Source organism: Prionailurus viverrinus, chromosome A3 (genome assembly GCF_022837055.1).
Source record: "Prionailurus viverrinus isolate Anna chromosome A3, UM_Priviv_1.0, whole genome shotgun sequence".
NCBI classification, from domain to species: Eukaryota; Metazoa; Chordata; class Mammalia; order Carnivora; family Felidae; genus Prionailurus; species Prionailurus viverrinus.
The window spans coordinates 6,532,566-6,602,153 of NC_062563.1; the positions used below are offsets into that span (position 1 = coordinate 6,532,566).

Consider the following 69,588-nt stretch of genomic DNA (forward strand, 5'->3'; position numbering starts at 1 on the left):
TTCACGAACAGTTAAAAAGACCCAGTGGAGCTTCAATCAGGAATGCCATGTGGTCATTCTAGCACATGTGCTAGAGCAGAGGAATGCGGAACATGTTCAGCCTCTGCTGTAATTTCGTACGTGGAAAGCAACAGAAAAGCCAGAAAAAGAAGTGAGGACTTTTGGTCTGTGATTTCCTTATGGAACTGGTTATTCCTGTTCCTACTCAGCAGGTTTCTTCTCATCCTATGAAGGAGCACCCGCAGTCACGTGCAAATACTGGAGAATCAGGACACAAAACAAAAATAAATCTAAACTCACTACAGACCAAAAAATACAGCTTTGGAAACCTGAATGAAAACGGATTTAACACATTAAGAATGCTTAAAATGGTTTCACAGGCCAAAGAGGTGAAATGATCCTTAAGGAGGATGACTAACACAGAATTTTTAGGCAATAAACTTCAGAAGATTTGAAAGTTCCTGTAAAATGAAACAATCAATCTATTTAGTATTTTGATCAACTGACCCTAGATTATATTTCTAGGTATTCCTACCCAGAGCATGAGGTATTTGCACTTGGGGATAAATATAAACCAAAGTCTATCTGGCAGAGGGGAGGTTAGGGTCCCCTCACCTAGCCTGAGCTGAATCCAGAGAAATACTGTCACTTTCTAAATTAGAAAGTTTCAAGAAAAACCTTGATCAAGATTTAATTGCAAAAATCTTCCAAGAACATAGTTGCCACGTGCATCCACGACGAGTAGTGAACGATTCATGCTGAAGAGAACTGAAAAATAAGATTTAAAATTACGTAAGAACAAAGTCAACCAATAGTAATCATCTGTGAAATTAGCTACGGTCGGAGAGCAGCAGCGGGCTCGCTGAATTTTGATTAGATTGGCTTTATCTTCAATTACGCTTTCCATCCGCTGGTAATAACCTTATCAGAAACATTTGCTGAAGAGAAGCATTGCGGGCAATGGAAGGAGAACGCGGGAGGTACGACGAAAGATACGTTTCCTAGAAATCTTCGGGAAAAACTGGCCATTAATTTTATTGACGTGAAAAAGGTAGAACACTGAAGTTGCAGATCTGAGCTTTATTATCAGAATGGTATCATTTCGGGATAGGACTGATGGATTCTCTAAACTGGTTTTAAAACGGCACGACGCTCTGGATTCTCAGAGCTGCAGGCCCACCTACCTGCCAAAATGTGTCCTGAAAAGAAAGACACAAAGAGGGTGTGTGTAGAAGAGGCACAGAAGTCGACAGAACCACCGGATGAAAATCCCTCACGACAGATCCACTTGAGATCTAGAAAGCACTTTAAAACTCCACCTTTCCTCAAATGATCAAGAGATTCAAGAGAAGTGGCAAGTCCTGTATTTACAAAACCGATGAAAATCACACTGTGATAATCAGTGAATGCAGAGCAACCGCACGGATCTGCGTTTCCCACTTTTCCCACCATGATTCTGCATCAAGGTAAAAAAAGATTCTTTTGTACAAATCCAAGGACGGAGAGGTGGCGGCACAACCGCCAGGTGGCGCGGTGACTTACTACCGAAGCTGGTGACGGGACCCGGTGGGGGCAGGGGCACAGTCCTCGAGAAAAGAACCCTAGGCAAGGAAGGCGGGCTAGTCCGTGGTGGATCGCCGGTACCAGAACCGGGCTCGGAAGTCGTCGCTGCACGTCATGAAGCCGGGGTTGGTGGGCGAGTGCACTATGCAGCGCACGATGTTGTTGTGGCCCAGGGAGAGCAGGTTCCGACGCTCGGCGGTACGGGAGTCCCAGCAGCACAGACTGATGGTCCGCTCGTCCGGCAGCAGCACGTAGTCCTCGGTGTGGTTGAACACGGCCTGCGTCCGGTGCACCTGCCGCCCGCTCAGGCCGGCCCCTGCACGGACACGAGAGGTTAAGGGTCAGAGTGGCAGGGCTAGCTCCCCAGGGCTACACTTTAGACCCTCACACTGCCGTCCTTCTGTTCGTTACCCTGTCGATGTAAAAACGGCATCTTAAAACAGAAGTAATACACATTCATCGTATAATTTTGGAGCCTCCACAGAAGCAAATCGCCACCGACCTACCACCTGAGGCAGCCGACTCCGTCAACGTCCCGACGTACTTCCAGGCACAGGGACGTCTTAAGAAAAAAAAATACAGGGGCACCCGGCGGGGGGGGGGGGGGGGGGGCTCAGTTGGTCGAGCGGCCAACTCCGCTCGTGGTTCGGGAGTTCGAGCACCACACGGGGCTCGCTGCTCTCAGCACAGAGCCCGCTTTGGATCCTGTGTCCCCTCCCCCTCAGTCCCTCGCCCGCTTGTGTTCGCTCTCTCTCAAAAATAAATAAAACATTAAAAAAGTAGAAAATTGGTGCCGTGTCATATAGGTCATTTCTGTCATAGTTTAAACCAACTTTTCATTAGGTACATTTTTCTGTGTTTTTTACTGGCCGCAAAAATACACCACCATCTGGAAGCACCCTTACTATTTAGTAATTCTTTTCCTGCTAGAGGCATCTGGTTGCAAGTTATGCTGACAAATTCTTTATGCCGAACATACTATTTCCTCAGGATTAAATTCCTAGAACAGAATTGCTGGGATGTTTGAACGTCCGCTCTCCAAAAAGCAGCTCTAGGCTTTTTTATGACCGTGAAAGTACAGACTTTATGTTTAAAATATCATAGAAAGTCTAAAAAGAACAACCGCCTGATATTTCTACACCCAGAGTCAGTATTTCGATGAATCCTTTCTAAATATCTCTGTAAATACCTCTGTATTCTGTAAATCGGAGCTCACATCATATGCTATTTTTATACAGCAGGGTAGCAGAGCTCTATAAAGATGAAATACGGCTTAATGGATAAAAACAGAGGCGCTGGCGTCAGATCTGGGCTCAACACTTATTAGTGACGTGAACACGGACACATTACGTAGCACCTTTAAGCCTTACCTTTCTCTTCCGTTCTCTGGGGGACAATGACAGCACCAACCCACACGACGTTGCGAGGACTGGCATGAGGGCACGTCCAGTGGCATACATATGCTCACAAATGTTCCTGTATTTGTTTTTAAGGGCCGCACGCTGTGAAAAGGACGCGTGACAAGAGTGCCCTCGGTGCTCTCTGGGGGACACTTCTGCTGTCTCTAACGCTCCCCTCTGCCAGCAATCTTTTTAGGCTGAATTTCTAAGAGTCCAAAATATATACGTATGCTGAAAAGTAGGATTCATGACACCAACCCCCCTTTAGAAGGTTTCCAATCAGCACTCCTTAACAACGAAGTATGTAACTTCACCAAATGTTGTTCAATACGAGAGAATATCAATCTTTTAAATTCCTACCCTCTGGGGAGTACAAAAAGAAACTCTGACGTGCATTTGTTAGGTCTGTAGAACTGATGGTCCTCTCTCTCTCCTTGAGCTCACTGCCCAGCGTCTGGCAGGTGTCCGTTACACGTGCTACACGGTGTCCCTAGCTCAGCATTTTATTTAGTCTTCTGAATTAATTTCTCACACTGAAATTTCTAATGCTCGATAGCTTTTCTTTTTCCTTCAGTATTTCATTTTTTTAAATTTTTTTTTTCAATGTTTATTTATTTTTGGGACAGAGAGAGACAGAGCATGAACAGGGGAGGGGCAGAGAGAGAGGGAGACACAGAATCGGAAACAGGCTCCAGGCTCTGAGCCATCAGCCCAGAGCCTGACGCGGGGCTCGAACTCCCGGACCGCGAGATCGTGACCTGGCTGAAGTCGGACGCTTAACCGACTGCGCCACCCAGGCGCCCCTTCCTTCAGTATTTCAAAAACCCACTGAATTCTAACTAAACATTAAAACTGGAAACACAGACCTCAACATGGGCTCTTAGCCTGTGAGTTAGAAAACGAGGGAATTTGCGTATCGATTCAGTATAATCTCACTTTAAAATCAAATCCCAGTTCTCTGCTGAAGCAAACCAGGCAGCCCCACAGAAGCATAAAACATTCTGCCGTTTACAGGACAAAGGAAACGTAAGAAATGCTGTGAGAATCTGGCGTGTGCCCTCCACACACATCACACCCGACGGCGGCTGTTACTGCTGAAGATGGAGACGGCCCGCCCACTTTTACTTTGACCACTTTTGCATCTTCTTTTTGCAACAAGCACGCAGCCCTTTAACAGTAATAATTAGAGGAAGGTTTTCAAAATAGCTCCCTACAGAAGTGTTTCAACAAAGGACCAAGAATGAGGACGAAACTGACGCTTCCTAAGACCTGCTAGCTGTACGGTCTGTGTCAGAGCCAGAGAGGGACGGCAGGAAGCAAAGTGTCCGCAGGAGACGGACGTGAGGTGGATGATGCTGCACCCTGGTGGCTCCGACGTCCCCGCCTCTTCAATCTTCTCTAAAAGGAGAAGCGACTGCCGTAACAGCTGAGCCCTTACGACGGCGTGGTTTTCTTTCTTTAAAAATTTTTTTGATGTTTATTTTTGAGAGACAGAGACAGAGAGAGAGGGAGACACAGAATATGAAGCAGGCTCCAGGCTCTGAGCTGTCAGCACAGAGCCCGACGCGGGGCTCGAATCTCAAATCCATGAACTGTGAGATCATGACCCGAGGTGAAGTCAGATGCTTAACCGACTGAGCCACCCAGGCGGTCCTGGTGGTGTTTTCCTGTAGAGTTTTAAAGTTCTGGTTATGGTGATTTTAGTGTGGGACACAAACATCTCACAACAGAGGAAACTAGTTGAACTTTCCTGGAGGTTCGCTACCAAACAACAGCCTTTGCTGCTCCGAGGAACAGAAGAATGAGACGATATTTTGACAACATTCATTACCAAGTAACTGTCAGGGTAGCTGTGCTCTCTTATGAACAGGCCTAGATGGCCCCTCTCCGCCTTCCTTCCCTAATGTGTACACTCATTGAGATCCACTGACTCCGCCTCTTCTCTGGACTGCTTTTATGTTTCTGAGGGAAAAGGGCAGACCACTGGTCTACAAACGGACCACCAGAGTCTCAATGTTACTGGCATAGACTCACATCTAGTTGAAGCTGTGACGTACTGAGAAGAACACAGTTCAGAAACTAAGGTTCTATTTCCAGCTCTTACCAACTGTAGCCTTGGCTAAACTACTTAACCTCTAAGCTTTGCTTTCTTACCTAAAAGAGGTGTAACATCTGCCTTGCTCAACGCATACATTTATCGTGTGGCTCTCTTCTGGAAGCCAGAAAATGCTACACAAAAGGTAATAGCAACTTTTCACATACCTGTGTATCTGACCAGTGTTCGTCCTGTTGATATCTCCCAAAGTTTAGCTACGGAGTCTTTTCCACTGGAGAGAATGTATTTGGAATTTTTGGAGAAAATGGCAGAACAAACCTCAGCACCGTCATGCGCCTTCTCAAAGGTTGTGATGCACCGATTTGAAACACCATCCCACAGCTTGATGCAGCCGTCCTTGCTACCGGTGACATACATGTTGGCGCTGGGATTGTAATTAACGGAGCATATAGCATCGGTGTGTTGATCTTGAGGATTGCAAGAGACAAAACACTGAAACGTGTTGATATCATAAAGCCGAAGAGTAGGATGCTGAGTCCCGACGAGTATAAAGTCTCCGGAAGGATGAAAAGAGATAGAGCGTAGCATTTCAGCTTCCTGTTAGGACAGACACATTAAGTGGTGGTGAATAATTAAATGCAGAGAAAATGTGGAAAATATTTGGTTGATGGAGAGACTACATAAAACAACGATCAGATGTTACAAGGCAGAAGAAGGAACAACGAACTTTGTAAAATACGTGAAGGTATCATTTGAACAGAGATTTTAAAAACCAACTACTGGTGGGATTATATTCCCAAAACCGTGAAAGTGAGCTTCGTCATTTGCAAACGAGCACCGGGAGAACTCAGAATGGAACATCATCAAGCTAGGATAGTTTCACACGTTAACGAATGAGGATAAACACAACTTGTACGTGTGGACAGCTTCTTTAATCTGTCCTACGGCTCCAAATACGGAGTAAAAAACTCAGTTCAATTACTAAAAGGTGGAAGCCACTACTAAAACATTGGTATTTCTTTACTGCGTACTCAAAATATCACTTTTGCGGTATCACTTTTCCAGTAAACGTCTGAGAGTTTCAACTGAACAATTTTTTGATTCCCGTTAAGTTACACTTGGGTGAAGTGACTGTTTCACCTTTAAACAGGGATCTGCGACTTTGAAGGAGTGACACAGGTTCTGAGCCCCTGTTGCACAAACTGTGGCCAGAGAAAGTGGGTGCTCGACAGCGTGGGAACCACGGGCCAATGCACTCTGATTCCCGTGCCACCTGCAGCACGCGGCCTCGCAGCTGCTTCGTTTTGTAAGATGATCCCCGAGGCTACTTTAAGAACAGGAACAGTCATACAATAAGTGCTTTGCTTTTAGGAAGAAACTGGGTAGCTCCTTTCTAAACATTCCTAACCTGAATGTACTTGAAGGCTCTTTTTGCAGATGGTTTGGAATAATCAAATAACTTCAGAGTATAATCCCTGGAACCAGAGGCAAGGATCTGTTCTGTTGGGTGGAAAGCGAGACATGTGACTTCATCCACGTGGTCATAAAGCGTTCGGATCACTGGGTGGTTTTCCATGTTCTGTTGTGCAGTCTCATTCATCATGACCTAGACCAACGAGAAAAGAGATGCTCACAGGGCAAAATCTGACTCAAAGCCCCCGATTATGCTAAGTTAAAGCTGGTCTAAACTAGTCTCTCACTCTCCCGACGAGCAGCGAGCGAAAGGCAGACGGTACGTACGTTGCTGGGATTTTTACCTCTATTGGCATGGCGCTCTTGGCCAACATTCTTTCCGTGTCAAGTATCTTTATGGAAGCATCGGCAGATCCGGTGGCTATTAACTGCCCGTCTCTGCTGTAGGTGGCTACGCGGCAGGGGCCTTTGTGGGATGTGACATAGCATGTTTCGTACTCTGAAGCCTCTGGGGACATAGTTTGGACGTCGGCATCAAATTCCAGGTCAATCCCCGTGCCAGGGGCCACTGTATCTGAACGACCAATTGCATACTGAACTGCAGTATCGTCGTTTTCCATTCCTGAAATGAACCAAAATTAAGTGCATGCAAAAATGTCATTTTAAAAAGCCAAGGCAAAATTCTGGATCCAAACTGGGAAAGATGTTGGCCAACATCAACTTACTCTGTCTTGGAGTGGCCTGACACTTAACCCTTCACAAAATTATGTATAGGTCAACCCGGGTGTATGTTCAGTGACAACACCGTAGGCAATATAACATTGACTGCGGAAGGTCAGGCTCAATAGGTCACGTCACCTCCCCGTTTTTTTGCTTCCAAAATTTTCTACTGTAACGATGACTACAGAAACTCAAAAAAAGCAGTTCTATAGCTAAGCTGCCCATTTTTTCTCGTTCTGAATTTTAATATTTTTAGTGCTGAGATCTGTTAGTAGCAGCTCTGGGGCTCATTAAGACAGATACACTGTTAGCACTAACACTAGTGAAATGTAGTTGAAAGACTGTTGATATTTAAATAAACAAGTTTTTCTTTTTTTTTTTTTTAATTTTTTTTTCAACGTTTTTTATTTATTTTTGGGACAGAGAGAGACAGAGCGTGAACGGGGGAGGGGCAGAGAGAGAGGGAGACACAGAATCGGAAACAGGCTCCAGGCTCCGAGCCATCAGCCCAGAGCCCGACGCGGGGCTCGAACTCACGGACTGCAAGATCGTGACCTGGCTGAAGTCGGACGCTTAACCGACTGCGCCACCCAGGCGCCCCTAAATAAACAAGTTTTTCAAGAAAATGCATTTTAAATTGAAAAATAACTTCATGTACCGTATAAACAGTATGTTTATTAGTATAAGAAAAATTAGGAATAGAGATGAACACAAAAATGACCTTGTATTAGATTACTCAGAGATAATTACTGTTAAAATGGTGGGATGAATTCTTCTGGACCTTTCTCCATGCAGTTGTTACAAATCTTGCAACAAAAATAGAACCAAACCATATGACATGTTGTAATTTACTTGTTCATTTACTCAAACAGAATAAAAATCTGGCCAGTGTAATTTTTATCTACATCGTGTGGTTGGACCCAATTTGAGGATATAAGAACATTCACAACGAATTTCTTATTGTTGGATATTTCAGTTGTTTTTGTTTTATTTCCTCGGAACAAATTCTCAAAACTGGCATTGCTAGGGGCACCTGGGTGGCTCAGGTGGTTAAGTGTCTGACTTTGGCTCAGGTCATGATCTCACAGCTCGTGAGTTTGAGCCCTACATCGGGCTCTGTGCTGACAGCTCAGGGCCTGGAGCCTGCTTTGGATTCTTCCACTCTTTGGAGCCTCTCTCTCTGCCCCTTCCCCGCTTGTGCTCTGTCTCTCTCAAAAACAAACATGAAAAAAACATTGTTTTTTTAAATTAAAACAAAACAAAACAAAACACCATGGGGCGCCTGGGTGGCTCAGTCGGTTGTGTCTGACTTTGGCCTAGGTCATGATCTCAATGTTCACAAGTTCGAGCCCCGCCTTCAAGCTCTGTGCTGACAGCTCAGAGCTTGGAACCTATTTCAGATTCTGTGTGTCCCTTGCTCTCTGCGCCCCGCCCCCCCCCCCCCCCAACTCTGTCTCTTTCTCTCAAAACACTGTCTCTTTCTCTCAAAAATAAACATTAAAAAAAATTAAAAAAAAAAAACATAAAAACTGGCATTGCTAAGTCAAAGGGTGTAAACATATTGGGATTTCTATATTTTATAGAGTGCTTTCTATAGCTCAGGCAAGCACCAGGATGTACTGTTGAACGAGACAGAGATCCTGATGTTTATTGCACGTGCTGTCCTTTCTTGGGGAAGGTGCACACGTGTGGGAAACAACCTGAAACAATGAAGTACATTTCGGAGAGTGATTCTGTCATGAAGGAAATGGGGTTGTTGTTGTAGAATAACTGGGGAGGTCTGGGGAAGATAGTGGGTTATTTTCAAAAAAGTGAAAAGACTCTGAGATGACATGTGAGTTGAAATCTGCAGTCAATCAAACAATGACAGAATGTTCCAGATAATCCTCATAGAGATCCTGGGGCTACAGCCGGTTTGAAATCTTCATAATCTGGGGTTTGCTTACCCTTTCAGTACCTACCACTGTACCTGACACATACTAGGCACTAAGACTGAACAAAGATCATCGGGAAAAATTCTGATCGTGAAGACCTCTGAAACCTTGTTAAGGAATCCACGTGTCCCCAAGCTACCTAGTTTGATGAGGTGTAGGAGCTGCTCCGAGGGCGCACAGACAGACTGCGGCTTGATTTCGTTGATGAGGCCATTAGCAATGCTAATATAGCCATCGTAGAGCAGCTGGCTAATGATCAGCTTGTACAGCTGCTGGCGGTCCTTCAAGCCCACTTTGGTTCTGTACATCTCGGAGAAGACGAAGACAATCTCCCTGGCAGCTGCAAGGGGAGAAAACAGGGATGGTGAAGGGCAGAGGCACCGGTAAATCACGGAAGCCACGCAGCACTCTGGGCAGACCGGCGGGGCTTCCGTCCCGGCCCTGCTAGTTGCATCATCTTCGGTCGGTGACCTCGTTCCTGAGGTCAGGTTCCTCAGCTGTTAAGCACGTTAGCAAAGGTAAAAACAGATGGCACGTGCAGAGCATTGAGCATAGTAGCACACAGAAATTACTCAAATCGCACCAGCAACTATTTACAGAACTTCTTTTCATCAACTATTCTCTGTCATACTACCCACCTGCCACTTTTATTCTATTCTGCTATCCCAGAATCTTCTGTTTCTTCTGTTAAGAAAATACCGACTGGTTTTTGCAGTAGGGAACATGGCTACTATTGTTGAATGTCTAGACATTGCTGTTTCCACCAGGTAAGCTGTATGTTTACTAATGTCAGCTATTTTTTTTTTTTTAAGTTTATTTATTTGAGAGAGAGAGCAGAAGCAGGGGAGGGGCAGGGAGAGAGAATCCCAAGCAGGATCCACGATGCAGTGCTCAATCCTGCAACTGGGAGATCATGACTTGAGCTGAGATCAAGAGTCGGACACTTAACAGACTGAGCTATCCAGGCACTCCGAATTATGTTCATTCTTTTTTTGTTTTTTAAAGTTTTCTTTTTTGGGGGCGCCTGGATGGCTCAGTTGATTAAGCGGCCGACTTCGGCTCAGGTCATGATCTCGCGGTCCGTGGGTTCAAGCCCCGCATCGGGCTCTGTGCTGACGGCTCAGAGCCTGGAGCCTGTTTCCGATTCTGTGTCTCCCTCTCTCTCTGACCCTCCCCTGTTCATGCTCTCTCTCTGTCTCAAAAATAAGTAAATGTTAAAAAAAAAAATTAAAGTTTTCTTTTTTTAACGTTTATTTATTTTTGAGAGAGACAGAGAGTGAGCTGGGGAGGGGCAGAGAGAGAGAGGGAGACACAGAATCCAAAGCAGGCTCCAGGCTCTGAGCTATCAGCACAGAGCCTGACGCAGGGCTTCAACCCATGAACTATGAGATCACGACCTGAGTGAAGCCAGCCGCTCAACCGACTGAGCCACCCTGACGCCCTGAGTTATGTTCATTCTTAAAACATGTTTTAAGGGGCGCCTGGGTGGCTCAGTCGGTTAGGCGTCTGACTTCAGCCCACGTCATGATCCATGACGTTTGAGCCCCACGTCGGGCTCTGTGCTGACAGCTCAGAGCGTGGAGCCCATTTCAGATTCTGTGTCTCCCTCTCTCTCTGCCCCTCCCCTGTTCATGCTCTGTCTCTCTCTGTCTCAAAAATAAATAAACATTAAAAAAAAAAATTAAAAAAAAAACATGTTTTAAGGTAACCAACTTTGTTAAATTATATAACTTAATTATATAGTAAATAAAAACATGAGGGCAAACAAGCCACCACGCTATGAAAACTAAATCAAGTTGAATGCTTGGAAAGATTCAAAAACAAATTGCTTAATAAAATATTGGCAAATAGGGTATGGCCAAAACGAGTATAAAAAACGGAAAGGGGTGCCTGGGTAGCTCAGTCAGTTAAGCAACCGACTCTCGATTTCAGCTCAGGGCATGGTTTCAGGGTTTGTGAGTTTCAGTCCTGCATCAGGCTCTGCGCTGACACTGTAGAGCCTGCTTGGGATTCTCTCTCCTCCCTCTCTCTGCCTCTCCCTGCTCACTCTCTCTCAAAATAAATAAACTTTAAAAAAAAAAAAAAAAGGAAAAAAAGGGCACCTGGATTGGTTTCCAAGTTTTTAAGCTCTCTCTTATAAAGTAAAATGAAAACTGTAGATGATGGTTTCTGGTTTATGCAAAAAAACCCCACAAAAAACAAAAAAAAAAAAACAACCTCCAACTGGTGGACAGCAGGTAACTTTGACTTTCAAAAATCAATATTCGTATGTGTATGTATGTCTGGACAGCTATCAGAAGGGCACGGGAGCCTGGGAACAGCAATAAAGAACAGAAGTCAAAGGCAGACAAGAAATTGGAAGTCAGAGTATAAGGCAGAGAGAGAGAGAGAGAGAGACAGGGTGGGGGGATGAATACAAGAAAGGAGAGGAGTAAGCAGTAACACCAGCACTGCCTGGTATTCCTGTACTTTACAGGGACTGATTCTGGAAGGAGGGGTGTGTTATAGGAAAGAAGTGGGAAACCATGTTTTCTAACTCCCTCCGGAGAATAACTGAAGCTACTGATAATGAGAATAGTTAACATTTACTGAGTGTTATGTTTTATCTCACTTAATCCTCGACACCATCGTAAGAGAAGCCCTGTGATCGTGTTAAAGATGAGGAGGGAAAGTAACTTGTTCAAGGTCCCACGACTAGTGCTTGCAGAAACCTGGACTAGAATGCAGATGGTTGGACTCTAGAGACTGTGTTGTTCCTAACGACTACCTTTAGTGCTCCTGAAAAGCTTAATGACAAAACTAGCTAAAACTAGACATTCAGTGTAGTGTATGACACCCCTCACATAAGCAACTAATATGCATTACCTCACTGAATACTCATCTAATCCTATTTTAGAGATAGGTAACATGAGGGCCAGAGAGGTTAACTTACATGGGATCAAAGAGCTTGTAAATAGCAAAGCCTGGATCTTTACTCAGGGTATTTGACCCCAGAGCTTTAGTCCTCACCGTGCTGCACTGATGGGTGTTACTAACAACAGCTAACGTTTGTAAGCACTTGCCAGACACTGTGCTAAGCACTTTACAAGCATTAGGTCATTGAATGAAATCATTCAAAGTATTCAAGCACATGTAGAAGCAAATGCATATAAATCTGTGCTTGTGCAGACAGCACTAGGGCACGATAGAGATGATGATGAAATCGGCACAAAGAAGTTAGGAAACTGAAAATAAAATGTGGCCGAGTAACTCGTCAAGTGGCCGCCAGGACTGCCCAGACCAGAGCCCAGAACTTAACCACTATTCTATCCCGTCTCTGCACTCACGCCAGGAGCATCACGGCGTGTACAAAGATTCAAAAAGAAAAGGCCGAGCCCCGCTTCTCAACTCTCACAGAACGTTCGCTCCCTGCGCTAGTAGGTGCCTAATTACCATCCCCAGTTTGCAGGCGAGGCCCGAGGTCAGGAAGAACAGGACCTAGAAACTGTTTACACCCGGGAACTGGAAGGGGGGACCAGGGCGAGAACACAGACGCCCCCTCACTAGGCTCCGCCACCGTCCCGCCACAGAAGCGCACCAAGGATGGAGTGGGGGTGGGAGCGAGGCCTTGGAGGAAGAGGAAGGGGTGTGCAGGCCGAGCCTGGCAACTCAGGGGGCATGCCACCCCGCTCACTACCGGGCCTTCCCGCCGCGCTCGTCTTTCCGGGGGTCCCGTGAAGACCCCAGCGGACCGCACCAGCCGCTCTCCATGCATCCCAGCCCCCCAGTACCCGCTAGTCCGGCTCTCTCGGTCTCCCGCTCTCTCCCAGAAAAATGGAGGCACGCAATCTGTCCGATCGATCGCTCCGAGCGCACGTTCACTGCGCACGCGCACAGGGCGAGGCGCCGAGCGCTGCGCTATCGATCGGCCCCACTCTCCTGCCCTTCTCGCCATCTTACTTACTGGCGCGTTCGAGGGGTTCGTTAACCTCCTCCGACTTTATCTCTTGCGCGACAACGCTGACTGACGCCAAGGAAATGCTGTCTCGCTGACAAATGTCGGGTCCCGGAGGGCACCGCAGGCGCTAGAAGGGCCAAAGTCTGGCGGGCCGTTGGCTCCACCACTTCCGGGGCCTTACGGGGCAAGTGCGCCTGCGTGCTGTCACCGCCTTGGACGTGCCTCAAGCCGTGAGGGACTGTGAACCAATCAAAAGGCAGTGCCTCTCTAGCCCGGGCCAATGAGCTTTCGGATTAGAGGGTTTAACTCCTATTTAAAATAAAGACTTTGAATCGTAACGGCTGAGCTCTCGGCAGGAGTCGGCGGCCTTTGGGTCGGAGACGGGAGCCAACGGGTTCGTAGACCCTGGGACTGCTCTGTGAGGCGGACGGGCGAGGGCGGCGGGCCCGGGTGGCCTTTGAGCGGGCGGCGGAGGAAGAGTCGAGGTCAGGCGTCCCTGGGTCTCCACCTTCGTCCTCCCTTGTCCTCCTCTTCCTGTCCCCCTGCATCCTCCCAGCTCCTCTCCTCTGTGCCCGGTGGTGCTTTCGCAGCGCCCTCCCATCTGCGCCTGGGTAGTGGGGCGCCCTGTGAAATGCCGCTTGGGGGTTTGTTACCCTCCTGGAGTGCGTGGGGTTGTTGAGTGGCATTGGGGTGGGGTGCCTTTGAGGGGGTTCTCCTATCGGCCAGCACTTGGGTAAGAAAAAATAGGGAGGGCTTTTGCCGTCGGGAAGTTCACGTTCTAGAGGGGGGTGGGGGCCAGACGACGAACTGGCGCGATAGCTTTCAATAGAAAAGAGTAGTTGGTTGACCTGGGGCTACTTTGGAGGAATAAATGAAAACTTCCTCGAAGATGTCTTCCTTGGTGCGTGCTTCTGAAACCACAGACCTTGGACCACCTTTGTCGGGATTTCTGAGAGCCTTTGTTGAAAATATAGACCCAGCTCATGAATCAGAAGTGCTTGGCATAGGATTCAGGTGTCTGTAGTTTGTCAGGTTTCCCAGCTGATTCTTGATGTTTCACGGAGAACCGGTGATCTAGACCTGCGCACATAGTCATCTGGGGATGGGAAAATGCTGGATGTGATTTGTTAGGTCTGTGGTTGGGCCTGACGGTCTCCACGTCTCACCAGTGTCGTCCAGATGGAGATACTGTCGCGGACTTTTAACGGTTCCTCCTCCTCCTTAACCTTCCTTGTTCTTTGAACTAAAAACACTTTTCAGCAGCACGTTCACTTCCACTCCTCCAAGTAAGTCCGTGCAGAGACTAGCAGGCTTGAAGAAGACAAAGTCTTCTAAATGCACAGTGATGTGAAGTCTTAACAGTTTTCCTGTTTAGAATAGTAGGATATGTGGTTTGAACTGCAGGGTCTTGTTGAAGGTCATTGGGTTATGTGGCTCCGGGACCTGGCTGTAGACTGGAATCGCTGGGCAAGCAGTCTTCTTGGGGGCTCTCTCCAGCATTGCTGGGTCAGAATCCTCATATTCCATTCTGTTGATGATTATTCCTCTCCCTGGGAAGGCAGAGTATGTTCCGTTGGAGCAAATCTCTGGCTTCTGTCGAAGACTGTTGAATGAATGCCCTTAGGCCTGTGTGATCTCATTAATCCGCTGCTTGTAATTGTTAGGGAAGGTGAAGAGAGCGTTAGAGTGTGTGTACAGCACGAGCTTGTAACTCCTTTTTCCTTTCTGTCGTTTCTACTACCCGCTGTTTGATATAAGGACTCCTGGCTGTGGTTCCGTCTTCAGGGTGGAATTATTTGCCTATTTGTGGAATGGATGTGGAAGCGTGGGGGTGGGGGGGTGCTTTCCCGCTGGGTTCTGGAACTCAGAGAGTATCTGGGTAAGAAAAGTACAGAAAGGGGGCGCCTGGGTGGCGCAGTCGGTTAAGCGTCCGACTTCAGCCAGGTCACGATCTCGCGGTCCGTGAGTTCACGATCTCGCGAGATCTCGAGTGATCTCGCGTGAGTTCGAGCCCCGCGTCAGGCTCTGGGCTGATGGCTCAGAGCCTGGAGCCTGTTTCCGGTTCTGTGTCTCCCTCTCTCTCTGCCCCTCCCCCGTTCATGTTCTGTCTCTCTCTGTCCCAAAAATAAATAAACGTTGAAAAAAAAAATTAAAAAAAAGTACAGAAAGGTTTCGTTTTCTTGGAGTTTATGTTCTACTTACTTGATGGGGTGTTGTACCTGCCTCACAGCATGGGCCTAGTGTTATAAACCGTTTTCATTACTGATTTGGCTTCCTTAGTGGGGTAACTCATTCCCCACACACTGGTGGGTGTACCTACTGTGTGCCAGGCATGTTCCGGGGAGGCTGCAGTGAACACAGTGGGACTAAGGCCTTGCTCTCACGGCGCTTACTTTCCTTGGAGATACTGGCAGGGGGTGGGATATCGCCTGGGGAGGCAGAAATAAACACGCACAGTGAGGTTCTGTAAGATGTTAAGGGCTAAGCAGAAAAATAGAGATGGTCAGAAAGGAGACATCTGAGCACAGACCTGACTGGAACGAAGGAGCAAGCCACACTTCCATTTGAGCGAAGAGCCAAATGGTGAAGAGAGAACAGGAAGTACAAAGGCCCTGTGGCCGGGCACTGCTTTGAGGAAAGAAAGAAGTTCCGTATGGCCAGCATGCAATAGATAAGAAGAGGAAATAAGGCCAAGAAGGTGGTCAGGGTCCACACTCTAGGAGACTGTAGGCAAGGAGGATTTTGAGGGACCGTGAGGGGCTTCTGAACCAAGGGCCAGCATGGCCGACTTGTTAATGGGACCACAGGGTGCAGTGTTGCGAATGGGCCATCACGGGGCAAAGGTGAAAGCAGGGTGACCATTGGGAGCCCGTTGCAAATAATTGAGGGGAGAGAGCCTTGGTTTGACCAGGTGGTGGTATTAAAGGTTGTGGGCAGTGGTTCTGAAGGTAGAGCCTCCAAGGTGTGCTGATGGATTAGATATGGGCTTTGAGGGAGAACCGTGTAAAAGATGAGGGGACCCGAGCGATGGGCACAACCGGTTTGCCAGCAACTGAGGTGGGGTCATCTATGAGAATAGGGTTGGCGAATGGGGACAGGGCGGGAGCAGGAATTCAGTTTGGAACTTTTTATTTATTTATTTTTTAATTTTTTTTTTCAACGTTTATTTATTTTGGGGACAGAGAGAGACAGAGCATGAACGGGGGAGGGGCAGAGAGAGAGGGAGACACAGAATCGGAAACAGGCTCCAGGCTCTGAGCCATCAGCCCAGAGCCTGACGCGGGGCTCGAACTCCCGGACCGCGAGATCGTGACCTGGTTGAAGTCGGACGCTTGACCGACTGTGCCACCCAGGCGCCCCAGTTTGGAACTTTTTAAACTTGAGATGCCTCTCCGATTACAGATTACAGGTCGAGATGTTTTGCAGGTGGCAAGGGTCAGGGGAGAGGTCTGGAGATGGAGGTTTGGAGGTCTCAGCCCGTGAATGGTGGTGGGAGCCAGGAGACTGGATGAGTGCACCGAGGGAATGAGCACAGCTGCAAAAGGAAGGGTGTTTCTGGGCCTGAGCTCAGGCTTCTCCGGAGAGCAGAGGGGAGGAGTAGCCTGGAGGAGAGAAGAGGGTGTGTCTGGATGTGTTGGGATGGAGATGCTTGGCAGACCTTCATGGGGGGGATACTGAGCAGGTAGGTAGGTAGGAGTCTGGCAGTCAGAGGAGAGTTTAGGGCAGAAGATGTAAATTCAGATCATCTTAAAGATGTTTAGAGCTCTGATGCTGGATGAGGGGCCCTAGGACGGGTATGGATGGAGAAGTGGGGTCCCAAGGACTCATTCTGGGTCCAGTCTGCCCAGACTCTCAGGTTGGCAAAAGTGAGGCTGATCGAGCAAAGGATGTTGCGGCAGGACAGCTGGTGGGGTGGTGGGTGGGGGGAGACAAGCCTACAAGCTAGTGGAGGCTGGGAGTGGAGTAAAAGTGACCTTGTCAGCCGCTGCTGGGGTCGCAAGTGAGCTGAGGGCGCGGAATGGACTTTTGAATTTGCTAACAGTAGAGGTCAGTCATGAGCTGGCCACCTGAGCAGGCCAGTCTGTGGGATGAAATCCTGATGGGGGAGGGCCAGAGAGTGAGAGCCACGTGGGTGCGGTGAGTGTGGGTGACTGTTCTGGAGCTTTGCTCTTGACGGGAGAGGGCAAGATGCTGTCTTAGCTGGAGTCAGTTATGGGGAAGGGGGGACCTGTTTTTAAAAGGCAGTGGCGGGGGAGGGGCGTCTGGGTGGCTCAGTCGGTTGAGCATCCGACTTTGGCTCAGGTCAGGATCTCGCGGTTCGTGGGTTCAAGCCCCGCGTCAGGCTCTGGGCTGACAGCTCAGAGCCTGGAGCCTGCTTCCAATTCTGTGTCTCCCTCTCTCTCTGCCCCTCCCCTGCTCATGCTCTGTCTCTCTCTCTCTCTCTCTCTCTCTCTCTCTCTCTCTGCCAAAAATAAACGTTGAAAAATAATAATAAAAGGCAGCAGGTATTGAAGCAGGCTCCTGCATTGATGGAGCAGGAGGACTCTGGGAGTGAAGTTGGGTGGAGGCCCCACATCTGTCCCTCTTGTCACTTGAGAAAATAAGACACCCTTGTCAGCTTCATTGGGACAAAGAAAAAAAATGTAAAATTTTTGTGTTGTGGAGGCTTTTTCATCAGGAGCTATATCCCTGACCTCGCATAACAACACTTTGAAGCATGAGGATTTGTGTACATTAAAAGTGGTTCTTTTTCTTTTCAGGCATCATGGACAAATCTAAAGAAAACTGCATTGCAGGGCCTGTTAAGGTAAATCGAACAATCGTAATCTCTGTCACATTTAGAAAACCCAAATGGAGGTTGGTGTTAGATCTGGAGTTCTTTTCACCGTCACTTTGGATTGTAACTTTAGAGGTGTCTGCTACATTCCTGGAGGAGTTAGTCCCCTTTCTCGGCATTTCATAACATGTCGTTGATGGGCACCTGTTATTTTGTTCTGCTTTGTCTTCTAGCTAGCTCTTTAAGTATCTGTTCCTCCATTGTGTGCAGGACAATAATGTATACAATAGGTGCCCGATACTTGCCTGTATTTGCTTGCTTGCCAGAAATTAAATTGCTTTGCCACAGCTTGTTCTGGTCACGCTGCAGGACATGGTAAGCTCCTAGGAATGTCGGGCTGTGTTTTAGTGAATATTTCCTGGGAATCCACTTTGAGCCAAGTTCTGTGTCAGATGCAGGGATTACAATGATGCAAAGCGCATGGTCTTTGACTAAAGAACTTAGCCCTTTTGGGGAGTTATGGGAGCCAGTACTGCGCCTTCACAAAATATGTATGCGTAAGATGACCGAGTAATTCCGTGGAGGGTGGGTGCTCCATTCAGGTTGGGATGGGCTGGAATCCAGGAAGGGCTTCCCCAGGGAGGACCCTCTGCCTATAGTATTTGTGGAGCGGCTGGGTGAACGAATTTTTATACAAAGATCTTTTAATATAAGCAAGCCGCAGAGTTTTTTCCTTCTAGGAAATCAGCGTAAAAATACACACACACACACACACACATCAAGCAAGATTTGTGTGTGTGTGTGTGTGGGGGGGGTTGGGGTGGGGTGTCTTATTTTTAGAAATTTTAATTTTCTTTTTTTACTAAGTTTTAAATTTAATGTTTTTAAAAATGTATTATAGAGAGAGTACCAGTGACAGGGAGAGAGAATCCTAAGCAGGCTCCACGCTCAGCACAGAGTCCAACTCGGGGCTCAATCCCATGACCCTGAGGTCATGACCTGAGCTAAAGCCAAGAGTCGGATGCTCAACCAACTGAGCCACCCGGGCGCCCCAAGTCTTTTATTTTAATACCAGTGTAATTAGCACACCATGGTTTATTAGTTTGAGGGATACGTTACAGGGATTCAGCTCTTCTGTACATTACCCCGTGCTCATAAGGATAAGGGTCCCCTTTGTCCCCATCCTGTTTCACCCCCCCCCCCCCCCCACCTCACCTCTGGTAACCACCAGTTTGTTTTCTGTAGTTAAGAGTTTGTCTCTTTTCTTTCTTTCTTTCTTTTTTCTTCTCTTTTCTCTTTTCCCCTTTGCTGGTTTGTTTCTTAAATTCCACATATGAGTGAAATCATATGGTATTTTGTCTTTCTCTTACTAATTTTGCTTAGCATTGTACTCTCTAGCTCCATCCATGTCACTGCAGATGGCAAGATTTCATTTTTTATGGCTGAGTAATGATCCCTTACATATCTATACCGCATCTTCTTTACCCATTCCCCTATCAGTGGACACTTAGGCTGCTTCCATAATTTGGCTCTTGGTTTGTTTTTGTTTTTAGTTTTTTAATGTTTATTTTTGAGAGAGAGGGAGAGAGAGTGTGAGCAGGCAAGGGGAAGAGAGAGAGAGAGACAGAGAGAGAGAGAATCTGAAATAGACTCCAGGCTCTGAGCTGTCAGTACAGAGCCCAATGCAGGACTTCAACTTGGGAACGGCGAGATCATGACTGAAGTCGGATGCTTAACCAACTGAGCCACCCAGGCGCCCCTTTAATTTGGCTCTTGTAAATAATGCTGCTATAAATATAGGGGTGCATATATCCGTTTGAATTAGTGTTTTTGTATTTTTTGGGTAAATACCCAGTAGTGTGATTACTGGGTCGGAGGGTGGTTCTATTTTTAACATTTTGAGGAACTCCCATCCTGTTTTCCACAGTGTCTGTACCTGTTTGCATTCCCACCAGCATCGCACAGGGGGTTCTTTTTCTCTACATGCTCACCAACACTTGCTGTGGTCTTTTTGATTTTAGCCATTCTGACAGATTTGAGAAGTTTTCATTTTCAAATAAATGGATACTTCTCCTTTATTTACTGACTGAAAGTCTAAAATGATCAATTAGAAAAAGGCTAACTTGAGTCATTGTATTTGATTCTCAAGTCCTATGATAAAGATCATTTTAGGAAACTGCTGTTTAAAATGTCACTGCCTGAATGCCTACTGTGTTGTGGGCATTGCTAAGCTGGACGTTGTGACCTGAGCTGAAACCAGGAGTTGAACACTTAACTGACTGAGTCACCCGGGCACCCCCAGATGATCTTCTAAAACATCTTCACTGAGGGGCGCCTGGGTGGCTCAGTTGATCAAGTGTCCAACGTCGGCTCGGATCATCATCTCGCAATTTGATTTCTAGTCCCACATTGGGCTCTCTGCTGTCCCCATGGAGCCTACTTCAGTTATTTAGATACTCTGTCCGCCTTCTCTGTCTCTGCCCCTCCCCCACTTGCTCTCTATTTCTTTCTCTCTCTTTCTCAAAAAAAAAAAAAAAAATCTTTACCAGAAGATAACCACTGTTGAGTATTTTGACATATTTCTTCATCTTTTTTCCTAAACATATGTATGATATTACTAAAGAAATTTCAATGGAATTGGGATTTTGGTATAAAGTTTTGCGTTGTAGCTTTTTGCTGGGTAATAATTATCAAGCCATTGAGAATTCTTAGGAAGTGTTTAATGTCTCCCTCTTTAGATGGAAATTTAGTTAATGAACATTTGTTTATGGGAGCATGATTTTGGGGAGTGGGGTGTTGGGTGGGTAGGAGGATCATTCTGGTATTCCTTTCAGCCATCTACTAACCACGTCCTTTGGAAGCGCTGATGAACATTGCTTTCCCCTTCCATGTACTATCAGTGACCTTTGTTATTTTGTTATACTAGAAAAGAGACTTTGTGGAATTCTCAAAATACCCCGCTTTTGTTCATGAAGACCATGACGTTTATTTTTTCCCTCTCAATCTAGACCACAATTCCCCTTGGCGATGGTCCAAAACGTGTTCCAGTGACTCAGCAATTTCCTTCTCAGAATCTGTTATCTGCAAATAGTGGCCAGGCTCAGCGGGTCTTGTGTCCTTCAAATTCCTCCCAGCGAATTCCTTCACAAACACAAAAGCTCGTCTCCAGCCATAAACCGGTCCAGAATCTGAAGCAAAAGCAACTGCAGGCAACCAGTGTCCCTCGTTCTGTCTCTAGGCCGCTGAATAATACCCAAAAGAGTGAGCAGCCCTTGCCATCGGCCACTGGTAAATCAACTTTTTGAGACTATTAGATTGTTATTCCTTCCAGTTGCTTAAAAAAAGGGGGGTGGGGCTGGAGGATAGACTTGGCGTTTATTGTTTGGAGCCCTAGCTCTGATGTCATTTTTATTGAGGATACGGAGAAAAATCTGATGTCAGGTTGAGGTAGTAGGGTCTCCTGTGGGCCAGCCCTGCGCTCAGGATGGAGAACCTGATTCCCACCTCGTGGTATGATTGAGGAACTGAAAACTTCCAAAGTCTGGAGTGTGGAGGGCAGTTGGGGAAGTAGACGTTCGAACTTGGATGGACTGAGGCCGGTTGGGTGAGGTCACGGTGGAAGCTCTTGGCTTGTTGAGGAGTGGGGCTTCATCCCCTGGGCGTGGGGAAATTGCCGAAAGGTTTTCCAGTGGAGGAGGGACTGGCCTTCTAGAAATCTTACTAGATTGGCCATGTGGAATGAACCGGAGAGAAGCAGAACTGCACTCAGGGGCAGCAGACAGGAGGCGGGCTGCCGGGGGTTAGGTCAGAGATGGCAGGGACCTGAAGTGGGCAGGGGCAGGTGGATGTTAGTAGTCCTTATTTACCAGCCTGGCATGCCCACGCTCAGGAGAAGTGCTTCCTTCACCCACGTCGTCTCCTTCAATTCTCGCAACCACTCTGTGAAGGTGGTCGGTGACCAACTCTGTTTTACAGACGAGGGAGTGGAGCCTCTGAAGCATAAACTTGCCCACAGACACAGCAGGATGGAGGGGTGCAGGCAGATCCAAGGGCTGACCTCGGACGCAGACTGGGTGGAGCTGGGCAGTAAGCTGGATGTAGGGATGGTGGTTATATTGCCGCCATGAACTGAGATCGTGAAGCGCGAAGGGAGAAAACCGGTCTGGGCTCCCGTCACGTGTCTGAGCAGAGCACACCCTGCTGTTTTGGAGTTTGAAGTGGAAATGTCCAGCCTCTGGCTGATGAAACGATGACTTTAGCACCCTGTTGTGCAATTGGTTTATGGTACATTTTGCTGAATCAGGGGCTTCTATTTTTATATTTCCCCTTGGCAACTAATGAAGGAAGGTGGCCGATTTATGTTTTGTTGCACGCCGTTAATTTGTATGTAGCTGATGGAGAGTCGGCTGGCCCACTTGGGGGGGGGGGGCGAAGGTGATGAGTGGGTGCTTATCATGGGTCGAGAGATTGGCAGTTCTGCCTTAGAAGGTCTTCATTTGGAGACTGAGGCTTCTGGGAGAATCTGCATAGTCTTGAGCTTTAAATTATTGGAGGGCCTAGCTGTATGTATATGTCTCTCTCTATATATAGGTGTATATCTGCTCATCTTTAGAAATCTAGAAAAGGCTTCACCAGGTGGGAGTCAGGTTAGGGTGTGGTAATCTTTTTTCTATAAAGAAAACTAAGAAGATCTTCCATTCTGGACACACCATTATATTTTGGTGACCATTCTTTGATTCATTTCTGTTCATAGGTTTTTAATTTATTCTGTAGAGTTATTCTAAAGTAATTATAATTATTCTAAAAGCAGGTTTTTGACTTATTCTATATAGGAAATAATTCTGAAAAGGAACTGACAACAAAACAGAAAAATGAAGAATCAAAAAAGTAAGTTTTATTTTACTTACAAAGTCCTGAGCTATTGTGCTGTTAGAATATACTTTTATTGGGGCGCCTGGGTGGCGCAGTCGTTTAAGCGTCCGACTTCAGCCAGGTCACGATCTCGCGGTCCGGGAGTTCGAGCCCCGCGTCGGGCTCTGGGCTGATGGCTCAGAGCCTGGAGCCTGTTTCCGATTCTGTGTCTCCCTCTCTCTCTGCCCCTCCCCCGTTCATGCTCTGTCTCTCTCTGTCCCAAAAATAAATAAACGTTGAAAAAAATTAAAAAAAAAAAAAAGAATATACTTTAATTAATTAATTAATTAATTAATGTTTATTTATTTTTGAGAGAGAGAGAGACAGTGTGAGAAGGAGAGGGGCAGAGAGAGAGGGAGACTCTTGCCATCTGAAACAGGCTCCAGGCTCCGAGCTGTCAGCACAGAGCCTGACATGGGGCTCAAACTCAGACCATGAGATCATGACCTGAGCCTAAGTCAGACACTTAGCCAACTGAGCCACCCAGGTGCCCCTAATTGCAAGTTTAATTATGGGAACTTGTTAAAAAATAGAAAAGGTCGGGGCGCCTGGGTGGCTCAGTCGGTTAAGCGTCCGACTTCGGCTCAGGTCACGATCTCACTGGCCATGAGTTCGAGCCCCGCGTCGGGCTCTGTGCTGACAGCTCAGAGCCTGGAGCCTGTTTCGGCTTCTGTGTCTCCCTCACTCTCTGACCCTCCCCCGTTCATGCTCTGTCTCTCCCTGTCTCAAAAATAAATAAAACGTTAAAAAAAAAAATTTTTTTTTTAAAAAAAATAGAAAAGGTCTTTATATTTTCACTTAGGATATATAAATGTTTCCAAATTCTAACCTTTGGCAAAAGGGAATTTTAATGATGTTTACTCGTGACTCAAGCTTTTCTTACTGCGTTCCAAATTTAGAACAAACTTGTAGGAATCTGTTACAGAAATGTGTAAAATAAGTTCCTCTCTGCCCTCAGAAGTAACCACCACATGTAGCTTAGGTTTGTTTCTATACTATTTCTATTCTCCTGTTGCAAAACTGTATACACACGTATATATGACTATATGAATATTTCAACAGTATGCATTGAATTGTTCTTTATACCGTCTTCCCCGGATATTTTCCCAAAGCTTGTTCCCAACTTCTGAACTGTGTAGACTCTATAGCGTAGAACGTAATGTCTGTAATGTAGGAGGAGGAGCCAGGAATGAACCCACAGGCTTTTTTGCTTGACTGCCTAATAGTGGCTTTCTGAGAATCGAAATCCAGCTGTAGGATCCATCCCGCCTGCTTTGGCAGACTGATTGTCCACCCCGAGAGTCAGCATCTCTAGGTTGGAGGAGGAGGCTGTGGTTAGCCTGCTTGAGGTCCACAGACCGTTCTGAAGGCTTCCTCCCTCCACTTACTTACCTAACCTTTCCTGTGCTCTTTAACGGTGGTGGCAACAAGTGTGCACTTCAGAGTGTAGTACTGTCTTGGGACACTTTGCGTTAATGCTTCAGCTCTAAAAGCCCAGATTGTTCTTTGTCTGACTCATATAGTCATTGGCAGATAGGGGAGCGGGGGATTTAATGCCTGTGGAGACTCACATAGCGTAGTTATTGGCTTGGTTCTTGCCGAGGTTACCTAACGAATACAATATTAAATATAAAATTATTTAGAGGTCTATCTACTACCCGTTAATAAATTGTTAGAAAAGATTTGTTTTCTTCATATTTTAAAATATTCAAAATTTTTCCTAGAAGGCAGTGGGCTTTGGAAGATTTTGAAATCGGTCGCCCGCTGGGTAAAGGAAAGTTTGGTAATGTTTATTTGGCGAGAGAAAAACAAAGCAAGTTTATCCTGGCTCTTAAAGTATTATTTAAAGCTCAGCTGGAGAAAGCAGGAGTCGAGCATCAGCTGAGAAGAGAAGTAGAAATACAGTCCCACCTTAGGTAAGTTTCCAAATTGATGTTCGAGAGAATGTGGTACAGAACCTAGTTACTAAGAGTTAAACCATGGAAGGCCTGCTCCATAGTACTGCAAAGAATGGTTTAATTCATCATTTTTCAAGGATTTGTCTAGAGAAGTGCTGTGGTCCTGAAAAATCACTTGGAGGTTTATGCTGTGTTAATGAAGTAATTTATGAGTCAAATTTGTGTGTGTGTGTGTGTGTGTGTGTGTGTGTGTGTGTGTGTGTGTGTGAGAGAGAGAGAGAGAGAGAGAGAGAGAGAGAGAGAGAGAGATTGATTAAGGGAAATGATACTTTTGAGTTCTTTTTTTTTCTTTTTTTTTAAATGTTTATTTTTGAGAGAGAGAGAGAGAGAGAGAGCACAAGGAAGGTCAGAGAGAAAGAGGGAGATGCAGAATCCGAAGCAGGCTCCAGGCTCTGAGCTGTTAGCACAGAACCCGACAAGGGTCTTAAACTCACGAGCGGTGAGATCATGACCTGAGCCGAAGTCGGATGCTCAACCCGGTGCCTCGATATTTCTGAGTTCTAAGCAGAGGTTGCAAACTGGCAGCCTGCAGGTTGACTTTGGCCAATGGGTCTTTTTCCTTTCTTTTTTTCCTCTTAGTATTTTTTTCAGACTTGAATCACTTGTTAATACTTAAAAACCTGTCCAATCAGGCCTGTAACCCTCCCTGGCAACAACTAGCTGGAGCTGAAGGGCTACTGCCCTGGGCCGTGTTCTCAGCTGCCCGAAGTCCTCAGCAGCAAACATCTGCTGCTGTTGAACCCTGCTTTTAAGTTGTGTCTCCTAGTGCTTAGGAATCAAACTGCTGTGGGAGTGCCATGCCTCTCCCTCTTTCTAATAGGCAGAAAATTAATATATAGCTGAATTTCCCCCCCCTAATAATAAAGATGACCTGAAGGAAGGAAATAATCTTAACCAAACCTGAAGTCCATTAATACCTTGCATTGCTTGTAAACTGATAGGCAGATGTGTGTATTTTTCTTCAGAGCAGGTCTGTAGTTTCAGATTCTCAAGTTTGGTGAAGGGTGTGGTAGGGGGTCTGTGACCAGAACTAATTTTCACTGGTTTTACATGAAGGGTTTGATTGGTACTTAGTACATATTCTTGTATCCTCTCCAGAAAGCAGGTGTTAAAGAGTATTCATCCTTTGTTGCAGGCATCCAAATATTCTCAGACTGTATGGTTATTTCCATGACGCCACCAGAGTTTACCTAATTCTAGAATATGCACCTCTTGGAGCTGTCTACCGAGAACTTCAGAAACTGTCCAAGTTTGATGAGCAGAGAACTGCTACTGTGAGTTTTCATTTACTGTCCTAACTCTTGTTCCCTCTGTTCCACCCCACATAGCAATGCGCCCTTTCATTACAGTCCAGTGGGTTTCATCTAAAGAAAGATTGCTTAATAGGATCAAATGTTTGAATGAAAGAATCAGAATACCTTAGTTGTACCATCCATGCACATAAAATCAAGTACCAGGTGGAATATTGTGGCTGGTGTGTTTCCACAGCGGTTTTCTAGAGAAATGTATATGTGAATAGTTGCCCTCTTTTTTTTAATTGTATTTTTATTTTTTAATGTTTATTTTTGAGAGAGAGAGAGAGAGAAACGGAATGTGAGCAGGGGAGGGGCAAAGAGAGAGGGAGACACAATCTGAAGCAGACTCCAGGCTCCCAGCTGTCAGCACAAAGCCCGACGTGGGGCTGGAACCCACAAACTGTTAGATCATGACCAAAGTTGAACGGCCAGCCGACTGAGCCACCCAGGTGCCCCTTTGTAGTTATCCTCTTTTTTAAAAAGTTTACAATAGTTTTAGATTTACAGAATGTGAAGATAGTGCAGACTTATTTTCTCCTGTTTGTCTTACATTAGTGTGGGGTACCTACTATTCACCTGGCTTATCACTGCGGGTGTTGGCCTTGGTCCCCCGGCTGAGGTCACGTTCATTAGGTGTCTTTGCTGTGAAGTTACTCTTTTTCTCTTTGCATACTGGGTTCTTCTAAAGCGTGTCACTATGCACAGCCCACACTTAAGGAGTAGGGATTATGTGCCACCTCCACCCTAATCTACATAAATTGTTCAGAATTCTTCTGCATCAGAGATTTGTCTGTGCTCCCTTATTTATTCAGTCATTTATTAATGTGGACTCATGGATATTTTGTACTTTGAGTATAGTCCAATACTACTTTGGCCCTTGGGATCCCTTTCACATGGCTCCTGTTTTAGGTGGGTTTTTGTTGTTGTTGTTGTTTGTTTTTTTCTTTGGTTGGTTGGTTTTTTTGACCTACTCCCATCATTGTGGGTGTGGTGTTTGAGCACTTCCCTGCATCTGGCCCTGTAGGATGCTGCACCTCATTTTGTAGATTTCCTGTCTTAGTCCTAGAATCAGCCATTTCTCCAAGGAGCCCTGGTTCCTTTTATGGGAAAATGGAATTAGAAACCAAGACCTGGGTGCAAGATGTGCTCATTGCTAGTGGGGTGTCATGTCTTCTCCGTGATCTCAGCTGACAGAACAGGGACTAATCTATGTATACACATGTATCTGTATTTTTATCCATTTGCATCTATATTAGGCAAAACATGAGTCCATTACCACAGGATTCATTCTACCCTCCTCCCCTTGTTTATCTGTAACCTCTCATTGCAGCCTTGAAAAACCTGAATTCTGCTGTCCACCAACAGTTTGATTATTCAGTGCCAGTGTCCATGTGCAGTGGTATCCGAATGATTAACCAGTTACCCCAGTGGGGAAACAACTAGATGCATTTAAGATTCACCTGTATCTTTTCAGGGTGCGGTAGCTCATTTTTTATTGCTGAATAATATTTTGCAGCATGGCTGCAGTACAGTTTATCACTTCACCGATTGAAGGGTGTCTTGGTTGCTTCTAGTTACTGGTGATTATGAATAAAGCTGCTATAAACATCTGCATGCATGTTTTTGTGGGTCGTACGTTTTTAGCAGATTTGAAAACTAGCTTGTGTGGTGAGATTATGTGTAACTTTATAAGAAACTGTTAAACCGTCTTCCAAAGTAGCTACACCATCTTTGCATTTCCACCAGTGAGTGTGCCCCTGTTCCTCCTCCTCACCAGCGACTGTTTTGGAGGTTAGCCCTTCTTATTGGCGTATGTGGTAACTCATTGTTTTAAATTGTAGTTCTCTAGTGATCTATGACAGGTATCTTTTCATGTGCTTATTTGCCATGTGTATCGTCATCTTTGCAGTGCCTGTTCAGATTTTTTGCCCATTTTTAATCAGGTTTTTGGTCATTTTGAGTTGGAAGAGTTCTTGTATATTTTGGATACAGGTCCTTTATCCCACACGTTTTACAACGTTTTCTCCCAGCTGGTGGCTTGTCTGTTCATCTTCTTACCTGCATCTAATCTTAACATCCAACATAATTGGGTTTTTGGTTTGGGTTTTTGGTTTTTACCCTATGGATTGTGCTTCTTCTTTATTTTGGATGAAATTACTTGTTTGAAGAAGTAGAGTGTCTTTGGGCAGTTTTTTTGTTGAATCAGCAGATGATGGGTGGTTACTTTGATTACACTCATTCTTTCTTTTTGGCATTGATGGAAATGGTGTTACTTTCAGGTGGTTGTACTTGTGAATTCACAGCACGAGTGGTGAATGACCCTTTGGTGTGGTCTCAGGAAAATGGACATACTATTTTAAACTTAATGTTAAATGTTTGCTTTGTGGATAAGTAGAAATAGATTCATCTTATTACTTTCTTTTTTTTTTTTTTAATTTTTTTTTTTTCAACGTTTTATTTATTTTTTTGGGACAGAGAGAGACAGAGCATGAACGGGGGAGGGGCAGAGAAAGAGGGAGACACAGAATCAGAAACAGGCTCCAGGCTCTGAGCCATCAGCCCAGAGCCTGACACGGGGCTCGAACTCACGGACCGCGAGATCGTGACCTGGCTGAAGTCGGACGCTTAACCGACTGCGCCACCCAGGCGCCCCTCATCTTATTACTTTCAAAATATTAGCTAACCAAATTAGTTGTCTTATTTAATTGGCAGTTGATATTTCTACTACTACGTTTTGTTCAATCCAGATGGAGTTTATGTTGGTGTAAGCAGTAGTTATTTGAAAGAAAAACTTGGTTCTTTCTAGATTCTATAGTAGTTAGAATGACTATGTATGCACACTGTTTCCCTTTTCTGATTAATTCAAATAAAAGTAAGTGTAGAGAAATGTTGGGGCCCTTTATACATATTCACAGTGTGATGTGGGAGGTGTGAAGGAGGCGGCTGCTGGAGAGCCCTGGTTGAACTAGCTCCTTGGCCTTGATTTGAGCGGAGAAAATGCCTTGCCCTCAAGAATCTAGTATGTGATCTTTATGTCAGTAGCTCAGTTTGGTGTAGAAGAGCTCTCTTTGCCTCCACTTTCAGTTTATTATTTTCTAGATTTTGTTCTCTGGCTTTTGCCTGAAAAAAATGAAAACGTTTCTTCTGACCATGATATTTGCTTTTTACAGCAATTTGTCGAGTAGAACTTTTTGGTGTAAAGCAATGTGTTCAGTTCTGTCTAGTGGTTGCTTTGGAAAACCTTTCTTCAGCCAGAGTGGGTGGCTCAGTCGGTTTAAACGTCCGATTTCGGCTCAGATCATAATCTCACAGTTCATGGGTTCGAGCCCCACACCAGGCTATGCTAACATCTTGGAGCCTGCTTCAGATTCTGTGTCTCCCTCTCTCTGCCCCTCCCTGGCTCACGCGCTCTCTCTCTCTCTCTATTTCTCAAAAATAAATAAACATTAAAAAAAAACCAACAACAAAAAACACCTTCAGCCAGAACTAAACATACTCTTTCAATACGCTGATAACAATTCTTATCCTTTTGCTAAAGCAGATTCTGGACTTGCTAGAGCTCTCCTTGGCTGAGATGAAAAGAAAACTATCAAAAGGACTGACGTGCTGTGTGTGCTTTTTAAGCTGACCAATGAATACGTATACCCCCAAGTTCAACACTATGTAACACGCAAATGTACCTGCTTTTAATTTTTTTTCAAGATTGTTTTTTCCCCTTAAATTTTGAGTTTCAAACAAATGCTTGTGTTATAAATTGATCTTGGTTTTAAAAATGGGAATTAAAAAAAATGGGAATGGACTGTACTTGAAAATTAAAAAAAAATTTTAATTGTTTACATGTCTGACTCGCTAATTTGTGCCAGTTTTTCAGTTGTTATCATCATTCATTGCTACTAGTATTTCTAGCTCATCAGTTTTCCCCCCTGTCCTTCAATGTCCTATCTGCCATATTAGCAAATAAATAACTTAGTATGGAATACTCGTATTTTATGCTAAACATGAATTTGGTTCGAAAAAAATTTTTTTTTGAGTCCTCAGTTGTTCCTAGCCTTAACACCTATAAAACATATTAAAATCGATGTTGGCTTTCCTTTCAAAAGAGATGTCTAAAATTGTGTTATATAGGGGTGCCTAGGTGCCTTAGTCGGTTAAGCTTCTGACTTTGGCTCAGGTCATGATCTTGCAGTTCACGAGTTGGAGCCCTGAGTCGGGCTCTGTGTTGACAGTTCTGAGCCTGGAGCCTGCTTCCGATTCTGTGTCTCCCTCTCTTTCTCCCCCTCCCCTGCTGGTGTTCTCTCTTTCTCTCTCTCTCTCTCTCTCTCTCTCTCTCTCTCTCTCTCTCTCTCTCTCTCTCTCTCTCTCCCTGTCAAAAATAAATAAAAACTTTAAAAATAAAGTGTGTTCTATAAAATGTGTGACGCAGATTTTCCATACTTTTTGTTTCCGTAGTATATCACGGAGTTGGCAGATGCCCTGTCTTATTGTCACTCAAAGAGAGTCATTCATAGAGACATTAAGCCAGAGAACCTGCTCCTCGGTTCAGCTGGAGAGCTTAAGATTGCAGATTTTGGATGGTCGGTACATGCCCCATCCTCCAGGTATGTAACCTTAGAGGTGGAACTTACTTAGTGTTTAGCAAAAGCCTTCGGGGCTTTCAGGAATGAAATAGTCAAATACTTAAGGATAGAAATGTGGAATTGGGGCTGGTCACAGTTACACATAGTTGGGAGAAACCTAGGCCCATTAAGTATCTTTGAGAATATTTGATTCTCCTACTGTTGTGGGGTTATTGTGTCGTAGGCCTGGGTTAAAGATGCTTCGTGTCCTCAGAGGCTAATGAAGGGGACATAAGGGACAAGTGAAGGACAGAGGAAGTGCAGGATGTGTTGGGTGGTGATGCCTGGGGCAGTGGTGAAGTGGAAACTCCGCTGCTTCCTGGACAGGAAACTGGTTTCAGAGGGCCACACACACAGCTCTAGAGCTGAGGGCACAGAGCTTTGGAGAATTAAAAAAAAACAGATTTTATCCAAATTGGTTTGGATAGAATTTTCCAGGTGGTGGTTGGATTCTCTGTGGTGTGCTTTTGTCAGTAGCATAGTCCTTTCTTGTCCCCTCTGAATAGAGAGATCTTAATTTTGCGAACAAGAACTAAAATCTTCTGTACTGTTTTCATTTAATTTGGGTCTAATTAAGATTTTGAAGCCTCGTGAGGTGGTAGGGCATTAAAAACCCTCATCTACTGGTAAGTTTGTCAACTTTGGCAAAGGACTTAAAAAATCATAGCCATAATACTTTATACATTTTTTTAAACCACCTATATCTTTTAACCTAAAATAGATGACGTGGTGGAGGTGGGGAGCTTTATTTTCGCCAGATCACTTGTAATTGTTCGCAGCAGTGCATTGAATCTGCTGTTGCAGTGTCTCTTTTTTTTTTTTAAAGCTGGTTGTCTGTCACTAGTGGGAGCTGTTGGCACCTAGTGAGGCAAATGATGATGAAGAATTGTAGGCTTTGTAAAATCGCAGGGCTAAACTGGACCTTAACCTGTCCGGTGGTGTCATGTGATGGGAAAGGTAAACGTCCTTTTCAGAAAGGATACGCCAGCCATGTCGCCCCACCTCCCCAACACGAGTAACCATAAGAGCTCCCGGGAGTGCTGTCGTTGGAGGAACCTGCTGACTCGGCCCCTTTTCAGCATCTCCGTGGCGATGAGGGTTTCACGTGTGCTCTCTGGGTGCCGGGCGTGCTGAGCATAGGGCCTGCGTGACCCCCTAGGAGAGCCAGTGGCAAAGAATAACTGATAGGAAGCAACGAAGACCTACGCGTGTTCGCGCCCGGTTGATGTTTGCCACCTCCAGCGTATTTCTGGCCTTTGGTAGAAACACGCACAGAAGTGCCGAATCGGCGGCTTGATAGCTCCTGTCTAGGGCCTACATGCAACAAGTGCCAACATTTTGCCATATTGGCCGTGTCGATTTTTTGGTGAATAGACCAAAGTAAGTAAATTTTCAAAATTATATTGCAGACGTTATGCTTCATTCTCTGGCCACTGTGGGATGAATCTCCTAAAAATAAGGACATTGTCCCTATAATCACGACCGTTATCACTCCTCAGAAAATTAACAGCCTTGTCAATAGCTATTTAGTCCATGTTCACATTTCTGCAGTTGTCCACAAAATTTAGAGCTGCTCTTTAAGTCAGAATCCAACTAAGGTCTGTCCATGCATTATATTTGATTGTGTTTCTTTTGTCTAAATTTAAACCAGTTAGTTGCCTCACAATTTAAAATGGATTTTTCGGGGCACCTGGGTGGCGCAGTCGGTTGAGCGTCCGACTTCAGCCAGGTCACGGTCTCGCGGTCCGTGAGTTCGAGCCCCGTGTCGGGCTCTGGGCTGATGGCTCAGAGCCTGGAGCCTGTTTCCGATTCTGTGTCTCCCTCTCTCTCTGCCCCTCCCCCATTCGTGCTCTGTCTCCCTCTGTCCCCCCCCCCAAAAAAATGGATTTTTCTTTTTTATCCCTTTTTTCCTTTTTTATTTAAAACATTTTTTTAAATGTTTATTTTTCAGAGAGAGTACGAGTGGGGGGAGGGCAGAGAGAAAGGGAGACACAGAGTCTGAAGCAGGCTGCAGGCTCTGAGCTGTCAGCACAGAGCCCGATGTGGGGCTTGAACTCAGGAACCACGAGATCATGACCTGAGCCACCCAGATGCCCCTCTTTTTTTTTTTTTTTTTTTAATGTTTGTTTATTTTGAGAAGGGGGGGAGGGGCAGAGAGGAAGAGAGAGGACCCCAGGCAGGCTCCACACTCAGTGTGGAGTCTGACATGGGACTCGGATCCCACGAAGGTGAGATCATGACATCAGCTGATGGCAAGAGTCAGATGCTTACCCACCCATGCGCCTCTAAAATGGATTTTTCTGATTGTGGTGTCACTTATCTTGGTCCTTTATCTTCTGTTGTTGCTGAGAACTGGAAGTAGGTCTAAGGACCTGAAGAGTACTTTTGGCAAGAATACTTCCTAGGCCACCCTCACGTTTCAGTGTCTCTCTTGTACCACTGATGTGTCAGAAGGCAGCATGGATCTGTCACGCCAAAGCTAGTGTTTTCACAGTGGGACAGTTTTTTAGTTTTTTGTCACTAATGTCACAGGACCGTTAAGCTTTTTAGCATCTCTATAATTAATATAAAAACAACTATGGCACTCCAAATTGTATTTAGAGAGAGCTTTCCTTTTCCAGCTACTTTGATATAGTAGTGATACTTTTCATCACTTACAGAGGTTCTGGAGTGGGACAAACTTGGGGCGTGGCTTGGTTGCTAGCTGCGTGATCTTGCACATCTCCCTCAATCTGTTTCTTGTCTGAAACTGGGGATTTAAATAGTTTCTGCTTCATAGCCTAGGATCTGGCCTAGGAAGGGCACTCCGTCAATGTTAGTGTAATCGTTAATGACGTTTAGCAGCAATTAGGGTAATAAAAACAGGTGCATCGACCCAAGCCTTCCTCCATTTTTAGGAGAACCACCCTCTGTGGCACCTTGGACTACTTGCCTCCGGAGATGATTGAAGGCCGAATGCACGACGAGAAGGTGGATCTCTGGAGCCTTGGGGTACTCTGCTATGAATTTCTAGTTGGGAAGCCTCCATTTGAGGCGAGCACATACCAAGAGACCTACAAAAGAATATCGCGGGTAAGACCTTAACGAGAACTGATCCGTTGCTTCTTCTCGAATTCTTATCAGCCTTCACCTTGGCCCTGAGCTGAATATTCATACTGTTCTGTCTTAAGCCGCGTTTTGTGACTGTCACTTGTCGTACTCCAGGTTGAATTCACATTCCCTGACTTTGTACCGGAGGGAGCCAGGGACCTCATCTCAAGACTGTTGAAACATAATCCCAGCCAAAGACCGACTCTCAAAGAAGTACTTGAACACCCTTGGGTCACGGCAAATTCATCAAAACCATCAGGTAGCCAAAAAAGCAAAGAATCAACCGGCAAACAATCTTAAGAATCCTGCAGGGGGAGAAACCCACGAGGCCCAGCTGGCGACACTGTTGACGGCCTGGCCGTGACCCATGACCGAGGGCACTGCAGACAAGGGCCCACCGAGCAGGCGGTGCCTCACCCTCCCCGGTCAGTCCGCTTCCGCGAACAGTGCACTCTGGAGTGAAAGTAGCCGCAGGACTTGTGGCCACTTCACAGTCCGGAGGCAAAGTTCACCTGCAGCCTCCCCACGGCCTGTCTCAAGTAGGGTGTCCTTGTGGAAGGCAGCTCGGGGCCCGACTGCGGGGAGAGTGGCCACTCCGCCCCGACTCCATCGGTGAAAGAGGGTGCAATGACCATCCGGTCCCTACGTGTGCATCTGCCTTCCTCAGTGGCCGAGCCTGGGAAAGCTGCCAGGATGAACATGTGATTCTTTCTTTTAAATGTCAAAATAAAGATTTCTGTATAGACTGCTATGTCATTTCCCTGGCATCCCTTCAGGACTGTTCGGTGTCTGTCCCACACTTACGCCAAGTGGACGTGGTTAAGGACCAGATCAGGCTTAAGCCCTCGGTGACTGTACACTCGAACGCGTGCTCCACATGTGTCTTGGGGCTGGCTGGATGAGACCTGTCTCTGCTGTTTCTAAATGTCAAAGGGCTGATCTTTCCGTGGTTTTGATGCTTTATTTATACAGTTTTGGTGAAGCACAGTAAGTCACATATAAAATGATTAAAGTTGTCACGTGTCTAACCTTGAAATTATAATGCATTTTCCAGTTCATTCTACCCTTTGGGAAATGCTGGGCTAAGCGTGGGCCCGCTGGGAAGGCGGGAAGGCCCCCCAGTGGTGCTGTCAGGGCTCTGGAGCCGGGCTGGCCTGTGAACGCACCTGCCCTGCGACGACTGGGGACAAAGCAGTAGGGGTGCCCCTGACGGTAGCGGGGACAAGTCAGGGAGCTGGTGAGCTGTGATGGGTAATTAGGTAGGAGAGGCATCCAGGGAAAGTGACATCTGAACTAGGCTTGAAGGGCGGGGAGGACTTAAAGGCTGGGGGCAGGAATGGTGAGACAGCCCTGTGGCCCCGGGAGGGGGCGGCAGGAAACCTGGCACCACGGGGGCAAGCATATGGCTGTGTGACTGGGTGGCAGGGCAGGGGCACCAGGAGTTGGGCTGTGGGGGCTGCCAGCGCCCTCTCTCCAGCCTCCACTCTTTCCGCTGTGCCCAGTAAGTGGTAGTTCCTGCAGTAGGAACATTCTGTGCAACAGCCCAGCTCGGGGAGCCGGAACCCTTGGTGGGTCCTCATCCTGGGGGACCACCTGATGAGTCAGTAGTACAGAAGTGGGTGTGCATGGCATGGGCACCTCTGGAGGGTTCCCTAGAGCTACAGGAGGTCAGGATGGACCAAGGGCTGAAGGAGTTGGTCATCTACGCCCACACCTGCCCACCTCTGGGCTCTGACCACGTTTTCGAGAAGATGCAAAGAGTTCTACATGTGGGGTGAACTAGTTCTTTGCAAACTGGTTTTCCAAGCGTGGCCCTTAATTCTCTGAAGGAATGTTTGGTTGGCTGGAGTCCCTCCTTCCCAGCCGCGTGGGGATTTGAGCACAACCTGTGTTCGAGCCTCCTGCCCCTTCACAGCTGGTAGAGGCTTCCTTTGCTCTCCTTGTCATCCGGCTCCCAAGGGAGCCAGTATCCCAAGGGATACTTGGCAGGCTATTTTTAATATTTTTATTACTTTGGAGTTCTGCCATGTATGTAAACATTAAACGTGAGTACACGAATACAGAGAGGCTACGTGGGTAATTCTTTCCACCACTTGTTTGCTATTGGCCTAGACGTGAGCAGGTGCCATGCGGGTGTATCCCTTTGATTTCTTGTACTATGTGCTCCTAACGCATCAAGCTACGTGTTTGTTTCTAGCTGCCAACATCCTCTCCTCAACCAAAGATGGTGAACTTGACAGTGGAAGGGTTGAAGTTCCTGACCTGTGCTTTCATGGCCAACTTTTGACATAAGGAACTAGATGCCAGAGACGTCTAATTGTAAGGAAGAGGCCAGCACAGAGAAACTTGTCCGCTGTGCTGATGCAGTCACAGAAGCTTCAAAACACAACTGAGCAGGGGCGCCTGGGTGGCTCAGTCGGGTGCTGACAGCTGAGCCTGGAGCCTGATTCTGTGTCTCCCTCTCTCTCTGCCCCTCCCCCACTCCTGTCTCAAAAACAAATATTAAAAAAAAATTCAAAACATAGTAGAGCTTCAGTGGTCCATCCAGTTAATCCCGGAGGGACAAAGGAGGCTTTGCTCCTCAGTCTTGAGCTAAACCAACCTCTCCGTCCCCAGGATATTTCACACACCAACCACCCAAGCGTCGTTCATACGACATGACTAACTTCACCAGTGACACCGGCTAAACTGCCATTTCCCCAAACCCACACGAGCAAAGAAAATAGCTCATTGTGTTAGCACAACATTAACACACGAGTCACACGCCGTGCTGCTTCATAACCGGCAACAGTTCCGGCTCCCCCGGAAGAGGAATGCAAAGTTCTCTGTAGGCTACAAAGATGTTTATTTGTTTTCACGGAACTTAAGCGGCTCCTTTTGTCAGATACAAAATTAGGGCTGAGCAATGGCTTACATTTTTAAAATAGAGCATGTTTTATTCCCCTAGTTCCATAAAAACAGTGTTAAGTACGAGCAATCTGTACATCTTGCTGGTGAATTCACATAGTCCCTGACCCTCTGATTTCATCGTCTCCAGTGTCTCTGTTCTGTTGGGACCACCGGCCGGAGTGGAGTGGAGTGGAGTGGAGGTGGGGCTCACTTAGGAGAGAAGGCCATAGCTATTTGGTTTGATGATTGGTTTTATTGCTTGCCCTGTCTTTCCACTTCCTCCATGGAATCAAAGTTTCAGATTTCAGCTCTTAAACCTGAGGGACTGTCAGCTTTTCTTGCATAGGCATTGCTGGGGATCTGAAAGGTATGGAGACCGGCAGAGAAGGTGGTTGGGAGCACGAAGCCAACTGTGTAGACAGACCAGGCCACAGAAGGAATGGCCCACATTCCATGAGGCCTCTCACTGAGCCGTGTAGATGTCCTTGGAATTAGATCCCAGAAAGGCAGTTCCAACGTTAAATGGGTAAAACCTTTTGGCAAGGGGCTCATTGCTTTAAAAGGGGAGAAAAAAAGCCACTTTAAAGATGTTGCAAGTGGAGAATTTGTCCCACAGAGCTTCTTGGAAAAGAACTGAAATTACGGACATAGGTTGCTAAGGCTTAACCAGGGAACTGTCAGCAGCCAGGTGGTGAAAGGATGGTCAGTTTATGGTGTCTTGAGTTTTCTGTCACACACGTAATCAGGCAAACAAACGAAACCTGGAACTCCCTCGACCATGGGGGCAGGGCAGAATTTGTTGAATTGGGTTCCTGGTGTGGACAGTGCTCTGTGTGGGCAGGGCCTGGAGGGTACGTTACGTGGATCCCACAGAAAGCAATTCTCTCTGGTTTGCCTGCTCCTGTCTGCTTCGAGGACAAAAATCTCAACTTGGACCTGTGTGCCTGAGTTTCTGTTCTTAACTAATGTCCTTAACAGCAAGTGGGAAGACCTCAGGTCACGTCCAACACCCTTTACCGGGTAAAACTGGCTCAACGGAAAGTAATTACACATCCCCTCCCCCAGCCGGGTTGTATTATTTTGCATTATTTCCGCACTTGCCTCCCATTTACAGCAAGTGCTACTAAGTTTCCTTTCTAGACAGTGATACAAAATCTTTTCCTATAGAACATAATTTCAACTCAATTAAAAATGGGAATAGCAACACAGTGTAAACATTGTGACTGCAGTTCTGGAATGTCTGAAGCTGGAGATCTAGATTGAGCAAAGATTGTCTGAGCTTTCTGCATGCGCAGTGTCCAAATTCGCCCGTGGACCAGGCCCGGCAGAAGCCGAGTGATGCCATTAGGACTGGACAAAGTTTCTGTATTTTACCTAAACAGGGACAAATGGCCTAGTTTCGCGAAATGAGAGAAAACCTGCCTGAGGTAGGCGTCCACCCTGTCCAGATGTGAAGGTTGTTGAGGATCAATGAAACACACCAGAAATACTTGTGGGTTTTCTTCCCCCCGAAACAAGTATAACCAATGTCAAAGTGTTGATGCTCATTTAGATCCTGATTACCTACTGGGAAATCTTAAATTCTGCTTCATTAATTGTGGCCCTGGCAGCTGTTTTGCAGAATATTGCTTATTAAACCGCAGGCAGCCTGACAGCAGATATTGGAGAAAGGGGAATTTTTAAAACCAGCTTAATGAATCACTGCCCTTTAAGAAGTGGAGCAGAGATGAATCCCTGGGGCTTCTCCAGACTAGAACCTCACCACCGATCTTCCAGAAGGAATGTTTTGTGGAGGTGACAACTCGATTTGTGATGTTTTGCTGACATTTTAGATTAGGTATACAAGCCCTGTGATAAACAGCATTTACAACATGTGTGGAGCAAAATGATTACAATTATTAACAGAAACCCTGGATTTTGCTGGGAAAGGTAAAACTTATTCGTGAGAACATAGCAATTAGCTTCCTGTCCCCACCCTACCCCCAGAAAGCTATATCCTAAGACTAACCCCAAGTTTCTATCTAAAAGAACTAGGTTTGCAGGCCCGCAACTGAAGAGTTCATCAAGGCTTTGCAGCTGGAGGTTTAAAAAATCCCACTTTGCGAAAGTATCTGACGATGAAGGGCACGGAAACCAAGGTAATGCTGATTCTCACGGGTGCAAACAGCTTGTGGATGGCGTAGGCCACCACGAAGGTACTTGTGCCCGCCGCCATTTTTGACTGTACCAGTGACTCCTTAAATCCGAGTTTAAGCAGGACTGCAGACATGTCCACACCGCTGGGGGAAGAGGCAAAAAACAAGACAGAGAGAGAGAGAGAGACATTATTACTGCAAGGGATTAGACAATCAATTTGCCTCTAAGATTTATGGTATTTAAAAAATTTGGGGCGCCTGGGTGGCTCAGTCAGTTAAGCGGCCGACTTCGGCTCAGGTCATGATCTCGCAGTCCATGAGTTCAAGTCCCGCGTCAAGCTCTGTGCTGACAGCTAAGAGCCTGGAGCCTGCTTCGGATTCTGTGTCTCGCTCTCTCTCTCTCTCTCTGCCCCTCCCCTGCTCACGCCTCTGTCGCTCACTCTCTCAAAAATAAACAAACATTAAAAAAAAATTAAAAATTTAAATGTGCTGAAAGTTGCAGATGTATAAAAAATTCATAGGAAAAGTGTTCTCATTCACCAAGAATCCTACATGATAGTCTGTTACTGTCAGAGACCTTACCTTGAAATGACCGTGTAAAATACGCCCAAGGAGATCAAGGAGATTCCAATGTGCAGCGACACTCCAACAGCACCATACTCTTGAAAAATCTTTCTCAGCTGCTGTGACTTGCTTGGCTTTTTCTCCTCCGTGCTGCCACCGTCCCTGCCTGTCGTCGCAGTGATTTTGCCGGGGTCCTGTGCACAGACCACAGAAGGGGAGATGCGCTGGGGCAGGAATCGGTGGCTTTCGTGCCGCACAGGGTTCCGCTCTCCTTCCTACCCAGTGAGAGACCAGCTGCTGTCCTTCCTCAGTCAGCCGAGGCTCCTGCCCATGTCAACACTAAGCGTGCTGAAAGGCTGGGTATCGGGTATGATCAACAGAATGGTGGGCCCCCAAGATGTCCAGGTCCTAGTCTCCAGAACCTGTGAATATGTTACCTTATGTGGTAAAAGGTAAGATTTTGCAGATGTGACTACGTTAAGGGTCTTGAGATGGGTAGATAGATCATCACTGATTTCCCGAGTGGGACCAATGGAATCACAAGGGTCCTTATAAGTGAAGAGAGGGAGGCAGGAGGGTCAGGGAAGGTGTGAAGACAGAAGCAGAGTCATAAGCGCAGGGGCGGCCCTGCGGCTTTGGAAGCCGGAGGAAGGGGCCACAGGCCAGTGAGTGCATGTGGCCTGTAGAAACTGGAGAGGTCAGGAAGTGGATTCCCCCTCAGAGCCTCCAGAAGGAACCAGCTCTGCTAACGCCTTGACTTTAGCCCAGCTGAGACCCATTTTGGACTTCTGGCCTCCACACCTGTGAGGTAATAAATGTGTGTCGTTTTAAGTCCCTGGATTTCTGGTGAGCTGTTAGAGCATCAACAGTAACTAAAACCTTGGGTTCACACACTTGGGGACAGGGATGATGCTTTATTAAGCACCTTCTCCGAGCCAGGTAAGGCTCAGATGCTTCTCTCCACCTGCTGTAGACTTTCGTCCTCACAACCGCCTTCTAGGTAGATCCTAACTTTCTTCCTAAATCACAGAGGAGCAAACACAGGTTTCCAGAGGCCAAAGAATTGGCCCCAAGTCACCAAAACTAGAACCCAGGTAATCTGGGTCCACAGCCGGAGCACATGACACCCATCCTCGACTCCACAAAACAAGGGCGGTGTGTGCAAAATAAAATGGAGTGGAAGCTATGGTGTATTTACCACCAGAATCGAGGTTTACCCCTGAGCTCTGGACAGAGGGAGGGATGATTCCTGGGCCATAAATGCCCTGCCCGGGGTTTGCATAGAAAGGACGCATCTATTAACATTTATTGAGCACCTACAGGGCCTGGATTGTTTGGGAGAAACCAACCCAGGAACACTGGATTTCTTTAAAAAAAGAAACCTCCAGGGCTCCTGGTGGCTCAGTCAGTTAAGCATCTGACTTCTGCTCAAGTCATGATCTTACGGTTTACGGGTTCGAGCCCTGCGTCAGGCTCTGTGCTGACAGCTCGGACCCTGGAGGCTGCTTCGGATTCTGTGTTTCCCTCTCTCTCTGCCCCTCCCCAGCTTATGCTCTAAGTAAATAAACATTAAAAAAAAATGTAAAAAGCTCCTTCTCAACGTGGAGAGTGCCTTGTTTATGAGAGGATTTCTTGAATCCTAATGACCTGTGTCACAGCTCTTCCTGGGAGAAAGTATCTGGGTCAGTTAGCTCCGGTTCTTGGCTTGTAGCAGGATGGCTTTTGCCTCGTATTTTTAGAGTGTGCAGCATATGGAGCCACGCTTCAAAGGCAAGAGGGAGGAGCGTGACAACCCAGAGTCCCCAGGAGGTAGGAACAGGACTCCCTGAGGGAAAATAAAACAACACAGGGACCCAGAGCAGCACCTCCAGACCCTGCAAGGTTCCTCTGGGCCGCAGGGGACCTCCCAGCCGGCTCCTACCCTGCTGGAGTCCCAGCCCTGCGGGCTTAAGCTCTGACTCAGCAAGTGGGGCGGGAGCCTTCGTATGAGTTCCCAGGTGACCCAGATGCTGCTGGTCCGTTTGTACCTCTGTCCAGGGGTGCAGCGTCTGATTCTGTGCTTTGGGGTGAGGCCTGGGCATTGGGATTAGTTATCAGTTGCCCGGGGTTGCCAGGTAAAGCCCCTGCTTCCCAATCCTGCTTCACCTCTCTCTGCTCTTTCCTGCCCTCAGCATGTTCTCCAGGAGGGTCTTCCCTTGTCCTCAGATGCACCTGCTGTGCAGCTCACTGGGGGCTCCTACCCATAAGCCTCGCTCTGGGAATTAATCTCAATTTCATTAAATGTTCGCATTCCTGGGAATCAAATGTGCAGGCCACTTGCAGAGTTACGAAAACAAAGACTTAACCAAAGGGGAGGGGCGGTTGAGATCCAGTACTGGGTCATGGGTCTCAGAGGGTGCATTTTTGTTTTTTTTTAATTAATTCAGTAACCTCTACATCCAACGTGGGGCTCGAACTGGCAACCCTGAGATCAAGAGTGGCACTCCGCTGACCGAGCCAGCCAGGCACCGCCCCCCCCCCCCCCCCCCCCCCACCGGTAGAGTGCATTCTGATGGGCGGTAATGCGTCACTTATGAGAGGTTTTAGGAAAACCATCTGTGTCCTCAGGATAGGCCCCTTCTACTGAGCCAGGCCCCAGGCTTAGCACTTTAAAGGTGTCATTTCATAAAACCCCTCATAGTAAACCCATGAGTAGGCAGCTCTGTGGCTCCCACTTAGACAGATGGGGAGACTGAGGTTCTGGGGAAGCGGCAAACTGGCTGTGGGTGCCTGGCTGGGTCACTGCACGGGCCACCATGAGGCCACATGGCTTCTGCAGTCAGACTCGCCTTCTTGTCCTGTAAAGACTGAACATTGCTAAAGTTCTGGAACACTCTTCCAGGACTTCAAGGCTTTGGTGGGGAGAAGGGAAACCAGTCAGTGCCTTTAGGCTGGCCAGCACGTGTGATCGTCCCTTCCCTCCGAGCTTCCGTCTGGCTCTGCCACCCACCGGCCAGGAAGGCTGCTCAGAGCTCAAGTTCTTTCCGATAAACAAGGCCCCACCCGCCCTGTGCTGCTGAGGAAGCCCTGGGACGGGAGCTGCCAGATGGCAGGCGCTGATAGGACGGTAATCTACAATCTACGGTCCAAGTGCCAGACAACGTTCTGAGGCTGAGGAGGGAGAAAGCCCCTTTCATTTTCCACCCTTGACACTTGGCCCGACCGAACTTAATCATGCCCTGTCAGTCCATTCACCAGAACCGAGCGGAGCTGTCTCTGTTGAGGGCTCTTTTCTTTGCAACCTCTATTTTGGCAAAATGCCTTTTGGCCAAAAAAGAAAAATACAGAGGCAGCCAAACTTCCAGCTACAGAATAAGCAGCATCTACTGCAAAACAACGGGAGGGATAAACTATTCAGACACGATGGACCATCTCCTGTTAGGCAGCAGCAGGGTTCAGTGCTAACTTTCTAGAGTTTGAATCTTGGACGGTTTTCTTCCTTTCATCGTGGTAAGGGGAAGTATCTTTGAGCATTGTGAGCCATTCGGTTTTCTTCCTAACCCTGAAGGAGACTGAAGAGGCTAAAATAAAGGAATTTGGGAGGGGGTGACTTGTAAGAGTGGGAGTTTCTCAGGCATTCATTTCTTTGTGAAATAACCCTTCAGGTACCTGTGATATGATGTGTTAGGCACTGCCCAGGGTGCATACAACATTATACATCCCCTAGCATCTGTGCTTAGCCAAAGTGCTTTTACATCCTTGCGTGTGTGTGTGTGTGTGTGTGTGTGTGTGTGTGTGTGTGAGAGAGAGAGAGAGAGAGAGAGACTCCCTCCTCCCCTCAATCCTAATAGTTATTAAAATACAAAAGGCTATTTGCGAAGGGGCAGGAAGGGTTGAGGAATGAGCCAAAGATTTTGTTCAAGAGTTGCTCACGTTGTTTGGAGTGACACCTGTTTTCACTGGGTCACTAGGTAATGATAATACCAACCACTACATTGTATTTACTTTGTACCAAGCATGGCTCCGAGTGCTCTGAAAATATTAATGCAGATCATGCTCACAACAACCCCGTGAGACAGGCACTACTGTTATCCTCACCTAACGGAAGAGGATCCGGGAAGCCCAGAGAGGTTGAGTTAACTTTCAGAAGGTCACGCAGGAATTATCTGTCAGAGCTGGAATCTGAACCTGCCGAGTCTGGTTCCGAGGCTTCCGCTCTTAATAACTAGGCTCTGCGCCTCACTTACTCACGGATAACAGCTCTACGCAAGGCACTGCTGTAAACGTAGGGGACAGCAATGAACGAGATAGACAAAACTCTACCCTCAGGGGGCCTAGGGTCTAGTGGGAGGGTAGGGGCAATAAACAAAAGCAAAGCATCAGGGCAGCCAGATGTGACAAGTGCTGTGGAGAAACACCAAGGAGGGGAGGCAGACGGTCGGACTGTGGGCAGGGACGCTGCGGTTTAAATAAGGTCATCAGGAAGCGGCTCCCTGAAAAGATAGCACGTGAGCAGAACCGACAGAGATGAAGACACTGGGGCTCAAAGAGAGCCAGTCATCTGCCCAAGATTTCCCTCCCGTAGTGTGAGTGCAGGCAGGCTGGGCAGCTCTGTTAGGTGACACGCAGGCCACGGAATTGGGTTAAGTGAAAAGGGCAGGATTCTCCCAGTTACAGTGGAGACTCCCCGCTGAAGGCAGACGTGGGTGCGACTCTCAGGTACTTAAATTCCTGGCACATTTGGAGACCCCAGCCGCACTCCCTACTCCCAGCGGCCAAAACCAAGGTGCCTGTGAGTAACCAGGGGCAGAGACAGGGGCACCCCTCCACCTGCTCTCAGGCCCCCCTGGGGAAGTGTCTTCTCAGGGAGGTGACACTTTGAGTGATGAGTATGTTCTGTCCTAGCATCCTGTTAGGTTCGATCCCACTTGGATCCTGCCCATCTACCAGTAGCTCATGGGGCCCTGTGATTTACACATTTACCGTGACAATGACAACAATAGCTAACGTTAATTTAGAACGTACCCGATGCCAGGTACACACATTACCTTGTTTCACACTCAAGCTCCATGAAATGTGAATTATTAACATCCCATTTCATGGGCGAAGAAACTGAGAAATAGAGAAGTGAAGAAATCTGATCAAGGCCACAGAACTAGTGAGTAGAGACAGGAATGCAGGGACTCTGCGACCACACTCGTCACCACTGTATACACACATCATGCACACACATACACACGTTCGCACATGCTCACATACACAAACCTGCCAGTGCCTGGGCCTGGGCTAGGGACAAAGCTAATACTGGCTGACGGGACACACAAGCAAGTCAGGAGACCATTCCAGGTGGTAAGTGCAGGACCGATGGGGGGGGGGGGAGGGCAGTGGAGGCACCCAAGGTATCACTGGTGGTCAGGGAAGGCTTCCTGGAGGAAGGGACAGGTGGGCTGATCCACGAAGAATCACTAGGAGGCAGCCAGATATGTGTAGAGGGCTCAAGACTTAGAGACAGGATCTACTGGCTACCAGACAGTGGAACAGGAGGCAGAGTCAGGGTGTGAGTCCCCAGGGAACCTTCATTCAGGAAGCTCCACTGGCACTGTGCTCAGGCCTGCTTCCCAGCTCTTCTGGGGAAGGTCCGACTTTTAGCCCTTTGAAAGGTCAGCAAGCTGGCTCAGAGCCTTCGGCCTCCTTGGGGTGAGGTCGCTCACACAGCTGGGGAGTGGAGGGGCTGAATCCCATCCCCTGGTGAAGGGACGGAAGCGGGCAAGGCTTGAGGCACTCCTCCGCAGGAGGCCGGGTTCTTGGAGTCCCAGCTTGTTAGGTCTTGTGTCTCCAGACCGCACTACTTTACTACTGTTTTTCTTTAAGAAGATGAACTTAAAAAACAAACCAACAAACAAACCTGTAACTTTTTTTTTTTTAAAGGAAAGTCCCATATTACCACTCCGAAGGGAAAGAGTTTTCACTTACCACACATAGAAGGCAACTGAAATGAAACAGGATGAAAAACAGTGTGTTTCTTGCCCGAGTCTTGCCTGAAGTCTGGCAGGGAGGCCTGGTCTTTTGGTTAGATAAAAAGGAGCAGCTGCAAGTGCTGGGAGGTGTTCAGGGCGGCAGCACCCCCAGAGCCGTTCTCCCCCGCGCAGTGCGGAGGACATTCCAGAGCCGCTTGCAGAGGGAACAACTCTGACAGCCAAGTGAAGGCCTTAATACCAAGTTCAAGCCCCGGCTATAACACTCTGGGCTACCACCACTGTGCCGGCTGACGCTCTGGGAACCTGGGGCTCTGCCAGAGACCGTGTGACCTTGGGCAGATCACCAGACCTCCCTGAGCCTCAGTTTCTCCGCCTGTCAATTGGGAGCCTCGCTACCTCGGCTCGTAGGGACTGGGGCCTTGGGAACCCTGGAGGGGCTCGGCCTCGCACAGCTGGGCGAGCCAAGCTGTCCTTGCGCGGAGGTCGGCCGGGATCCAGGCGCCCCAGGAGCAGGGTGGGGGTGGGGAGGCTTACCTGGTGGCCTTGGCTGTGCCCGCGGGCCGCACGCAGCAGCGGGGCGTCGGGCCCGGGCCGGAGCAGCGGCAGCAACAGGGGCGGCGGCGCGCAGGGGGCAGCGGCACCCAGGAACCAGGTAGGGCGAGGCCGGACCCGGGCGCCCACCCGGCCCGCTGGGCCCAGCAGCGCCAGCAGCCCGGCCATGGCGCGCGGCGAAGCGCTGCCGCGGGCGCAGCGGACCCGAGTGGGAACCAGCGCCGGTGGGCGGGGCCCGCCGGAGCCAGAGCCCAGAGCGGCGTGGGCGGGACCGGAGCCGCGCGAACCCTTCCAGGCCCCGCCCACCCGCCCGGCCCCTCCGGCTCCCGAGCCGCCCGATCCCTCCAGGCCCCGCCCACCAGACCCGCCCCTCCGGAACTCGAGCGGCACGCGGGGTGGGAGGGGCGGGAGCCGAACGCGGAGTGGGCGGGGCCGGAGCCGAACGCGGAGTGGGCGGGGCCGGACCCGGAGGCCCTGGCGGAGTTCGCGGGGCGGGAGATTCGCGCGTGTTCCCCACCTTTGGAGTTTATGCGGCGTCGGATTTCTGCCGTGTTCTGTAGGTTGCAAGAGTCAGGGGGGCAGCCCAGATTCGAGAGTAAGGGGGTTAGACTCCTCCGACGTGATGGAAAGTGGCGAGGTCACGTGAGGAAGGCTTATGGGATGGGAAATATTGTTGTGACCATCTTTGAGAAATACAGTCGGCCACTGTATTTGATAACTATTAACTGATGATAGTGATAATAATAATCTTTGATCTCCATTCTACAGAAGAAGAAACTGAGGCTCAAAGAAATAGAGCCTTCCCTGAGGCCTCTTAACTTCGTACACTTCTCAGGCTTGACATCTTTAGAATTTTTTGTTGAAATTAGAGGATTCTAAATGTTCCTAAATCTTTGCTATTTTAGGCAAAAAAGAATTTAGCACGGGGAATTAGTGCTTGGAAACTCATCGGAAAAGCTAGAGAAGTGGGCAGCAGGCTGAGCCCCCAGGAGACCCTCTGGACACACTATTGAGTGGCCGGCCAGAGAAGCAGCCCCCTCAGCCACAACTGGGAAGGTGGGCGTCAGGAGTTGGCCGGTGGAATGAATGAATTCTAGAACACACTGCCAGAGCTGTGATCCGGGGGGTCAGGAAACTGCTGCCACTGCACCTGCTTTCCAGCTCCCACAAAACAGGTTACTGGACTCTGGAAAGGGGGAGTTGTGTCTCTGCCACAAATACCCGCCCATACCCACGGCCTGGCGACCGGACACCTGAAATCTGCTGCAAGAGGCCTCCGCGTCTCGGCAAACTTGTTTCCCAGCACCAAAGAGCCCAAGCCGCAGGACGACGCCTTTGCCCCATGTCCGCCTTCAGAATATTGTGTGAGTGCAACCAATTGGCAGAGACAAATTCACATCCAGAAACTCAACTGCAAAGGAGTCTTGGAAACCTTAGCCTTTCTGCCCGGAAGGTTCTGGAAGGAGCTGGGAATGGATGTGCCTAGATTCAGTTGGGCAGCGAATGAGAACTCTTTCCGGAACCCTCACGCTTCCACCCACCATGAAAAGCCCCTTCTGTCCCATTGGCTAGAACTGTGTCACATGATCCCTCTTAGCTGCAAGGGAGTCTGGAACTTGAGGATCTGGCAACCACAAGCCGAGCTGGCTTTGTTGCAGGCACGTTGTCTCCCCGAATACAGTTGAGGTTCTGTTGGCAAAGAGGTGGTGGAGGGTGGGGGGTGGGGGTTAACTCACAGATGATGCCACAGGACTGTGTGCACGTGTGGCAGGGAGTGGGTAACGTGAGAATGTGTGCAAGTGGGAAGCGGCACACGTTGACTGTGTGTGTGTGTGTGTGTGTGTGTGTGTGTGTGTGTGTGCACGCGTGTGAAGGGTTGAGATGGAAGGGGGTGAGGTGCTGAAGGAGAAAGATTCCTCCCTTCCAGCAGAGAAGCCCCTTTTCCCAGTTTCCAAGGGAACACGTTAATAATCCGCTCTGGGGTCCAGGGCCTGTGATTACTCACCGTGACTTGTGTCTATAGGAATGTGGGGGCTCCATATGCCCCCACACAGGCAGAGGGACTGTGTTAGGATGGAAAGTGGGCAGTGTTTGGGACCAACTGCTGCGTTTTTTCCCAGTGCATATTCTCTGTCCATACCTGAGTCTTCCTGTGGACAAGAGCATTTTTCTTCTCCTTCTCTTTCTTTGTTAGGTTATGCAGTGACTGTCGCAAATGTTTTCTGCCCAGAGGGGAAGCTTGAGGCTTGACTCATTGCCCCGGCCACCTCCCTGTATCCCTCCATGCCATTCCCCACCTCCTTCTGTTTCTGCCCCTTTTCCCAAGGCAAACCCAAGTGCCCCCACCCATCCATCACTTCTTGCATCCCGTCTGTTCCTTTCCGATCAGCATTTATTATTCTGAACACTTGCTGTGGGCCAGGTACCGTGCTGTGTGAAAGGAAGGCCTTGTTGTTTCAAGATCTGGTGGCTAGCCTCATGGCTGTGGTGTGGTACAGGACTGGCTTAGAACCTGGCTCAGCCCTGAGCCGGGGCTCCAAATAAGTCTTTGCTAAGTGGCTCCAAATAAGTCTTTGCTTCTTCCCTTGTAGGAGTTGGGAGTCATAGCATCCATCTCAAAGGGTGCTGTGAAAAGTGTACGTGATAACATGTTAAAAGCTGCAGAACATTCTACGGTGTTGGTGCACCATGATTTACTTAATCCAGTCTCCTAGTAATGGATGTTATGGACTGAATGTTTGTGTCCCCTCATCCCACAAGTTCCTATGTGGAAGCACTAACTTTTGGTATGATAGTATTGGGAGATGAGGAATTTAGGAAGTAAATAGGGTGAGGTTAGGTCATAGCGTGGGCTCTCGTGATGGGATTAGTGCCCTTATAAGGCGTGGAAGAGACCCCGCACCCTCTCTCTGGCTGCCATGTAAGGCCACAGCGAGAAGGCGGCCAGCAAGCCAGGAAGATGGCTGTCACCGGCCCCGGACCAGGCTGTGGCACCCTGATCTCGGACTTCCAGTCTGCAGAACGGTGAGGCAGAAGCTTCAGGTGTTCAAGTCCCCAGTCTGTGGTATTTTGTTACGGGAGCCCAAGGGGACTCATACAGATTATAATGGATATATATATAGGCGATTTCCTTTTTTTTTTTTCTTTTTGCTCTTATAACGTGGACTTAATGACCAAGTCTCTTTTTTCAATACCAATTATGTGTGATGTCTTGCAGCAGCAGATCGCATTAGTAACTCTCTCCGTGAAATAATCTCATCCCTTCATATACTGGCGTGTTCAGCGTGTCCTTACTGGGTACTGATGATGTGTGTGGGCTTTGCTTCCGTCATGCAGCGCCTACTGATTCTTGTCCCTGTGCGGGGGGAGATGTGCATTTGCTCATTTGTTCAGCATCTGTGCATTCAGCATCCATGTCGTGCTAAGTGTTGTGCTAGGCATGAAGGAGATGGAGAAGTACAGGTCCGATTCTAGTCATTGAGGTGACACACAGAAAGAGCCCTCGACTCCTTCATTCCTAGGATGTGGGGCTCCCCCCGCACCCCTTAGGCCGGTGTTGACAAAGGTCACCAGCGGTAGCTGCAGCGTCTCACTTCAGAGTGCCCCCTTTCTCCTTCTGGCTCACCCTGTGGGAGCCCTGCCCCTGTTTGAACTTGGACTCACTTTGGGTCATCTTCTCTGCTTTTCTCCATCTCTCTGGGGAAGAATCCGGGCTGAGAACGTGGGCCGTGGGGGCAGATGCACCTGGGTGTGATTCTGAGTCTGCCACTTACTAACTGTGGCACCCTGGCAAATCACTCCCATCTCGATGCCTTGGGGTCCTTGTCTCTGAAATGTGGACAATGACGGTAAGCACCTCAGTGCTGGTGTGAGGCTTGAGTTGGACACCAGCGTTCAAGTGCTTCGCCTACTGCCTGGCCTGTGGCGGGAGCTCAGAAAACGTGCGTGGTAAGGAGATTCTGAACCCTCCCGCCCCACTTCCTGCTTTGTTGGGTTCTCTCTTCTTTTTTCCACTAATAAGTAGAAGACTGGGGACTAATGACACTTTGGGGTTTGGGGCCAAGATCTGGGGGCTCTGGGGTCAGATTTCCTGGGGGCGTGCCCCTGCTTTACTGTGCACTATGTGACTAAAGAAGTCACTCAACGTCTCTGAACCTCAGTTCTTTGTGAAATGGGAACGATGACTATACCCACCTGACAGGGTTGCTGTGAACATTACGAGGAACTGTGCACACAGGGTACTTGGAATGGGGTCTGGAGCATACAATGCCCTCCAGAAAGCTAGTCATAGTACACATGGTGTGTACTTCATCCATTCATCCATCCATTCATTCATTCATTCTGAGGAGAGGGTGAATGATGTGGGGGAGACATAAATAAAGGCTTCGAGGTGGGGGGCTCGGGGCGTGGGACCTGAGCTGTCCAGTTCAGTGAAGCCACTCAGGGAGAGACACTACTCATAAAACCACCCCTGAGAAAAATGGTAGCTTGTTGGAGGCTGGAGGTGCTGAGATGCACCTGAGACTCTCCCCTCGATTGTTTTGGAGACAGAAACAGATCGTTGTTTGGTGCTTAGGAAGGATCTGGATTAATCGGGACTCTGATCTCTGAAGATTTCTTTCTTTTTTGTGTGTGATGTCTGAAATGGTTGCTGATGAGAACGTCTGAAGTAGTTCCTAATAACGATTTACTGACTACTGCCTTTACTGACTCACATCTGAAAAGCATGGGGTCTAACAGGACACAAAATCAATATCCATAAAGCAAACCAGCGCCTACCTGTTCTGTTGGCAATTGTGGTGATTTTAAAAGCTCGATTGATTTTTTTTGTTTTGCCCCTAATAAATAATACTTGCTCACTGTAAGAAATAAAATTCAAATGAGATGGCGGGTAACTTTGTTTATTCCTTCAACAAACACGTTTTGAACACCTGAACTCAGTGCGGGGCACCATTCCAGGTGCTGGGGGCACACTCGTGACCTAGGAAGACACAACGTCCTGTGGAGCTTGTGCTCTACTGGGGAAGAGATGTTGGGGACATATAATTTAAAACAAAAGCTCCTGACAATCCAGAAAACCTTTTCACAGAAGGGAAAGAGAAATAAAACAGTTTTATTATTGAATAAACATTAAGCCAGGGTGGGATACCTATCACAGGCAATTCACCCAAGACTGAAAGAAATCTCACCCTTTTGTGCCACTGAGCAGTTGCAGCCCATTACGCCCGTGTTCTCAGGATAAACGATAACTCGCTCTCAAGGAAGAGGGTTTGAAAGCACCGCGTGTCACACACAGTTCATCTCAAATCCACCGGTAATTGGGACGGCCACTGTGATTGCTAATTGTCTCTCTCCAAAGCGATAGAAAAACTTCTCGTGTCTCTATGACAAGCCCGAGATTCTAACAGGGAGCTAGTCACCTAAGTGAGCCCCTCCGCTCCACTGCTATCTTTCTGCAGGTCCACATGTCAAAGAGATGGCTCTCAGACTCTGAAGAAACACATTTCTGGGTTGTAAAACTGGCAAGAGATGATCTCACCATTAAAAAGCTTTGCATGCATCTCGCAGGGGCAGAAAAGGAGTTTTCAACTTTTCTAAAGGAAATGCTCTAAGAAAAGGAGGGGTCTCTTTTTGCACCATGGAAAATTCATTAACATTTTTTAAGAATTAGTTTTGAGAAAGTGAGCAGGGAAGGAGCAGAAGGGGGGGCGGTGGGTAGAGGATCTGAAGTGGACTCTGTGCTGACAGCAGAGAGCCTGATGCTGGGATTGAACTCATGAACCGTGAAATGACCTGGGCTGAAGCCAGTCGCTTAACTGAGCCACCCAGTTATTCCAGATCCTTTTTTTTCAACTTGATCTCACTCTTATATAGACAGGCATTAAGTAAGTATACTCTGATGTCGGGCAGCAGTAAGTGCCATGTGGAAGAGAGGTAAGGGATTGGGGAGTAGTGGGCGGGGTGATTTTAGATCGGCTGGTCTGGTAAATGTCATGGAAAAGTTTCTTGTGCCCTGAGCCCACAGCAAGAGAACCAGGGAGGGCCCTCCCAGGAGCCAACAGGGTTAGGGCCTTTGTGTCCTTCCAGGAAGCTTTCTACATGTGAATAGTCCCATCTAGTTTTGTCTTTTTTTTTTTTTTTTTGTCTTTTTTGTCTTGTTTTTTCTTCCAAAAATGGGATTATAATGTGTCCTTCATTTGCTTTTTTACCCACTATCCTATCAACGACATCTGTCCATGTGGGTAAATACAGAGCAGCCTAATCGTTCTGTTTTTTTTTTTTTTTTTAACATTTATTCATTTTTGAGAGACAGAGAGAGACAGCGTGCGCGGTGGAGGGGCAGACAGAGGGAGACACAGAATCCGAAGCAGGCTCCAGGCTCTAGGCTGACACAGAGCCTGACGTGGGGCTCGAACCCACCAACCGTGAGATCATGACCTAAGCTGAAGTGAGATGCTTAACCGACTGAGCCACCCAGGTGCTCCGACCTGATCTTTCTTTAAATGGCTGCATTGCATTCTCTGTGGTGGCCGTGCCAGAAGGGGGTTTACCCCTTTTCCTATTTGATGGACATTTAGGATCTTCCCAGTGGTGGTGAGAGTCAAGTTCTGGAGCGAAGCCCAGGTTCAAGCTGAAGCTACGTCACCTTCTTCCTGTAAGGCAGGAGGCAGGTCCTTACCCTGTGCCTCTGTTTCTGCATCTACGAGACGCGGACAGTGATAGCAGGTACATGATGGGAGAATTGTGAGGATTCAAAGTATTAACACATGGAAAGTGCTCAGAATACTGTCTAGCTCAGAAGAGTGGCTGTTAGCTATTATAAATTATATCAATAACTAATGGTTGTTCTCTTGTTGGGTTATAACTGTTTTCTCATTCCCTCCTTCCCCTCCTCCCTTCTCTCCTCCCTCAAATATTTCTTGAGCATCTGTGATCTGCCCCGTATTGTGCCTGTTACCGGATGGAGGGCTCGGCGCGGTCCTTGCTGGTCCGGAGCTCCCATTTTGGGTGGGGTTGATGCACGGTGAACAAATAGCCAAGTGAGGATGGCGTCATGAATTGTGGGCATTGGGTGGTCGGAAAGGCCTCCCTGAGGAAGAGGCATTGGCCATCTGAAGGGTGCAAAGAAGCAGACACGGCGCGATCAGTGGGAAGAGGCTGCCAAGCACAGGAGGTGGCAGGGTGGCCTGTCCAAAGAGGTGAGCTTGGCGTGCTGGGAGGGGGGGAGGGCAGGGAACACAGAGGAGCCTGAGTGGCCGGAACAAGGAGTGAGGGGCACGTCCGGGCCAGAAAAAGTTGCCAGGGGCCAGAGCAGTCGATTTCATTCTCGATGCAGTGCTTTCAGCCCACGAGCACCGCAATCCTACGAGCGTGTTAATCAGGTCCCTCTGTGTTTCTGGTGTGCAGATGGGCTGGGGGAGGAGAGACCGAAGCAGAGAGCCCCCGGGGGAGGATTTTGCAGGCTGGAGGGGGAGGGGGAGGGGGAGGGAGAGGAAGAGGGAGAGGGGGAGGAAGAGGGAGAGGGAACGTGCCTTGGGCTCTGGTGGTGACGTGGGGGCCACGTGGGAGGACACCAGATGCACGAGGGAAGACTTGGGGTGGGGCGAGGGCAGAGAGGACTCCGGGATTGTCGGGCGAGGTCGCGAGGTCGCCGATAGCACGTGACTCCGGTCGACCCGGCAATTGGAGAGCCCTGGCCCCGCCCCTGACCCTGGAGTTGGCCCCGCCCACCGATCTGGGGAGGGAGCCATTTTCACGGTTCCGCCCTGGAGGGCGGCAGGTGGTGTTGAGCCCATCCGGACGCTGAGCTTGGTTGAGGCCTCTGTATAAACTGCAAGCTTCTGGCGGTGGGGGCGGAGAGGTGCCCCTCCCCAGGTTCCCTGGCTGCTTAAAACTGCCCCTGGGGTGGCCTGCCTCCGTCTCCCGTGTCTCTCTGTGCTGCGTGCGCTCCGTGCGCTGACCGGTTTCGGATGCCAGGGGGACCCGGGCGTTGGCACCTGCAGGGCTCAGGACTTCACCCCCGGCTCCGGAGGGGCGGCGGGCCATCAACTGAGTGGGGAAGACGAAAGAAGAGCCGCCTTGTGGGGTAAGTCAAGATTCTCCCTTCGGAAAGGTTATATTCCAGGGTTTGCGAGAGACATCAGTGGGAACTGAGTCCCATTCGTCCGGGAAGCCAGGCACGCTGGGCCAGTTCTCAGGCTTCCACACGCAGGGACATTTTAAAGTGATGTTGGTACTTGGATGACCCGGAAATGCGTGCGCGCACGCACCAATCGCTCATTTGTCTCCTAGCAATTTGGAAGTGTTGCTCGTTAGCCTTCCTCGGTTGGCCTCAAGCTTTGGGCACCGTTCCGCCGTCCGGTTTTGACCTGGGTCAGTGTGTCCTAGAACACTGGGCTCTAGCCTGGCACCGCCACCGACTGGTTTGTGGGAGTGACAAGCAAGTGATTTGAAGTCCTTTAGCCTAGTACATCCTCACCATGTTCTCTCTGTAAGATGGTGACAAGTACCCAGGACCACCACGCCAACGGGGAACTCAGCAGGCAGGGGAAGCATCCTGGAGGGGTCTTGGGTGGGTGGGGGGCAAAGCCATTTGATTTGCTTAGTTTCCCCTTTTTTAATAGATTTCCAAGAAAAAGGGTGGCAGGTGGGGAGGCATTTGACCTGCCAATACGTCTCCAGGAATAACGGGTTTTATTACTTCCAGATGCGGGCTGCTGGCGTTTGACTTTTAGTACTGCTAGTGGCTTGTTAGCTGGCCTTGGCCAAGTTACTTAACCTCTCCGAGTTTATTTCCTTCTCTGTGAAATGGAGATAATAATATTATCGACTTTATGGGAATGCTTGAGGTTCAGTGGAGGTAAGGTTCTTGGAACAGAGCCTAGCACATAGTAAATCCATGGTACTTGCTCTTGTACTCCTCCTGGACGGGAGGACCACTACTCCTCATTCTTGTTATTATATTACTATTACGTAGAGGAGATTCCGGCCTGACGTTGATAGCTGCCAGGCTCTGGGTGCTTTTTATGGATTGTCACGTTTACGCCTAAATGCAACCCCTGGGGTGGGTATTCTCATCATTTCCATTTTGCAGACGAGGCAAGTAAGGCTTAGGGAGGTTAGGGGAAGGATATCGGGGGCTGCAGGGCCCTCCCTGACGTTGCGGGTCGGGGGCTTCCTTTCTTCCCGCGCTATGCGAGTTCATTGAAGCCTTAACCCGCAGTATCTGGGGCACGCTCCGGGGCTGACTGCGTGCTCGTGCACGAGGGCGGTCTGCACCCGAAGGTGGCTCGGCCTCAGGACGAGCGTCAGGGCACCTGAGTTCCGCTGTTTTGCAGCCAAGTGGTACGTGCAGGTGGTTCCCAGTGAGAGACCCTCGAGTTTTTTCACCCTCTATAGTGTGGCCCGGCGCACGCCTAACCCTGTTCTGAGCGTCCTTGCCCAGCAGGTGGCGCTGCAGGCCCTCCCGAGGCTCCGAGCGCGGCGAGGCGAGGCCCCTGCCAGGACTTAGGTTTGGGGCGAGTTTCTTACCGTTTGCAGATGCAGCTGCTGAATTCAGTTCCCTGGGCAATGGAATCTCTGGCCCGTTCAGCATTCCCTAACGCAGACGAGTCGCGAATTCCTTTTGTAGGAAGCCCGTCTTAAATTCAGGGCTGAACATGGAAATAACCTTACCACTCATTCCTCTGAGTGCTTTTTTGGGTCGTTGTCCTTTTGTGTTTAAATTTTTTGTTACACCAGCATGGGTCCACACTTAGGCAAGATGAATACATCAGTTGACATCATGTCTTCAGGGAGAAGTATGTGAACGCAGCAGGTATGATTTTCCAGAAGAGGACCTGAGTCTCAGACAGACAAAGTGAACGGAGAGGTAGAGCCAGGAGGGGACCCCGAGTGGTCTGGCTCCAAGGTCGTTTTTTCCCTAAGTCTCCCAGCTATTGGGTAATTATCCTCCTTCCCACTTTCCATGTCCCCCCTCCCCCTACTGAGTCTCCCAGCAGAAAATGGGATCTTTATTGGCAGCAGTGAGGGGGTGTTGGAAGAAACAGGATAAAGAGAAAGGGGATGTTTTCTGAGGAGCGAAAAGTGACTCTGGGGTACTGCACAGCAGCTGTGTTCGTGGCTGGGGACGGGTCTTTGGGGTATATGGGGTGGAAGGTCATCCTGGGATCAGGAATGGCAAACCCTACCTCCCCCACAGGGACTGACCCTGTGTAAACCACCTTACCCATCTAAGGGGGCAGCTGCCTCTGGTTCCGGCATGTCGTGTGCCCCAGGTGGTCCTGTCTCCTGAATTCTTAAGATAAGCTGCGTGGCAAATTGCAAAGGTGGTTGCAGATTCTCCCCCTCTCGTTCCGTGGTGAGGTCTGTTTTCCACCCCTTGATTCTGGCTGGCCCGTGACTTGCTTTGGCCAGTGCAATGCAGCAGGGGTGGTGGTGTGTGTGTGCATTTTGAGCCGGAGCCTCAAAGGGTCTTGCACACTCTGCTGTTGCTCCTAAAAATGGTCACCGTGGGAACAAACCTGGCTAGCCTTTCTGGAAGAGGAGACCAGGGAGAACAGAGTGAGTCATCCCAGCTGAAGCTGTCGTAGACGTCCTGCCCCCATCTGAGCTCCAGAGGACTGCAAACACCCGAACAAGCCCAGCAAGACAGCCAAGCCAGCCCAGACCAGCAGAGCCATCTGGCCGAGCCCGGTCCGAATTCCTGAACCCCAGGGTCACGAGACCCTGCACAGAATGCCGCACAGAAAATGCTGACTGACCCAAGCCTGCTGTCTGCATTTAAAGAATGTAAAATCTCATGGGGTGCCTGGGTGGCCTCAGTTGGTTAAGTGTCCGAATCTTGGTTTTGGCTCTGGTTGTGATCTCATGTTTCATGGGATTGAGCCTTGAATCGGGCTCTGTGCTGACTGTGTGGAGCCCAGATTCACTTGGGATTCTCTCTCCCCTCTCTCTCTCTCTCTCTCTCTGCCTCTCCCCTGCTCATGCTTGCTCTCTCCCTCAAAATAAATAAACATTTGGGATAAAAAAAAAAGGATGTAAAAATCTGATTTTTAAATGTTGGCAATGAGTTAGAAACAAACAAGGAGACCAATCCTCCCAAGTCTTTAGAGGTTGAACCAAATATTTCTGAGTTCTGGATGGGGCCCCAGGAATCACCAGTTGGCAAACACTGCCATAAAGCCTATGGAATAGAAACAGATCTTGGTTTCCTGCTTCCAGCAATCTTGCACATGTAAATTGTAGTGAATTTATAAATACTAACTGAATGTTAGTGTGGAAAATGATTTATTGTGCTGCCTTTCAAAAGGGCACTCATCTGTGTGGGCTCTCCTCTTGGGATATGGAGTTTCAACTTTTGTATCTATCGGTTTCTTTGTTTGAGATGATCTCTTGGTCTCGTTTAAAAATAGAATCTTTATGCTTCAGTGAGGTACAAAGTTCTGATCTCGTTACCTACTGCAGTGAGCCTGGACACCAGCAGAGTTTAAGCTTCTGCACATCAATCTGCCTTAATAACTTCTGTGGTAAATAATCAAGGGTATTGACTTGGCTGAGGAAATGAGTATTTTGAATCAGCATCCCTGAGCAGAGCCAGGTGAGGAAGCGGGAAGAAACCAGACTCTTGTTTCACACTTAAGATTTCCAAGGTTTCCAAGTTGTTTTCCCCGCATTGTCTGGGAGACATTCAAGAGCCATTAAAAACAGTCTTGGTCCTAAACAACTGATATAATGAGCCAGATGTAATCCCCTCCGATTTGCAAAACTGGGAAAGAAAAAAAAAAAAACCCAAGGGGTAGGAGTAGCCTCTGATTCTTTCAGGGGAATTTATCTCCGAGTTATTCACTGGTGGATCTTTTATGAGGCTGAGAAAGGATTGTGATTGTACGTATTTTACATAATGGAGCTCAGCTTGCTGTCCTCTGCCTTCAGACTTGGAGAAGGCCTGGCTCATTTGTGCTCAAATACTTTTGATTTACTCCCATTTCACGAGCCGCGTTCAGGTCAGCTAATGGATGGGGGAGGGGGGGGGAGGAGAGACACCGTTCCATAGAGCATCTTTTCTCTGAGTGTGGAGAGGGACTGTCAGCATCAGGATCACGTGAGTGGGGGTAAGGAGATGGCTTAAAAAAATTGTGATGTAATTGACATACAACATTGTATAAGTCTGTGATGCGTTGGTTTGATGGGCTCATGTACTGCAGTATGATGACTATAGTGGTAGGTAACACCTTGATCATGTTACATATTTATCAGTGTGTGTGTGTGTGTGTGTGTGTGTGTGTGTTGAGAGTGGTGAAGATTTAGCTTGCCAGCAACTTTTTAAAGTGTTGTCTAAGTTCTTTTAAAAAAAATTTTTTTTAAGTGTTTATTTTTGAGAGAGAGAGTGAGAGCAAGGGAGGGACAGAGAGAGAGAGAGAGAGAGAGGAAGACACAGAATCCAAAGCAGGCTTCAGGCTCTGAGCCATCAGCACAGAGCCCGACACGGGGCTTGAACTCATGAACCCTGAGATCATGACCTGAGCTGAAGTCAGTTGCTTAACCTGACTGAGACACCCAGGTGCCCCAAGATTTAGTTTGTCAGCAGCTTTGAAGTTTATAATACAGTATTGTTGACTGTAATCACTGTGTTGTGCATTAGATCTCCAGACCTTATTTATCTGCTAGTTGAACGCTTGTCCCCTTAAAGAACATCTTGCCAATTCCCATACCTTCTCCCCTCCCCCACCCTGCCCCAGCCCCTGGTGACCACCATTCTATTCCTGTTTTTGCACGCTCATTTTTTTTAGATTTCACATATAAATGATGTCATACAGTATTCATCTTTCTCTGTCTGATTTACCTGACTTAGCATAATGCCTCCAACAATCCATTCATGTCACAGATGTGGCAGATTTCCTTCTTTCTCATGGCTGAATGGTATTCCACTGTATAAGGCCACATCTTCTTTATTGATTCATCCATTTATGGATGCTTAAGTTGTTTGCACATCTTGGCTGTTGTGAATAGATCTACAGTGAACATTACCTGATATGCAGATATCTCTTTGGGACACTGATTTCAGTTCCTTTGTGCCCAGCAGTGGGATTGCTGGATCATGTGGTGGTTCATTTTTTTAATTTCTTGAGGAGCTGACATACTGCTTTCCATAATGGCTGTACCGATTTACATTCCCACCAGTAGTGTAGAAGTGTTCCCTTTTCTCCACATCCTCACCAACATTTGCTATCTCCTGGAGGATGGCTCCTTTAAAAAGCAGATTCTCGAGTCTCGACTAAAGCCACTGATTCAGAATCCCTGTGGATGGGGACCTGGGACCTGTAGTTTTAACAAACCATTCAGGTAATTTTTTGCAGTGCAGAAGACGTGGGCAGGGGGAGCAGCAGAGTGGTAAAGGGTGAGCTCTGGAAAGCCTTCCCTTTTGTCTCTTTGTTAAAATGTCTAAGCTTAAAGGTCTCAGTGAGCTGCCGACGTGGAGCCTAGAACGGGCAGGGAGTTGGCTTTGGGTTTGCCACTAGGATCAGGAGACAATTTTGCAGAAAATTTAAACCATGTTTTTGCTCAGGCTAAAAGTCTCAGCCTCTGGTTGCGTGTCTTTATCTAGCCTAGTACTGTGAAATATGGTTCTTCAACAGGATGGCTGACTCTGCGATAAGCTACAGGAGTTATCTACTGCTGCAAGATACATTACTCCGACACTCAGTGGATTAGACAACAATAGACATTTATTATTGCTTACAGTTTCTGTGGGTCAGGAATTTAGCACCAACTTCGCTGCGTGGTTCTGGCTCACGATTTTTCATGAGGTTGCAGTTAACATGTGGGCCAGGACCACTGTCATCTGAAGGCTTGATTGGGGCTGGAGGATCCGCTTCCAAAGTGGCTCCCTAACATGGCGGGCCAGTTGGGGATGGCTTTCCCTAGGTCAAGTAATCCCAAGAGAACAAGGCAGAAGTTGCAATGTTCTTTATAACCTAGCTTTGGTAATCATACAGTGTAATTTCTGTGATATTCTATTGGTCTAATAGGTCAACCCTGTTCACTGTGATACATTTTGGAGTTACACAGACATGAATACCATGGGTGCCCAGGTGGCTCAGTCACTTGAGCGTCCGACTCTTGATTCTAGCTCAGGTCATGATCTCACAGTTTGTGGGATCGAGCCCCATGTTGGGCTTTGTGCTGAACAGTAAGGAGCCTGCTTGGGTTGGTCTCTCTCTCTCTCTCTCCCTCTCTCTTTCTCTTTCTTTCTCTGCCCCTCCCCCACTTGTGCACAATCACACACACTCTGTCTCAAAATAAATAACTTAAAAAAATGTGAATACTGGGAGGTGAGGATCACTGGGGACCACACTGGAGGCTGGCTGCCACATGAACAGCATTCACCTTGTCATAAAAGTAACAACTGCTATTGGTGGAGGGCTTCCTATGTGCTAAACATTGTACGTGCTCTTTACACACAGTCCTGTAATAGTTTGCATGCTATTTATTGGTTTTCAACATTTCGAATTGATTCCCAGGCCAAGCATGAAAGACTTAGCTTTTGTGTTCAGAGGTCAGCAGGAATTGAAAATCAGAACTCTTTCGAAACATAAAACAATGGTATGAGCATACTATTTAGAGCTATAGAGGTGAGCAGTGAGGTGTGTTAGTTGGAAATCGGTGCCGTGTGCCCAGATGGAAGGATTCTGCCGAGGGGAAGGTGTGGAGGAGGGGGAGACATTTCCGGGACTTCCCAGGGGGAGCAAGCGTCGGTCTCAGACTTGAATTTCCACCAGTGTCACCTGTTGATCGTTAGCACACAGACTGCTGGGCCCCATGCCCAGAGTTTCTGCTTCAGCTTTCCTGGGGTTGTGTAAGAGAAAAAACTCATGTTTCTCTGCCACTGGCACAGAGCGCTTCTGTGACCAGATGGGTAGGTTTTTTTCTCATATGGACCAATTCTCCTGACGCCTGCTGGATGTCCTACAATTCAGTTGAGTTCTGACACCATCAGCTTGGAGTTAATGTCAGACCCCACAGGTTCAGGGCTCATTTCCACAAGACTCACCCTCTTCAGATGCCAGTCACAAGTAAAAGGTTGTCACCTGTGCTCTGACCAGCTGGCTATACATTGGGGTTCTCATTACCCCCCTGCCTTGGGTTCAGTAATTTGCTAGACAGCTCATAGAACTCTGGGAAACACAACCACCCTGTCCCAGACAGTCAGTCATGTCTTAAATCCCCCTGCCACCCTAGCCTCTTCCCCTGGGAAGCTCTCAACCTGATGAAGAAAATGGCAAGACAAGCAGAGACAAAATACAGTTGTTTTTTTTTTAAGACTTAGAAGAATTCCAACTGTGGGACTGGTATCTCCCCCCCCCTTTTCTGTTCATATATGGAAGCATGAATACTTTTGAATTGACTAATTTTCCCCTGTAATTTTATTTCAGAACAATGGCTTCTTAGAAGTCTCCATGGTACCCAGGGAAATGATACAGATGAGCCCAAGTGCCACCCATTGTACAGTGATAGCATCTCTGCAAAATATTACCCCTTGTCTGGAATACATGTTGGATGTTGGCTTCTTGCATCATCCATTTATTCATTCATTCGTCTAGTGAATATTTACTGGGTGTCTTGTATGTATCAGACACCGTTCCTGGTGCTAGGGCCACCACAGAGAGTAACAGAAGACAAAATACTGCTCTGAGGGAGCTGATGTTCTAGTGGGAAGAAGTGGGACAGTAAATAAGTAGATACTACAGTATGTGGGATACACGATCGCAAGACTAGCTGTAGAGAGGAAAGACAGCACGAGGGAGCGTGGGTAGTCCGGGAATCCTGAGCTGCTCTGGATTGGTGACATTTGACCATAGACCTGAGTGGAGTGTGGGAGTGAGCCATGTGGCTACTTGTTGGAAAAGCATTCTGCGTCGAGAGAACAGTAAATACAAAGGTCTGGGGCCAAAATTGTGTTTTTTGTTTTTATAAAGGTGGATGAGAAGGTAAAAGATCCTAGTTTTCAGAGCCATCTGTGCTTTCTCAATCTTTAGCTAACCAATCCAGTTTTTCCTTTCCACTTTATCTTCTGAGTTCTTTCCATTAAAATTGTATAATTTCTGTTGCACCTGGGTGGCTCAGTTGGTTAAGCATCTGACTTCAGCTCAGGTCATGATCTCGTGGTTGGTGAGTTCGAGCCCCACGTTGGGCTCTGTGCGGACAGCTCAGAATCTGGAGCCTGCTTTGGATTCTGTGTCTGCCTCTTGCTCTTCCCCTCCCCTGATCATGCTCTGTCTCTCTCTGTCTCTTAAAAATAAATAAACATTAAAAAATTAAAAAATATATAATTTCTATCACAATAACTTGTGTAAGTAAAAGGAAAACATAAACCACAATTTCTTTTTTAAAAACGATTTTCATTTGTTTTTATTTTGAGAGAGAGAGAACCAGCAGGGGAGGGACAGAGAGAGAGAGGGAGAGGAAGAGAGAATCCCAAGCAGGCTTCACACTGTCAGTGCAGAGCCCGACCCCATGAACTGTGAGATCATGACCTGAGCTGAAATCAAGGGACTGATGCTTAACCAACTGAGCCACCCAGGAGTCCCAACCACAATTGCTTTTTACTTAGGGTGGAATCTTGTTAAATAGAAGGCATTTTGTTTCTTGATCTGGATACACATAAATGAGTGTGGTGCTGAATTGGGGCACAGGGCCTCAGGGGAGCGGTATTTATGCGACACAAAGAGGGACATTTGGAGTTGGAAGGGAGCCACCTGGGAGGGGACGGGTAGAGATGAAGCTCTGCAGGAGTGAAGCAGACTCTGAACAATCCCCTGCGGTGGGAGACTGGAGGAATGGAAGAACAAAGACTTTTAAATCTGAAATAATAGCTTAATGTTTTTTCAATTTATTTTAATTTATTTGCTGAACACTTCCTCAGCACTTAGCCAAATACGGTTTTAAGTGCTGTTCAAAATATGTTTTTGAGATACAAGTCATATACCACATAAAGTTCACCCTTTTAAAGCCTACAATTGAGTGGTTTTAGTATATCAGGAGATTGTACAACCATCATGGCTGTCTACTTTCAGAACATTTTCATCACCCTGAAAAGAAACCTCATACCTGTTAACAGTCGTTCCCCAGATGTGCAAAATATCTACTCATTTAAGGTTCATTGCAGCTCTCTAAGTTAGAGACTGTAATTACCCATCTCTCCCTGAGGAGGAACTGAGCTTGGGGTTCATAGGAGCTGGAATTTGGGTTCAAATCCAAGTCATCTAGTCTTGGAGGCAATGACCTTAACCATTATCCTCCCCCCTGCCCCGATAAAAAGTAACTTACTGATAATGAGTGAAGGTGTTTATTACACATCACAGGGGGAGGAGATTCAAAATGATCAGAAGCAACACTGGTCAGCAAATAAGAAAACAAGCTTCTAAAACAACCACTGTGTTTTGCTACCCCTCTTCTCATCCTTGATTTTTGTTACAGACCTGTTTTACATTAAAGTTTTAAACTAGCCTTCCTGTACTTTTCTCCATCTCTTTAAAAGAACATTTTTTAACGTTTATTCATTTTAGACAGAAAGAGACAGAACCTGAGCAGGGGAGGGGCAGAGAGAGAGGGAGACACAGAATCTGAAGCCGGCTCCAGGCTCTGAGCTGTCAGCACAGAGCCCGACGTGGGGCTCAAACCCACGAATCGTGAGATCATGACCTGAGCTGAAGTGAGATGCTTAACTGACTGAGCCACCCAGGTGCTCCATTCTCCATCTCTTTAAATGCCACCTTCAACTACCTGGTTTCTCAAGTCAGACTTTGAGGTTCCTTTGACACCTCCCTTCTCCTCACCCCTAACATCCAATCCTTTTTCAAGTCTTGCTGACTGTTCTCTCCAGACATCCTCAAAGTGAGTGTTCACTTCTTTCCATCAGTGCTACTACCACTTTAATACAAGCCACCACCACTTTTCTTCTCAATTCAGCTAATTGCAGTGCGTCAAATGCGCCATTTTGTGTTCTGCCACTACATTTTTGCAGATGCTGTTTGCAGTGTCGGGAATGCTCTTTCTCCTTTGTCCGCTTGGTAAGTTCTTTCCTTATTTTTAAGACTTGCTTGAGGTCCTCCTCTGGAAATGCTTTATGGTACCCCACCACCTCTGGGTCCAGCTGCTTCAGCACCGCACTGGTGGACAGTTCCCTGCCCTAGAAGGCTTGCTATGCCTGTCTCTGCTTTGCTGCTGTGGGTCTTTCTACAGAGTCCCAGGAGGGGGCGCCAGTGTGGCCTATGAGTGCCAGGAATGTCATGGCCCCAGGAGCAGCCCGACTTCATTCTCTTTCAGGAGGAAAATTCTGAGGCACATTCTACAGTTCTTCAGTAGACTTTATTATCAAAATTAAAACCCCCTGTGTTCCAAAGGACACCATCAAGAAAATAAAATAATCCACAAAAATGGGAGAAAATACCTACAAATCCTCTGATACAGGACTTGTGTCCAGACTGTGTAAAGTACCCAACAATAAGAAGACAGCCTAATTTTGAAAACAGGCAAAGATTTGAATTAGACGGATCCAAAGAAGATGTACTCATGGCCAGAAAGCACACAAAAAGATGCTTAACACCATTAGTCTTCAGGAGAATACAAATCCAAATGACAACTTGTTACCACTTCACATCCACTCAGATAGCTACAATAAGAAAGATGAACAGTAACTAGAGTTGGCAAGGTTGTAGAGAAATTGGAACCCCCGTGCATTGTTGGGGGGAAGGTCAAATGGTACAGTCCCTGTGGAAAAGAGTTTGGCCCTTTCTCAAAAAGTTCAACATGGCATTATCCTATGATCAGGCAATTCCACACCTAGGTATATGCCCAAGAGAATTGAAAAAATACATCCACACGATAACTTGTACATGAATGCTTCTGCCAGCATTACTCATCATAGTAAGCGATGGAAATGAGCCAAATGTCCATCTGCTAATGACTGGATAAAAAATGTGCTATACAGAGTTGCCTGGCAGGCTCAGTCAGTACAGCATGTGGGTAGAGCATGTGACTCTTGATCTGGGAGTTGTGGGTTCGGGCTGCATGTTGGGTGTACAGATTACTTAAAAATAAAATCTTAAAAAAAAAACCACCCCACTATATACATACGGTTATTCGGCCAAAAAAAGAAATTAAGTATTGACACATGTTACAACTTAGATGGGTCTTGAAAACACTGTGTTAGGTGAAAAGTAGCCAGACTCAAAAGGCCAAACATTGTATGACTCCATTTTTATGAAATGTCCAGAATGTGCAACTCTGCAGAGACAGAAAGTAGGTTGATTAGTGGTCACCGGGAGCTGGGGGGCAGTGACAGTGAGGAGTGACTGCTAATGGGCATGGCGTTTCCTTTTGGGGTGTTGAGAATGTTCTGGAACTAGTGCTGATGCTTGCACAGCTTGGTGACTACTCTAGAACCTACTGAACTGTGCACTTTATAAAAGGGTAGGATTTTATGGTATGTAAATTATGTCCATTTAATGAAAGAAGTACTCTTTCTTGCCTTTTCTACTTTGATCCTTTTTGGTCAGCGTGCTTCATTTTTCTGAGTTGCCAAGGTTTCTGTTCATGATTTCCCCAAAGGTGCTGGTGGTGGAGTGAGCACACCTGTGATAAGTTCAATTACCCTGACCTCTTTGCTTCCTTCTGCAGAGAACACCCTTCTGCCCAGTGCAGCTAAGCTCTAAAGCACTGTGATGTGTTGTGCCTACTTAGAGAAGTGACTGGCAACATCTCAAATGGGGGACCCAGGCCACTTTGTTCCTACGCCCCAAGTGGTACCTAGGTTCCTGTGCTAACTAAACAATTGCATTTTTCTGTGTGGACCCTGAGGGGGAGAAATGAAGCTTGCTCATAGTTCACTGCAGCTCAGAGCCATTCCGGGCCGGGAAATGATGGCAGCCTCAAAACGAGGACACCGCCAAATTGAAACCTCAGAGAGCTTGGGTAAAATGTAAGAGGCTGCGTGCCCTAGTGGAAAGGGTTCAGGCTTTGGGACCATAAACACTTAGGTTCAAGTTCTAGCTCTCCTGAGTGACTCATTTGTAAGCCTCAGTTTCTTCATGGAGAGTAATGCTGCTTCCCTTGGGAGTTTGGGGAGGCCTCAAGACAATGAATGGAACATGCTTAGCACAAGGATGATGCTCAGTTAACAGTGGTCAGGCTTAATATGAAATATAAAGTCACGGTGACCTCGTGGATCTGATCCATCAAACCTTGGGCTGGAATTAATTTAGAATTTGGTAGAAAGCACAGCAAGAAATTGATATAAATGAAATCCATCCCCTTTGTTTTCTAAAGAATTGGCTAATGAAAGGGAACTTCCTAACCTGTGATATGGTGAGGCCCCAGGGAACTCAGTGTGGGGTAAATAAGCTTTTTGCAGAAAACCTTCCAAGCCCTCTTAACATTTAAATGGTACAAAGCAGTGCATTTTGTCTCTTAGGCAACCAACATACTAGCTTCCACTTTCAGGTAAAAAAATGTGAATGTTCTTCAGGGACGGCTTGAACTTAACGCACCTCCATATTGGGGATCACATTTCTCAACTCCAGAGCCCAACCAGGCAGTTCGAAATGTAAGCGGACTCAGAAAATTGTGGTTATATGGCCACAGTTCAAAAACAGCCATGGGGCATCTGGGTGGCTCAGCCGGTTAACCTCCGACTCCAGATCAGGTCAATGATTTCACGGTTTGTGAGTTTGAGCCCCATGTCAGGGCTCTGTGCTGACAGCTCAGCCTGCTTTGGATTCTGTGTCTCCCTTTCTCTCTGCCCCTTCCCTGCTCATGCTCTGGTGCTCTCTCTCGCTCTCAAAACTAAACATTTAAAACAAACAGCTCAGTCCCTGAGCTGACTACGCCAGGGAGCGTGTGGGGAAGAAATGCTGTGACTGCTATCTCCTCCTGGTGCCCTTTGATCGCCTGCTCTCGCCTCCCACTGGCCAAGCTGAAGGGAACTTGGGCCAGTCAGTCCCTAGAATCAGTTCCCAGTACCTTGGTTGGGGTGGGGGGGGGGTGGTGGGGGTTGTGGTGGTCAGACTAAGTAGCTCCAGACTGAAGCACAGTCTCTGGAAGTCCAGAATGACCTGAATGTCAAGGAGAAAGCCGAGTCCCCCTGGGGCAGGGAGCTACACATTGTTTGGGCAGAAAGTGGTGAGGTTTTGTGGTAGCTGCTTGGCTGAGTGTTGCTTGGGGTAGCTTTCTAGACCTTACTTTTTTCTGAAAAAGTCTACTGTCTCTGCTTTTCTATTGAGATGGAGATTTTGCTGAAGATTACATCAGAAGAAAATGCTGCATGCGTTAGAAACCTATTAAAAAAATTTTTTTTAATGTTTTATTTATTTTTGAGAGAGAAGCAGAGAGAGAGGGGGACAGAATTCCAAGCAGGCTCTGCACTGACAGCAGAGAGCCCAATGCGGGGCTCAAACTCAGGAACCGGAGATCATGACCTAAGCTGAAGTCAGATGCTTAACCAACTGAGCCACCCAGGTGCTCTGATTAGAGAGAAACCTATTTTGAAAGTCAGCCTCTGGAGCCCTCTGACCTCTGCAGGCTCCCTTGTCCATCAGCAGTAGGTCGCATTTAAGCAAAGTGCCCCACGAATTCCAGCTTGAACTTTTCTTTCAAAACCTGGACGGAAGATTCTCTCTTGTGAGTGGTCTTTCTTCTGATGTCCTGCTGGGGAGCGGAGCTAGCAGCTCTCATGGAGAAGGCCTGACATTTAGGATGAAAACATGTTTTTCCTCTTTACGTTTGAAAGCGGGGAGAAAGGGCAGGTGAGAGATAACTGTTTTGGATTCTGTGCCTTCACCAGATTCTGGGCTGTTCCTTATAGTTCCATAGGAAGATGCCACGTTTTCTGCCAGATGAGTGTGTTTAACAATTCAGATAAGAAACTCTTCTGGGGAAATGAGATTCCAAATATAAGAGGTTTCACAATGGCACTTAGAAAATTCTTTGATATATGCATATTTTCTGTACTGCTTTTTCCTAGAGAATATCACACACCCCACATAAGGACACCTTGATCTTTATTTTTCTTTAATTCAGCAGCATTTCTGACGGAGGGAGCACCCTCCCCCTACTATTTTTTTGTGGTTTGTGGTATGGCTGATTCCTTCTGTTCCAGAATCTCTCATTTTGAGTGTTAAATACCCCAGTTGAAGCTGAAAATTGTTTTTAGCCCAAGGTGAGAAGACAGTGGAGCCTCGTTTCACCTTGAATCTGGATGTTACCACAGTCCTACAAACTAGGAACTTGAATTTGACGAGGGCTTCGGGAAAGGGCATGTCTTGGGCTCCCGGGCCCTCGCCGGTCCAGCAATACCTCTAGGTGACCTGCAGAGTGTTCCTGACTCTTTCCTCCTGTCTCTCCTGAGGCAGAGTCTGTCAATTTTATACAGGATAAGAAGGCAAGCAGGGTGTCCCGTTCTGGCGAAAATGTCTGAGATTTTTCATACTTTCCAGCTCTGCGCTAGATCACATTTCAGTAAGGATTATTGAATCCTTAGGTCCTGCCGCATATATCTCAGCGGATCTCACTGAGTCCAGAAAGTGATTTTGCCCTCCCGAGTGGACGTTTCGAACCGTCTGGAGACATTTGTGGTTGGTACAACTTGCAGGGTTGAGGTCTAAAGAGTGGAGGCCAGGGATGCTGTCAGCATCCCACAGTGCACAGGGCAGCCCCCACAGCAGAGAGTGATCTAGTCCCAGAGGTCAATGGTGCCCATGTTGAGAAACCCCAATAGAAATTGAAAGCGATTCTGCCAGCATCCTCCTGTGCGTTAGGATTCTACCCAAATTGGGACCCTTGCTATGTACCTACCCATGTACTCCTGATATTTTTATATTACCATTTTAATTCATTCAACAGTATTTATTGAATGCCCATCACATACTGGGTACTGTTCTTAGCTCTGAAGACACAGCAGTGAACAGGATGGGGCCCCTGTCTGCATGGAGCCCACAGTCTGCAGGGAGTACTTTTCTCGAGTGGGGACTCATTCTCTGCCTCTTGCTTTGTAACCTGCTGCAAGTTCCTTTTAGCCAGATTTCTCTGACCCTCTTCTCCTCCTGGGTTGGGCATGGCCTGGATGCCATGTGTATGCAGAATGTTAAGATTCGCCAAGAAGCTTTCTCTTGAAGTCTGGAGGCAATAGATGCTGGCAAAAGGAATGTGGACTTTTGAACCAGACAGAGGTGGATTCAAATCTTGGCTGTGCTCATTGAGGAGCTGTGTGCGCCTCTGAATCTCTCTGTGTCTCACTTTTTCATCTGTAAAGTGGGGCTAATAAATATGCCTACCTTGATGACTGATCACCAGGGCTTGGGTAGAGCATGTCTGGGATTCATAAAGCACAGTCCTGAAGTCTCTGCACCTTGCTGGTCTTACGACGGGGCGGGGGTGGGGTGGGGGATAGGGGGAGGGGGGAGGGATGGCAGAGCAGCCCTCTGCTCAGGTAGGAGGCAGTCAGCCATTCTTCCATTCACACTCCTTGAGTGCCTTCTCTGGCCTGGCCCTCGGCTAGATGCTGGGGAAGCAGCGAGTAAACAGGCAGACATGTGCCGGCCGCCAGTGGTGTATACATGCTGGTGTTGAAGACAGAGGGTGAATGAACAAACAGCCAGCTACCTGATCTAAGCTCAGGTTCTCCTGTGTGCTAAACATGGGCATGAATAAAGCATGGCATGGAGGGACCTCCCTTGGATTGAGCATTTAGAGAAGGTTTCTTGGAAGCCTTTTAATAAAAGAAGAAATGACATCGCAACTGAGCCTGAAGAAGGAGCCACCTAAG

General features: G+C 47.6%; 3 protein-coding genes across 6 annotated transcripts; 1 reads left to right on the forward strand and 2 right to left on the reverse strand.

Moving 5' to 3' along the window:
- Positions 1-1,060: 1,060 nt before the first annotated feature.
- CSTF1 (cleavage stimulation factor subunit 1) lies at positions 1,061-13,168 on the reverse strand. 3 transcript variants are annotated; one of them, XM_047851794.1, is made up of 6 exons: positions 13,030-13,168; positions 9,226-9,426; positions 6,777-7,054; positions 6,428-6,625; positions 5,226-5,616; positions 1,061-1,879 (listed from the first exon to the last, which is right to left on the reverse strand). In XM_047851794.1, the coding sequence occupies exons 2-6, from the start codon at positions 9,392-9,394 to the stop codon at positions 1,620-1,622; spliced, it is 1,296 nt and encodes a 431-aa protein (XP_047707750.1). In that variant the 5' UTR covers positions 9,395-9,426; positions 13,030-13,168; the 3' UTR covers positions 1,061-1,619. The 3 variants fall into 3 exon arrangements, with proteins under 3 accessions (XP_047707750.1, XP_047707751.1, XP_047707752.1); XM_047851795.1 differs by lacking the exon at positions 13,030-13,168 and adding an exon at positions 12,857-12,936; XM_047851796.1 differs by lacking the exon at positions 13,030-13,168 and adding an exon at positions 12,763-12,781.
- Positions 13,169-13,203: 35 nt separating this feature from the next.
- Positions 13,204-34,706, forward strand: AURKA (aurora kinase A). Of its 2 annotated transcripts, none has more exons than XM_047851798.1 (9): positions 13,204-13,508; positions 17,784-17,830; positions 20,809-21,088; positions 22,633-22,687; positions 24,436-24,627; positions 25,805-25,943; positions 30,414-30,562; positions 33,478-33,652; positions 33,785-34,706. In XM_047851798.1, the coding sequence occupies exons 2-9, from the start codon at positions 17,789-17,791 to the stop codon at positions 33,968-33,970; spliced, it is 1,218 nt and encodes a 405-aa protein (XP_047707754.1). In that variant the 5' UTR covers positions 13,204-13,508; positions 17,784-17,788; the 3' UTR covers positions 33,971-34,706. The 2 variants fall into 2 exon arrangements, with proteins under 2 accessions (XP_047707754.1, XP_047707753.1); XM_047851797.1 differs by having other exon boundaries at positions 13,204-13,417.
- A 1,790-nt stretch (positions 34,707-36,496) lies between these two features.
- Positions 36,497-45,990, reverse strand: FAM210B (family with sequence similarity 210 member B). Its single transcript, XM_047851800.1, has 3 exons — positions 45,750-45,990; positions 39,277-39,452; positions 36,497-38,838 (listed from the first exon to the last, which is right to left on the reverse strand). The coding sequence occupies exons 1-3, from the start codon at positions 45,933-45,935 to the stop codon at positions 38,622-38,624; spliced, it is 579 nt and encodes a 192-aa protein (XP_047707756.1). The 5' UTR covers positions 45,936-45,990; the 3' UTR covers positions 36,497-38,621.
- Positions 45,991-69,588: the final 23,598 nt, after the last annotated feature.

Excerpts from the sequence above, each read along its gene's own strand:
- CSTF1 (XM_047851794.1), bottom strand. The coding sequence starts at position 9,394 with ATGTACAGAACCAAAGTGGGCTTGAAGGACCGCCAGCAGCTGTACAAG. Across the intron at positions 7,055-9,225 it reads CCTACACCTCATCAAACTAG|GAATGGAAAACGACGATACT; the intron begins GTAGCTTGGGGA and ends GGTTCATTTCAG. Across the intron at positions 5,617-6,427 it reads GAGCCTTCAAGTACATTCAG|GAAGCTGAAATGCTACGCTC; the intron begins GTTAGGAATGTT and ends CTGTCCTAACAG.
- AURKA (XM_047851798.1), top strand. The coding sequence starts at position 17,789 with ATGGACAAATCTAAAGAAAACTGCATTGCAGGGCCTGTTAAG. Across the intron at positions 21,089-22,632 it reads GCCCTTGCCATCGGCCACTG|GAAATAATTCTGAAAAGGAA; the intron begins GTAAATCAACTT and ends TATTCTATATAG. Across the intron at positions 30,563-33,477 it reads GTACATGCCCCATCCTCCAG|GAGAACCACCCTCTGTGGCA; the intron begins GTATGTAACCTT and ends CTCCATTTTTAG.
- FAM210B (XM_047851800.1), bottom strand. The coding sequence starts at position 45,935 with ATGGCCGGGCTGCTGGCGCTGCTGGGCCCAGCGGGCCGGGTGGGCGCC. Across the intron at positions 39,453-45,749 it reads GGCACAGCCAAGGCCACCAG|GACCCCGGCAAAATCACTGC; the intron begins GTAAGCCTCCCC and ends GTCTGTGCACAG. Across the intron at positions 38,839-39,276 it reads TTTTACACGGTCATTTCAAG|CGGTGTGGACATGTCTGCAG; the intron begins GTAAGGTCTCTG and ends CTCTTCCCCCAG.